This window comes from Gymnoscopelus braueri (genome assembly GCF_963280865.1).
Source record: "Gymnoscopelus braueri genome assembly, chromosome: 2".
NCBI classification, from domain to species: Eukaryota; Metazoa; Chordata; class Actinopteri; order Myctophiformes; family Myctophidae; genus Gymnoscopelus; species Gymnoscopelus braueri.
Genome location: NC_137604.1, coordinates 33,282,826 through 33,335,325, shown reverse-complemented (window position 1 = coordinate 33,335,325; position 52,500 = coordinate 33,282,826). Strand labels below are relative to the sequence as shown.

General features: G+C 41.8%; 1 protein-coding gene across 1 annotated transcript; it reads left to right on the top strand.

Moving 5' to 3' along the window:
* The first annotated feature begins 8,733 nt into the window (after nucleotides 1-8,733).
* On the top strand, nucleotides 8,734-36,952 carry LOC308101603 (neuronal acetylcholine receptor subunit alpha-3-like). Its single transcript, XM_080451023.1, has 8 exons — nucleotides 8,734-8,843; nucleotides 22,063-22,202; nucleotides 26,478-26,522; nucleotides 31,878-31,987; nucleotides 32,868-33,075; nucleotides 33,559-34,182; nucleotides 34,741-35,010; nucleotides 36,040-36,952. The coding sequence occupies exons 1-8, from the start codon at nucleotides 8,786-8,788 to the stop codon at nucleotides 36,163-36,165; spliced, it is 1,581 nt and encodes a 526-aa protein (XP_080307149.1). The 5' UTR covers nucleotides 8,734-8,785; the 3' UTR covers nucleotides 36,166-36,952.
* The last annotated feature ends 15,548 nt before the right edge of the window (nucleotides 36,953-52,500 follow it).

Sequence of the window (52,500 nt, the reverse complement as noted above, 5' to 3'; positions counted from 1 at the left end):
TCTGCTCATGCCAAAATCTAAATCAATCAGAGGCAGAATAGGGTGGGTCATGCCTCTGCCATTAGTGAGAGTAGATTTGCCCATGATAATAAACCTTATAATCCTCTGAAGTTGTCGGCTCTTTTCACATAAAGTAGCGAGTGAATAACGAACCCGTTTACATTTCAGTAATTGTAACTACATTATTGAATTGTTAAAGTAATTAGTTTCACTACTTCTTCTTTCTGCTTATTCCCATCAGTGGTCGCCACAGTGGATCATCTGTTTCCACCTGCTTCTGTTTTCTGTGTCTTCCTCTGTCACTCCAGCCACCTGCACATCCTCTCTCACCGCATCCATAAACCTCCTCTTTGGCTTTTCCTTGTCTCCTTTTGCTCAGCTCCAGGGCAAGAGCAGAAGAACTTATAGTTTCACTACTAGTTACCACAAAAGGTAATGCGTTACTTCCAACATTGCAAGTGAGACTTGGCAAAGACAAGGCCAACGCAGTATAAAAAAACCAACAAACTAAATAAAGCAACAATAACAACAGAAGTGTGCAGCAATTACACAAACCAAACATAAAATACAATAAAAAATCATGAGCAGAACAAAGACATATCCATTATCCACCTTTTAAAATCTGGTAAAGAAAGTTTGAGTTGTGCCTGCAAATAATTCCATGACCATGGACACTGATATGACCTTGATGATAATAAGCTCATCTTGCCTCGCCACAGGGACTTCAACGACCTTTAAGAAAGTAAATTATGACTACTCTGTGAAAATAAAAACTTAGAATTTATGTACATACTGCAGGCAGCTTGCCAAGGATAGCTTCATAAATAGTAACTAGAAAAGTGTGCTCCTCGGAGCACAGGTCTCCACCAGGCCGGGTTGCCTACTCAGGGCCAGCAAACTTTGGAAGGCAGTCAGCCACTTTGTATGTAACGGGAACATTTTTAACTCATACATATTGATCACATGACCCCAGAGATATTGTGTACCAGTTTGTGTGAGTTTTGGCCAAAATCTGCAGGAGTAGTAGCAAAAAGTGTGTTTTGAAGAAAACACAAAATGGCGTAAATAGTAACCTGGCACAAGTGGCCGGGGCCTATATGGAGAGTGAGAATCTATGGAATCCAGGGATTTTCTTTTTTTATTGTACGAGCTACAGTACAAGAGTTATTGGTCAAAACGTTAAGTGGGCTGTTGTAGCGTTTTCCGTCACTTAATGGCCTATACTTCGTCATACACGAGTGTCAAGCAAAAGTATGGTTCCGATCTACAGGCTTGCGACGCGTTGCAATAAAACACGTTGTGAGCCTGTAGCTCTGCTATTTTAACTATTTCTGAGGGGGTCGTGCTTAGCTAAAGTAGAGTGACAGGCAAACCTATAAACAGTATATCACCATAGTCAAGCTGATTGAATAAGTACAGCAAACTTTTCCTAGCAGACATGCAAAAACTCAATGCAAATTTGATCTTCTTCGTAAGGCGATTTGTTGTATAAAATGTAGTGTTTTGTCCAACCAAATTGCAATGTATTTATAAGTGGATACAGGGTTTCAGGGGAGCGCACACCCAGGACTCCATCTTTCTTTGGTGTTTTGCCAAGGTGGACGTGGTTATATGCCTATCCCTAACCCTAATCCTAACCTTATAACCTCACTAAAACTGTGCCTAACGCTAACATTAACCCTAACCTTAACCCCACAGAAACTATACCTAACCGTAACCATAACCCTAATCTTAACCTCACAAAAACTATGCCTAACCCTAACCATAACCCTATCCTTAACCTCACAGAAACTATGCCTAAACCTAACCTCAAAACCAAAACTATAACTACTTCAATGATGATAACTCATAGTGTTCTAATGACATATTTGAGCGTTTGAGAATAAATGCAGCCACCCCATGTGGTGCAGCACTATGTCAGCAGAGCACTGCACACACAGCAATCAATGAGGTTTAATCACACACCAGTGAAAACCAATCATTTTAGCACAGTCTCTAAACTTTTCTGATCACACTGAAGACCAGAGTCCTGACACGTAACCAATATAATGTTGATCTAGTGCAGTGCCACAGTGCTCCCAGCTGACTATGCAATATGGCACTGTATAGTGAGTGGTGTGTTTCTTTGTAGATATTGCCTGCTAAAATGTCCCTAGTCACTGCAATCTCTTTCATCACCACACAACTTCTCTCTCTCTGTCTCGCTCTCTCTCTCTCTCTATCTCTCTCTCTCTCTCTGTGTGTGTGTGTGTGTGTGTGTGTGTGTGTGTGTGTGTGTGTGTGTGTGTGTGTGTGTGTGTGTGTGTGTGTGTGTGTGTGTGTGTGTGTGTGTGTGTGTGTGTGTGTGTGTGTGTGCGTGCGTGCGTAGCGTGCGTGCGTGCGCGTGCGTGTGTTTGTTGAAGATGAAAGCAGAGATAGTATCATGCAAAGGGACAGTAGCGTAGGAAGATTGGTTTAGAAAATAAAAAAATAAGGAATATTTGCCTTTTTATTCATTCATTTAGAAGTCATTTACACTCTCATACATAATAACATGTTTGATTATCCTTTTATTTCTGAAGCCATGAATGCTCAGCTCTATGACATCACTTCTGATCCAAGTTCTGACTTATCTGACATATCGTTTCATAAAATCAATTAAAAAAGGAAGTTATGTCAGTGCTGTAATGGTCTTGATATTGCCCTTGCACTGAATAAATGATATCAAATGCTGCAAGCACTAATGAGTGTGATGTACTTACACAGCACTTAGGAGAAGTTTGGGAGTGTTGAACTATTATACTTGCCCGTGGCTTGAGTGTGAAGCAGTGTGATGCACTCCCACCTTTCCCACATGCTGTTGGCTAATAGTCAAAGTGTTGCCATGCTAGAGAGAGAGAGAGAGAGAGAGAGAGAGAGAGAGAGAGAGAGAGAGAGAGAGAGAGAGAGAGAGAGAGAGAGAGAGAGAGAGAGAGAGAGAGAGAGAGAGAGAGAGAGAGAGAGAGAGAGAGAGAGAGAGAGCTGCCACACTTGTTTTAGGTTCATACCAATCAAATTAGGAACTCACAGCTATGCCCTGCATCCATCCATCTTTGTGTGTGTGTGTGTGTGTGTGTGTGTGTGTGTGTGTGTGTGTGTGTGTGTGTGTGCGTTCGTGCGTGCGTGTGCGTGTGCGTGTGTGTGCACGCGTGTTCACGTGTGAGTATTCATTGCTTTCACCTGTATTGGAGTGTGAACAGTAAGCCGATAATCCATCAATGTTTGCGTTGCACACATAACTTCACACCAAGGAATTGTGACATGATCATTTGTGCTTATCAGGTGCCGTGATGAATTCCCTACAGAGGCTGCCTGTGCTTGTGTTGCCTGTGTTATTTCACATTTCTGAATAGCTTTGATTCCATCTCGTCTTCCTCCCTCTCTAAAACAAGATATGAAATGGTTAATAATAAATCAATTCCTCCAAAACCTTGTGAGATGACTGCACTGAACAAATGCTATGTCAGTGGTACAGTTCATTCAACCACAGACATTTACTGGAAGCAATAAATGGTGCCGCAACAAAATACTTTTAATTGATTTTTCAAGTCCCTTTAGATATGAAAAGACAAATATTTGCACTGCCATAAATTGACAATTTCAGGCCAGCCAAATTGACAATTTCAGACTCATTAGTTTAACTATATATATGTGTACAAATTAAATAATGTATTATTTCAAGATACCTTGTTATTACAAGAATTGGTCATTCGATAATATATCAGGTGTGATCGGGTGTGTTTTTTCCCCACCATGATATGGAGCGACTTATAGCTCAGGATCCTGGTTCCCCAGGTAAGGTTCAGGTTGATATTAAAGTTGTTCTGTTTTCTCCAGCCCTGCTGGTCTTATTTGTCCTTATTTGATAGTTGATTCTTACCTCTGATTTCCCCTGGGTTACCACAATACACACATTCACACTTGGGAGTTGGGAGATATCTGGTTCAACCTAACCCAACCGTAATCTTCTTTTGTTGGCCACACAGCAACTATACTGGAGCAGTAGAGGCTTAAGCATCTGTGCTCAAGCAATTTCTCCCATTTACAATTGGTGACACTTTATCCTAAATACAATTTCATTAAGCTTTGAGCGCACAGACCAGAGCGCTGTAACCCTTGGGGCTCTGAGAGCACACAGAAGCACGTCTCATGCTTTAATATGCAATTTAAAAAAAAATAACCTCAGAATGAGCATGTGAATATTAAACTGATAAGTCAAGACATCACAGATGTCTCTTGTGCATGTGGAGACATTATGCTACAGTGATTCTTGCCGCAGTGATTCTGACCTGCAGCAGCACGGTCACTATGTTTAGACACCTCTAGTCTCCATTGTGATGTTTCAGTGAGCAGAGAGCTTTGGTGGTTTCTGCCCGTGTCTCCTGACATTATTATATCACAGTATTAATGCCGCTCCCATAGAGGGTCAAACTCAATTTTACTAAGCACTAAGCAGAACGTTGTTTGCGTCTCTCCAACTTGCAAATCTGTCGTTTGAATATCAACGCACTATGATGAAGGTGCACTTGCGAGAGAGAGTGAGAGAGAGAGAGTGAGAGGGAGAGAGAGAGAGAGAGAGAGACAAACAGACAGACAGACAGACAGACAGACAGACAGACAGACAGACAGACAGACAGACAGACAGACAGACAGACAGACAGACAGACAGACAGACAGACAGACAGACTGAGTGAGTGAGTGAGTGAGTGAGTGAGTGAGTGAGTGAGTGAGTGAGTGAGTGAGTGAGTGAGTGAGTGAGTGAGTGAGTGAGTGAGTGAGTGAGTGAGACAGAGAGAAAGAGAGAGACAGAGAGACAGAGAGTGACAGTGAGGGGGGGAGGGGGAGGGGGGGAGGGAAAGAGTAAAAGGGAGGGAGTGGGGAAAGTTTTGTGTGACATCAAACCAGAGCTTGAAGGGAGAGGGAAGGAGAAAGGGAATGGAAAGAGAGAGGGGAGAGAGGGAGGGAGAGGAAGAAAGCGATAGAGAGGGGAGGGAGGGAGCTATAGAGGCTGACGGGGAGGGAGGGAGCCTATTTCACCCACGCAATAACCTGATACTGGAACCTTAACACACTGATCAGCGAAGCGAACTATTGTCGATGCAATAACCCTAGGCAAGCTGATACCTGCTTGTACTGTACAGTATGTATAGTGTTTTTTGCATTACGTGCAATATAAAGCACGTAATGCAAGCCCATAAATGATAAAGGCCTTTCAAGTAATTGTGAAATTGTCAAGGTATGATCTGCTCTTCTCTCTGACTCTTAGGCTACTACAGCCTACTACTGGACCACATTGCTATTTGATTGCATTGGAAAGAGAAATGGATATCAACCTCACTGTCCTCTGAAAGTGCAAGAAGCCTCTGATCACCTTCGCTCCATTAAACCCACCGAGACATGGCGGGCCGGGGCGAATAAAGAAGGCCATCCCCCATTTCATCACTCGGGCTGAAAATAAAAGCACTTATCTCAGGGTCATGCATGTGGTGCAGATTTTAAGTGAATAATTCAGCACTGTCTAAAAGTTCTAGCGAGATATAGGCCTATATATATATATATATATATATATATATATATATATATATATATATATATATATATATATATATATATATATATATATATATATATATATAATATGTCCTGAGGCAGAAAGATAGCGTCAAGTTCACTGTAGCCTATCGGATCCTATATGAAACTGCAAGCGAGAGTACGAAACTAGAGAGAATGGGTGGTGGTGGGGAGTGGGGGCAAAGCAACAGAACAGAAAGTAAATGCAGAACGGTAAGGTTTTACCATTGCGATAAAAGAAAGAAAGCTATAGGTCAGGTTAACACGAAGAACGGCAATTCACATTCCAGAGGAAGGGGAATGGCGAAGAGGAGGTTGGATGTGGGAAGAAGAAAGGGGAAAGTAAGTCGAGGGGAGAAAGGGGAGAAGATGGCACTAATGGCTTTTGGGAGTCCAGCTGTTAGGAAAAGCATGAATTAAACATGTCTTAAGGCAATCCAGCAATATATAGACTATGGTGTTTGGCGTATCACTCTAACTAGTCCTGACAGAAACACTGATTTTGCACCTAGTTCCTACCCAAAACCCCTTCACTAATAAGGTGGGTATGTCGTGATTCCATACTGTGAGCTCAGCACCTGCCAGGTGGTGACACCAGCGACAGTAAAAATACATTATGTTCTTGTGGCTTTTCCTGTTTCTTTTTTATTTATTGTTCTTGGCACAGTGCCTGTCAGCAAGGATTGTAGTCTGCAAACGTAAACTCTTTCCAGCAGCTAAGAAAGGGGGCGTGAAGGAGAAATGCACAGTTGCTTTGATTGTACCTTTATGTTGAAGAAGTGGTACGTTTGGTGCTGTGACACTACATGTAGAAAATGGTATAGCTGCTTTACCCTATGCTAAATGGCTGGAGGGTAATGGTGTGATATGTGTGTGTGTGTGTGTGTGTGTGTGTGTGTGTGTGTGTGTGTGTGTGTGTGTGTGTGTGTGTGTGTGTGTACTGACCAGTCATGGACAGTAACGGAGTAAATGTACTTGAGTACTGTACTTAAGTACAGATTCTGAGGATCTGTACTATACTTGAGTATTCAATTTTTTTGATACTTGTTACTCTTACTTGACTACATTTCCAAGACAAATATTTCACTTTTACTCAAGTACATTTCTAGGAAGGAGTTCTTTTAGGTTGGCTGTTTTTTTTCTTCTCTAAAATGCAATTGGCCACACTTCTGCTCTCACACTAGCCGTGTTTCTGGCTTCCCCCTCCGCTTGCCTCTTTGTTACATCTTGTATGGGTGTATAGGAGTAAAAGTATTTAGTTCTGGTTCCTCAGTCATTTCTATGTTTTTATAGGTGTTTCTGTAGGCTTTGTATAAGGTAGTGGTTCTACAAGCAAGCACATCAGTGCATGCAGTGTAGGTGGTTTCAGAGTTACTTCTCTGAAACAAGAGTTACAAGGTCCTATAAATTAAGAAATGTACTACTACTTTTTTACTTTTACTTTAACTAGTACTTTAAGTATTTTTAAATTATACTTTTACTTTTACTTGTACTTCAAGTATTTTTCAAAGTGTGTGCTTTTGAATACGTAAGTATATTTAAAAGCAATGACTTTTTTACTCTTACTTGAGTAACATTTTGACTGAGCTACTTTTACTTGTAGTCGAGTAAATTTGACCAGGAGTATCTGTACTCTTACTCAAGTACTGGGGTCGACTATTAATACTTCGTCCACCTCTGGTACTGACCCAGTACGATTTTATTTCTTTTTACATGCCACATGTCAGTGTAAATGCCTTAACCACCATAGTACTTACTTACTTGCTTGCTTGCTTAATTACTTACCGTACTTTCTTCACAAGATAACTGCATGTAACTTTATGCTACATGATTTTGGCCTACAATCATTATTTATTTTTGATTGGTTCTTCCATTTCTTCTTGCAATCTGTTTGATCCAATTAAAGGAAACGTGTGGGGATTTTCTTTGCAGGAATAATTTGAACTTGTCAAAATCAATAGAATAATTGATTTTCAATATGGTCAAGCATCCTGCATCAGCAATAATAGTCATGTCATTTCCACTTCATATTGACGTTGAAACAATTAGTCTATCAGGAAATAATTAAAGGAGGGGACAAGTAACAGCGATCTGATCCCCTGAGCTGTCTCTCTCTCTCTCTCTCTCTCTCTCTCTCTCTCTCTCTCTCTCTCTCTCTCTCTCTCTCTCTCTCTCTCTCTCTCTCTCTCTCCCTGTCTGCCAGAGTTCGCATACTGTATGTAGGCTGCGTCGTGCTGTTCTAGCATCAATATAAGCCAGCCACGCATGCCTGTGATAAATCGTAGTTCCAGAGCACATTGGCGACATGCTCTTCCCAGCAGCTTAATGAAAGGTTTTTGTGTGTAGATCCGTGAAGCACCCTGTATTTACATAATTACTTTGATCACATCAAGCCAAGCATATGCAATCATTTGGCGTCTGAAATTAATCCGTGCATCTCACATGGGGAGTGGCGGGGAGGTGTGAGCGGGTGGAAGCAGTTCAGCACAGAAAACGTGTTTTTTTTGTTCTTCCTTCTTCAACACAGTTCATGCCAGGCAATGTAGCCTATAGTGGTTTACGCCAACAACAGGCTAGGACTGGTCATTGTATGGTGTTCATCAAAGTGTTGTTGGTGACAGTTGGTGATTTTGTTGTTTTGTTAGCGAATCAACTAATTAAATATACCAGCAGCAATAACTCACTCCCCCAGAGACTGTGCAGCAATTATGCTTAACAACTCCTGTCTCGATCTGCACGAGCACTTCGGGAAGAATGTTTATGGCGCTATCCGAGGTGCTGAAAATCACTTCAGTCTCTTTTTCAAACATTCTTCTTTATATGTGAGTGAGTAACAATGTGGCGCTGTCCGAGGTGCTGAAAACTGGTTCGTCTTTTTCAAACATTCTTCTTTATGAGAGTCAGTCTACAATATCGACCTCGCTCATTAAGTGTAAAACGCATTAATTTGTGGTTTGCATTAGTGAGTTTATAGTCTAGGTCTCGGCTCCGTACGGAAGCGCTCAAAGGGGAGGGACGACATCAAGTTGTGTGGAGAACAGAGACGAGCAGCAGTCTCTAAACGGGTCTGGCGGCTACAGGGGACATAGCCTACTAGTAGGCCTATATACTTTGTACTATTACAGCGGGTTCTCCCCATTAAGTGACTTGTCATTTTTCTTTGATGGAGAGAGGGCTCTCCAATAACTAATGGGAGATGAATCCAGCCACGAGATGGACTTTGCTGCTGCTTTTCGTGGTTTTCCTCATGCACGGTGAGTAGCCCTACATGATCCTCCGCAAGTCCGCATGGTTGATAGACATTCACGGACAATCTTTGCCGACTCATAGAACCAATAGCGTATTCATATTATTCTTGTTAGAGCTAATGTGATTTTACAGAAGAGTTGATGGCTCCTTGGATGAGGAATAATGCGCCTTGGTGTTAATTATTATAAGTTCAATCAACTGCTGGAAGCCAGTGAATATAAGCTTCTAACTGTAATGGGGAAGTTGCAAATGAGATTTTTGTTTTAATGAGTTAAACTGAGTTTCATTTTTTTTCTTTCTTTCTTTCTTTCTTTTTTTAATTTTTTTATGAAATAGCTGCAATATGAATTAGCTAAAATGTAGTTGGCTATGTAACTTTATGTATGATATCTTGCCTGACACAATTTCTTCTATTCAAAACAATGGTTTGGTATAGCACACACAGCCGTTTTCTACAACGACTAAATGAAAAGCGAAAATGCATTCAAAGGACATGCCCTGCAACATTCGAATGTTTTGATGTATGCAAATTGTGTTTTGAGGCGGAATAATGGATTCTGGAAACGGAATAGATAAAGTTTCGTCATTTGTTGACGCGTGTAGTGTTTGTCCAGAGAGTTTGCACACAGTCCAGTAACGCCATTGCGTTAGGAATCATTCCAGTTGAAACCCCATAAAACCTTTCCCAAAAAAAATATACGAGGGTACATATACGAACTCTCTCTGCTCCGTTTGCAGCTTCAAGCTTCCAATTTAGCCTATATGTATTGTGAAGTTGACCATTTCTTAATGGTTTGTCTAATTATTAGACCAACCATTGAAGAAATATTAGGCTACAAGTAATAAAGATAAATGAAGGAAGGCTAATGGGAGAAAGGAAGGAAGGAAGGAAGGAAGGAAGGAGGGAAGGAAGGAAGGAAGGAAGGAAGGAGGGAAGGAAGGAAGGAAGGAAGGAAGGAAGGAAGGAAGGAAGGAAGGAAGGAAGGAAGGAAGGAAGGAAGGAAGGAAGGAAGGAAGGAAGGAAGGAAGGGTGAAATGAAGAGGCATAGACAGGTAGGCTATAGAACAGGGGTCTTCAACGTTTTTCAGGCCAAGGACCCCTTAGCTGAGAGCGAGATGAAGCAGGGACCCCCACTATATTGTATAAAATTGTGTTGCAGATTATTATTTTATTATTTTTACTTGGTCTACTCTTTTTTCCCTCTACATATACACCTTTTTTTTGCCAAAAATAGCCGATCTACAAGCTCACAATGCCTCACAGCGAGAGGCGTTGTGAGCTTGTAGATCTGCTATTTTTGGCTAAAGTTCTCCTCAGAAAAGGAGTGGTTAATAAAAAAATAAAATAAAAATCATTATCACACAAAGATTTGGCGGCCCCCCTGTAGTACCTCTGAGGACCCCCTAGGGGTCCTGGACCCCCTGTTGAAGTCCCCTGCTATAGAGGGACGAGGGGAGGAGTTGTGATTAATAAAATGCAAATGCCTGTCTCAGCCTGACCCCAAGCTGCACAGCAGAACAGCTGGGCATGTAGTAATTATGAGATGGCATTTTGAAGCATTGTTGACGTAAACATTCTGCAGCAATAATTATGTCTGAATCTTTTTATTATGCTCATTACCCCCCTCTCTGTCTCTGTCTCTCTGTCTCTTTCACTCATACGTAACTTCCAACTGAATATAAGAGCACAAAAACTCCCCCATATCCCCTTAAACACAAACACACACAGTAAGTATTGTATTTTCATTGCCCAGAACGAGTCTACACAGGTTAAAATCTATTTTCTCCACTGTCCAATATGTTAACCTCGGTTCGGCCAGTTGGCATGTTAGTGCTCCTGTCACTTTCACATAGAGGCTGCTCTTTTGAATGCATTGAATTTGAATGCATGATTGATGATCTGGTCAGTGAGCTGTGCAACCCGATGATAAGCTGGGCATGCGTGTGTGTATGTGTGTGTGTGTGTGTGTGTGTGTGTGTGTGTGTGTGTGTGTGTGTGTGTGTGTGTGTGTGTGTGTGTGTGTGTGTGTGTGTGTGCATGTGCGTGTGTGCGAGTGTGTGTGTGTGTGTGTGTGTGTGTGTAGCTGTTGTAACAAGCGTTTATTCTAGTAACATTTATAGCACAGATCAGGAAACAGACGAGGCTTTGGTAGAACAGAAACTGACTCATAGAGAGGTGTCATCATAGAAATGACCCCTCTGTGCTTTTTATTTTTTGTTTGTGAAAAGTTAGTTTTTCTATTTATTCAATATCTACAAAAATTAAGCTGTTATTCCAGTTCTGATCAGTCGAGGAATTTCATATAAGCAGTAAGCACATTATTGACATCTGATTGAATGCCTTTAAAGTGACTTTACACTTTTAAATCTTTTCAATATGTCATGTTCTTAGCATACAACATTTCCATTTGAAATTTTGCCTTTTCAACAGCTAATGCTCTCATGGGTTGACAAGTAACCAAAATAGATATAACTCAAAACATGCTCAGTAAAGTCCTCTGAGAGTGTAAAACTAAAAATGTAACAAACTGTATCCGCAAGGGACATTTTCAGAGTTTCAGAGTTGACACTCTCAGAGTTGAATTAACAGGATCAGGATTTTACTGAGTGGATGGCTTTGGTCTGACTGGAGATTATTTTTAGTCCAATCAGGAACAGAGACAAAATACTGCCACAGCCGGGTGCCTCTATTAGGATGCAATGAGGACAGTCTTGTCAAAATATTGGAAAGCAAAAGTTGACCGACTCTCATCGAACCCATTTTTGGTCAGCCACACTTCTGAGGGAAATGTGTATACTTCTATTTGAACCAGAGACTATTTGTTTCTTTGTGCATGGTATTGGTAGCGTATGTGTGTGAGTGTATGGTACACTATGTGTGTGAGTGCACGGTAGTGTGTTTGTGTGTGAGTGTATGGTATACAGTATGAGTGTGACCAGGCATGCAATGCTCATTTGGTATGTTCTTGCACTCTATTTCAATGACGTGACGCGCACGTCGCTTAACACCTACACTGCAAGTCACACAATGGACAATTGATATGCATCTATTCTTATTCCTATGTTAATTCGCTAGGTGTGAGTCGGGAGCCTTTGAAAACTTTGTTGAGGTGCGAATTTAAAGTAGGCCTAGTTTTAAATCTATGCGTGTGCCTGCGTGTGCTCCTGGTCAAATAGGTTCCGGCACGGCGTGCAAGGCCGTCCAGTGAGCATTGCACCCCTGAGTGTGACTCGTGAGCACATGGTACAGGACTGTGAATGTCATCCTGCTTTTAATGTTGATACTGTACCTACTACTACACACACACGCACGCACGCACGCACACACACACACACTCACACACCTCTGGTACTTTGCACCTGTGTCTCTCTCAATTCCCCGTCCTCCCACACTTCCCACTCTAGTGGTCTCTATAATCTCACACTTTCTATCACTGTCTGTTTTGTCTTATACACTCACCACTACACTTTCTCTCCTCTCTCACTCGATCTCTCCCTCCCTGTAAAAGCATTTGCTCGCCCAGGGGAGGATGATGAGCAGCAAATGCTTCTCACACTCTAAGTGTTTTTCTCTTAGGGTATCATCCTCTTCTTCTCATCCATCTTCATCATCGCTTCGTCCTCAGGATGACCATTCTCCTCATTCTGAATCTGTACCTATCCAGCTGTTGTGTATCTGTTCTTTTTCTTTGTCGTGAATATCCTTCAGAATGAGAAAGCTTTCAAATGTAATATATCATATACTTTATGCAGTATTCGTTCCCCAAAGCGTACATACATGTGTCACGTTTTGTATGTGTTTCCTGTTAACATCATGTATGCTATATTGTTTACAATGTCAGGAAGTGATGACTAAGTCCTCACTACTGAGCTGAATAATTCATACTGTTTGTTTAAGTGCGTCAAGAGCACGAGTTAATGATATGAATTATGTGCATTGTTTAGCCTACTGATCTCTTCTCTTCTCTTCTCTTCTCTTCTCTTCTCTTCTCTTCTCTTCTCTTCTCTTCTCTTCTCTTCTCCAGAACAGCTTTGTTACTAACAGAACATAATGATAATAATAATGTAATTTATTTGTATTGCACTTTTCATTCACAGGGAAAGTCAGAGTGCTACATAATTAAAAACAAATCACAGGGGAATCTCAGAGTGATACATAGTCGAAAACATCAAATACATCTCAGATGTCAGGCTTACAGTAACATAACCTTTTACCTAATCCGTACATGATAAAACTAGCAAGTAAAAACAAGCTGGGGAATATGGTTGACTGACAATTTGAAAAATATAGATGGACAGGGAGGGGGTGGGGGCAGTAAACAGAGAGACAGATAGAGAGACAGGAAGGGATGGGGGGAAGTACACAGAGAGACAGACAGGGAGGCGGTGGGGTGTAGGGTGTAGTGTAGAGAGAGAGTGAGAGAGAGAGGGATCATGTGGAAGTCTTGCTGTTCTGAGGGAGGGGAGTGATGGACCAAAAATCATAAAGGCAGCTGAAGGCAGAAATAACCTGCGCATAATTTTCTGACATAATTGGCTCTTTTTATGAAGCTTGACATGAAATCCATTTGACCATATCAAATGTGTGTGTGCGTGTGTGTGCGTGTGTGTGTGTGTGTGTGTGTGTGTGTGTGTGTGTGTGTGTGTGTGTGTGTGTGTGTGTGTGTGTGTGTGTGTGTGTGTGTGTGTGTGCGCGCGTGCGTGTGCGCGTGCGTGCGCGCACTGTAATCAAAGAGTTTAGTCAATGGACATAATATAGAGCATTTGCAATTATAACGAGGAGAGGAGACCGCAACACACCCATCATCCATTTAATTTACCCCACTCTATCATTCCTATCCTGCAATATTCTATTCTATTCTATTCTATTCTATTCTATTCTATTCTATTCTATTCTATTCTATTCTATTCTATTCTAGCTTTTTTTCATTGTTGTTTCCAACATAGCGATCAGCTAGGATAAAAACATGCAACAATAGGTGGCAGTGACTCGAGAGGTAGAATGGCCACCCATGGGAACCAGAAGGTTTGATCTATACGGCTCCTCCTGGTTCTGTATCGCAGTGTCCTTGAGCAAGACACTGAACCCCCAACTGCTCCCGATGACCACATGTTTAATGCCTTGCATGGTTGCCTCTGCTGTCGGTATATGACAGTGTGTGAATGGGTTCATGTAATACACATGGCAAAGTGCTTGGGATAAAGTTGCTATAGGCTATAGAACGAGCACACCATTGAAAGCAATAGGGCGACAGAATAGAACAGGGTGGCCGTGTCCATTGAGTTCCTCAAGCTATATAGAAATGCACAACATTAAATGGAGACTATGTACAGTCACTGCTCTGTGCAGCTGACTGTGAAATACAATCTGATGGAGCCTGATGAACATTGTAAATCAGTTTAAAACATGTCATCTGCAACGATGGTTATATAGCATTTAAACAATACTAAATGGGAACAATTATCACACAGAATTACATCATTTTCATTATACAAGTCAGTCTCTAAACACTACACTCAATAGACTGAGGACAATCCCCAGCATTTGTTTCCAAAACTGGGTGGATACTGGATACAATTAGAGAGTACGAAAAACCTGCATCTTTAGGGTGGTTGTTCATATGGGGCAGTGGTGATATTATCGTTTTGCAAAGCAGTGAGCGTACTTTTCTTAGCAGCTGTTACTTCATTTAGAAGTCCCCAGAAGTATCGGTAGTCAGTAATGTAATGTTAGTGTTATTCACATAGAAAGAAGTGACACAAAGCTTAAAACTGGTAGTAAACTTTGGTAGAATCTTGGGTTTTATAGCTACCTGGGCTGCAGCATGACATAATATAAGGAATAGCTCATGACAGGCATTGTACATTATATTACACCTTAAGCGGCATTGTTTGGCCCTCTGCTTTGCGTCGGGCCGGCAACCCCCATGTTGTCAATTATGGCAACATGAAATTAATAGACATATCACACTCAAACAGTTGTTTTTTATAATAAATAATATCTCAATTAAAACAGTTTTTTCCTAACAATTTTATTAGAAGAATAATTTATACAAGAAAGTAGTCCCCAACTGCCTGTAAAAAAACAAGGCTGTTTCTATCCCCTATACCAGTGGTTATCAACCTTTTTTAGGCCAGCATCCCCCGATCCAGTATCCAGGTCCCTTACCACCGCCCGCCCACACCCAATTAAAATTTAGGCTAAATTTCGACTTTGAAAATGAATGTTTATTTATTATTCTGTGTTGCTTATATAACATAGAAAACATCTCATTGAATGCCAAATAACAGATTTTTATATTAAACTAGATTGTTGGAATATATGATTATTAGCCTACTTTCCAGGGAGTGCAAAAAAGAAAGAAAAAAAGCTTGTTACTTTTAGAAGTAGAATTATATGACTTCATGGCTACATTATAATAAATTGGGTCAATTTGACCTCATTATTGACCATGAAATCAAGCAATCAAAAGACCTACAGTAAAAAGAAGCATTCTTATTAATGTCCACTGTAAAACAAAGAAGAGCATTTTGGGCTGTTCTCCAGTGATCTGTGGTTTGATAATCTGTTTCTAGCCAGCCACAATAGATTCCTTTTCAGGGCACCTTATAATGTTCTCAGATAAATCAACAATGTTTTACAGTACATTTTTTTTATAAATTGCACGTTAACAACATGAACCTATGGTGCCTGTTTTCTGAGTATGTCATTATAGGCACACATTTTGGTGAAAATATGTGATAAGTTTGGAAAAATATAGCAAAGAGATTTTGGTGTGTAGAGGAAAAAAGTAGGGGACAAAGTATAGACCTCTGGGGAACTCCGGTCAACAAAGTATAGGGCTTATGTGGTTGTTATGCAATTTCCCATTTACAAACACTTGCTGAATCCATTTGCTGGATAATGGATAGTATGAGACAGCAATCTTTCCATAACCGTGACTGCAGCCTGAAAAACTAAATTGGTGACCTACCGAATTATGTGGCTCTGATGATGCAGTTGATAAGATTTAACAAGGAGCAATACTTCTAACGGCAGGGCAACACATGTAGCTTAATTTGATAATGCTCATCCAAACTACAGTTATAGGGACAGAAGAACCTACGAATAATGTCAGATAACAATGCTACATGGAAACACACCTCAGGGCCTAGTAGCAAGGCAAGGCAAGGCAAGGCAAGCTTATTTATATAGCATATTTCAACAACAACGCAATTCAATGTGCTTGGAGCCAACCCAGACAGCCCAGTGGCCAACCCAACGCAAATGCTTACACCTGTACAAAACTTGAATGAGAGAACTAGTCAACTGGTCCTCTCTGACTGATGATACGTGTAAGCTCTAATGTCTATTGCACTGAACAGCAAATAATGCATAATGAGCTTTGACTGATTATAACTTTCAATTTCTTAAATATAGGACAGAAAAAAAAAAAAAAGATATGTAATTGGGTGCATTGCATCGAAATAGTGTTTTTATGAATGGTCAGAGACGGGGAATTAATTGAGATTGAAACCGGGCAGCCGGAGAGCAGACTCCCGGCTATTTCTCTACCATAATTACACCAATGGATGCCTCACTTGACAGCAGTTTAGGATAATGAAAGGAACTCTTAATGATGAAATTATGAAAATATGCACTTGCATATTAAACTGGCATAAAAAAGAAGAAGCACAGATGCCCCTCAAGAACACCTCAACGCCCAATCAAAGACTTGAGTACCCGCTGACATTCTTTGAATGCCCCCTGGGGTGGTACCGGCCCCCGTTGAGAAATACTACCAAAAATTATAACTGCATGGAAGCTCAAATAATATAAATAAATCTAAATATTGTAAACCAGCCTTTAAACCAACCACTGTAAATGTGAAATTAATCAATGTTGAGCAACTGCATGGCCCATCTTTCACCTAAAATGTTATCAGAAATAGTTTTTGTTTCACTGTATAGGTGAAATAGAAATTGTTTCCAGACAGCCTCCATTGTTTATTTCCTAAACATACTTATTCAAAACTATGTTAGCTATTCCCACAAGCTGGCAGCAAGTAAAATCTATAGGCACCTATTTTCCTACTGGTGCCATTGTCATCATCCCTGCATTACACAGGTATTGTTGACCTATTGATTTAACTTCTGTTAAAGGCGATCAACAATATTTGGACTTATGACAAGCCGACAAGGTTGCACCAAAGTTGAAAATCACTTTAAATTTGGTCGGGGTTGCATTTGCACAGCTATCAAACAGAGAGCCATGAAGTCTGGCTTAAAAGAGCAGCTAATCTGCTGAGTGACATCTTAAGAAGGCTTTGCCTTTGGCCTGTCCCAATGTTCTCTCGGTCTTGTTTTATCACCTCTGCTGCTTCCCAATTTTGCTCGCCAATCTCTTTTTCTTCTCCCTGGCTGTGTCAAAAAAACACTCACTACTTACTAAATTTATAAAGTGAGTTTGCCATTTTGTAGTGGTGTCCAAATGTATATCGATAATTATTATACCCAATATAGCAGACTCATCCCACAAAGTATTGTACAACCAATGGTCACTATCGCAAACCTTATAGGTGTCCTCATGTATTGCTCTGAACGAAAAATGGCAACATTGATTTGCAGTTTTGAAGTTTTAATTGCAATGAACGGTTTACCCAAGTAGTGTCTGAAATGTGTGAGTTTATTTTTCTTCATTTTTTCACCGATGAGTTCACTATATAGTCCTCTGCATAGAATTCCCTATATTGGGAGTAGGGAGTGAATGAGTGAATGAAGGATTTTGGACACAGCCTCTGCCTCTCAAGAGGCTCCTGTCATCAGGAGTTCAGCATCATGTGACTATGTGGTGTCATTGCCATGTCTGTGACAAGGGTTATTTACTTGCCTTTGGGCAACGGATCTTGACGTAATAGGGCCAGTACTATTTCATAGACATCGGGGCCTTCTTCAAAAGGTCCACTTTAATTATGGGATTTTCTTTCATCTGTCAAACTCAATTAGTCTCTCTTTGCAGTCAGACGAGGATAGGGGACAAATGTTTAAAAAGAGTTTGGGGTAAAACAATGGATTGTCCCTCATGGTCAAATGTAACCAGAGAGAGAAGTCATCAAAGACTTTGTCAATGCTGGGCTCCTTCTTTGTCTATTGGTCTGTCTGTCTGTCTATCTGTCTCCTAAGGCTCTTTAGGCTATTCTTTACTCTCCTAAGGCTATAGGTTTTTTCTTTCTTTCTTTCCAGCATACTCATAGGAGCTCTCTTCTGTCCCCCCTCAGGTCTTCTCCTTCATTCCTTTTCTCCAACCCTCTCATCTCTTGTCTCAGCTAGCCTTCAGTGATACCCTGGAGAGAAGAAGTTGGTATTGATCCACATATTAATAGAGGGTGATGGAGAGTGAAGGGTGCTTTCTGTGTGATGTCTCTGAGAGCTATGGGGGGGTTGGAAATTGTTGATCGTTAAGAGATGAATATCCATGGTGACTCAGCCTCAAGTCTGCCTTGAAAACAGCATGAGGAAATGTTATAACAGCCCAGACAGATGCTAGTTATCTAAATGTACTAGGATGTTCATTATGGCTGTTATGTCGTATCTGTAGATTTGAATAAAGTGTAATAAATAGATAATAATAACATTTGAATAAACGATCATATTAATATCCTTATAATATTGACTCGAGGCAGGTTCCTGCATCCTCCATCACCCCAAACATCCTCCATTTGACGCAGAAGACATCTTGGTCATGATCCTGGATTCATCTACATTTTGATTTCCCATTTTAATTTGAGCCTCATACCGAGATTCTGCTGTGGAATATTCTCTTAGTAATCTACTGTCATCATTCAGTACCTATAAGCAGATGGTAATTACTTGGTCCTAAGAAAAGAACAACTCCTGTTGACACTGGAGAGTCTGGGCAGTCCTTGGAGAGGCAGCAGAGAGGCCGTGTGCTGGATAACTATCATCCATTCAGGACATAATGGAGGCTGGAGAACAGGCTGCACCTCCATGTCTCCACATTCAGTCTCTTGTGAGGTTCTTCTATGATATGCCTCCCCCTCTCTCTCTCTCTCTCTCTCTCTCTCTCTCTCTCTCTCTCTCTCTCTCTCTCTCTCTCTCTCTCTCCTCTCTTTCCTCTCTCGCTCTCGCTCTCTCGCTCTCTTAATGTTGAAGCAAAACAAAATTTACGCAAAAGTAACTAGTGACATAACTAGTTACTTTTATAATGCAGAAATTAGTAAAGCAGTAACTCATAACTATAACTAATTTAAGGGGTGGTAGTGGTGGTAAGTGGAACATGCTATCTGTCTATAAATGTGTATGTCCCACTGGTTGTCCCTTTTGTTGTGAGAGGAAGGGACATAATTAGCAGCCAAAACGGCACATGCTGTTCTTTTCCCCCAGACGGAGTGGTCATTTCTCCCTTTCTGTCAGACTTTGGAATTCAGGGCAATTTATTTTAAAATGTGGAAATAGTTTCCCCCTAATATTTGTGCAGATTTTACTTTGTGTTAGGAAGTTTTATTCTGTCTCTACAGCTCCCTCATCACAATGAGGACATAGCCTGTCCTCTCTGGGCAGCCAAGTCTGTCTGTGTCTGCCCTCCTCTATTGCCAATATGATCTCTCAGTCTGTACATTCATTGTCAATGACATTCTCAGGGTTTTATCAGCTACTGTGGTTAGGTAATCTGCCTCGGTATTCTGTCTGTTTAAGGCCAACTATGTTTCTCGTTTGTGTTGTGAGTGATCGTGTAATGTAATTCCAATAAGTGGTCCTTTTTCTTTGGTTATGATTTGGTTAAGTAGGTCTAATCTTCTGAGTGACTGTACTGGGGCTGGCTGGAGTCTGTGATGTCAGAAGGTGAAAGGTCAGCCTTACAGTATGTTCAACTCTTGATAAACAATTGGGCTTTATAATGTTAACAAGCACTCTTAATATGGCTCCAGAATGTATACTGTAGATCGTTTTTGTATCTTTAGAAGTAAAGGATATTGGCCTAATACAGCCCTGCATGCAGAGTTGGGTTTTTTCCTTTGTACCTGGAGAATAGTTTTGTAGAACTCTGCATGCAGGGTCTCAACTGGATTTATTTTCCCCATTTGGAGTTTGTAGTAATGGGCCCCATACAGTACCTCACTGCCATGCAATGCAATTCTCTCTCTCTCTCTCTCTCTCTCTCTCTCTCTCTCTCTCTCTCTCTCTCTCTCTCTCTCTCTCTCTCTCTGTATGCAGTGTGTTGTTCATGCATGTATGCATGTCAGCCAGTTGTAGAAAGAACAATGCATGGGAGTGTATGAAAGCAATCTGCAGCATTCTTAAAGAAGGAGATTGTATGTGCGACGTGCCTGGACCCTAAATAAAGGAAAGGGTTTGTTTTTAAAGAGCACATCTCTCTTGACTTGAAATGTTCACTGACTCCAGCTACATCACGTAAAATCACTGACAACTTCGCACACGCCAGAGAAGTGTGTTGACAGAAGACTTGTGTTTCTCTCTGTCACTCAGTTACTCCCTCTACCTCTGTATCGATCTATACTAAAGTATATACTGATGTGTGTGTGTGTGTGTGTGTGTGTGTGTGTGTGTGTGTGTGTGTGTGTGTGTGTGTGTGTGTGTGTGTGTGTGTGTGTGTGTGTGTGTGTGTGTGTGTGTGTGTTTCTGCCTCTCTCTCACTGTCTCCATATTTCTCTTCAACTCTTCCTGACCACTCAGTATTCTACGGTTGTCTCTCGTGTCCCTCAGCTTGACGTAAATCACTTTGTCTGACTTTCTCTTTTGTCATTTCTTCAGAACCTCTGACTGCCTCTTTCCTCCTCTTTCTTCTTGTGTCTCATGAGGAGATTCTAAAAGTGTTGTCTATACCTACTCATCTCTCCTTTCCTTCACTTTCCTCCTTCCCTGAAGAATCTTCAGTTGAAGGTTCAAGATGAAAATATCTTCAAGCTTACTATTTTTTTCTCAATGTGACACCATTGTACAGTAGAGTATGAATTAAGCATTAGTCTCACAGGAAGAGCTTCTTTTTTCTTCTACGACCTCAAGTGACATGAAAGCACACCGATAGAAAGTCAAGAATACAAACAGAATTGCTTAGTCCCGTTAAAATATCCACCATTTATACACCGGCTCCTACTTTCTCATTTAACATTTTTCAAGTTTTGTTTGTAATTTGTTGCTTTTCTTGATCAACTGAGTGACAGCAGTACATTATTCTACATTAGTGCGTCTTGATTCCTGTTAGATTTGGTCATTATCCGAATGTGGCATTTTAATGAGAGAAATGCTCATCTTATGTTTCCAATTACAGTAACACAATGCTTCTTCTCAAGACATCCCACTTTTCAATATTCACTACAGTTTAGCCTGGGCTGTAAACAATTCCCAGACTAGGCTATATGGCTTCCCAACTGAATCATTCTTGCCTCAATCTCTTTTTTGTCATATTTACTTATTCTAAAGAGAATACATTAAAGAAACACTCTATTTTTGTATTATTCGGTCACCCGATGTTCATCAGGCATCTGTGAAGTGAAGACACTTTTTTCTTTTGATGTGATGCCTGTTCCTCTTGGACACAAGTGTGCAAAAGAAGGGCCCTATTTCGACGATCTATGGCGCTGGCCACAAACATAGGGCGCTAGTTAACAGTGCATTATCTGGCGCTAATAAAGGCAGGAGGGGCGAAATCCCAAACCGACGTGGCGGTCGTCATGGCAGAGGCGTTCTCTCAATAAAGGTCGGTACACTGCACTAAGGGCTTGTATTCAGACTCTGAATTAGTCATCGGTGTGTTTTGGGTATTACATTAATTAAATTAATCAGAGTGTCATCTCCAATGAATTACCTTTAAGAAGCAGCTGTGAATAACTGCGGTCAGCTTAATGTCTCCTCATGTCAGAGAGACATCAGTGATATCTTGACAAACATATCAACATAATATTAACGTGCTCGTTCTCAGGTTATTTTTTTACACACATTTTAATGCAGTGGGAGTGCACAGTCTGTGTGTCCTCTGAGCCCCATTTTGATATTGATGATGACCTTACTACTGTATAGATACAGAGACAGATAAAGAATACCTGGAGGCTATGGATTCCCGTCATTCTCACATGACAAGAGGTAACACAATTCTATCAACCATAAAATAGGCAGTCTGACTGAAATAAATGAATCTCTCTCTCTCTCTCTCTCTCTCTCTCTCTCTCTCTCTCTCTCTCTCTCTCTCTCTCTCTCTCCACACAGACTCTTTGTCCTCTAAGGCAGAGGACAGGCTGTTCAGGAAACTGTTCCGAAGGTATAACCAGTTCATCAGACCAGTGGAGAATGTTTCAGACCCCGTCACTGTGGAGTTTGAGGTCTCCATCTCACAGCTTGTTAAAGTGGTGAGACCTATGCGTCACACACACACACACACACACACACACACACACACACACACACACACACACACACACACACACACACACACACACACACACACACACACACACACACACACACACACACACACACACACACACACACACACACGCACGCACGCATGCACAGAGGAAGAGACACAGAATCTAAACTAGAAGGGAGTCTGCCTATAAATACCATCTGCTTCATCCAGCAGATGGCTGTTCAGGTGGCTTAGACGGGGGGAGCTGTTTAGGGGTTTTGTTTCTTGCTCAGAGAAACTATGACACGTAGACTGTTGGAGCCCAGGGTGAAACCGGTGACCCTCTGATTCTCAGATGGCCTCTCTACGCCCTCAGCTATGGCTGCCCCAAATATTAAGCAGCACTATTCCCAGCGGTGAAATTAACTACATACATTTACTCAAGTAGGCCTACTGTACGTAAGTACATTCTAAGGTAATTTTACTTTACTTGAGTATTTCCATTTTTCTGTATTCTATACTGCCCCTCCACTAAGTTCCAGAGGCAAATGTTACTTTGCAGATTTAGATAATTAATAATTAATCAAATTATTAATAAAAAATAAATAGCCTATCTATAAGCTCTGCTATTTTCAATTAGCTGAAGAACAGAATAGGGTTTAACTAGTATTTGATTCTGAAATGGGCATTATGAGTTTTCACTTTTGATACTTTAAGTATAGCCTATTCTGATGCTCATAATGTTTGTACTTTTACTAAAATAACATTTTGAATGCAGGACTTGTAACAGAAAAAAAAATCTTTAAAGTGTGAGAACTACTGATTTAGAAGGCATTTTGTAGAATCGGCCATAGAAAAATCAGAGTAGGCCTACTTCTTCCACCACTGACTATTCCCAGGTGTTTGAAACATCAGGGAGGCTGACCTGCCTTGGCACACCTGCATGAACACACGCACACACACACACGCACGCAGGCATGCGCACGCACACGCACGAGCACGCGCACGCGCACGCACACACACACACACACACACACACACACACATACATACTGAACCGTCACACTTCTTTCTTAATAGCTTCTGCTACAGAGGTACTACTACACTGCAAAAATATGGGAGTGTCAATTTAACTGAATCGTATAGAGTCCATTTTGACTTTTGTTTTTACAGTTACATTGACACTGAGGTTTTTGCAGTGTACAGCAAGTGTGTCCAGGATGCAATCTCACTAAAAGCACTCACTCAGTTTCCTGTGTGTGTGTGTGTGTGTGTGTGTGTGTGTGTGTGTGTGTGTGTGTGTGTGTGTGTGTGTGTGTGTGTGTGTGTGTGTGTGTGTGTGTGTGTGTGTGTGTGTGTGTGTGTGTGTGTGTGTGTGTGTACTTGCATTACTATACTTGTGAGGGCCAAATGTCCCGACAAGCATAGTAGTCTTTGAGAAATATACGTTGTGAGGACCATTTTATAATGCGATTGATTTAGGGGTTAGGGTTGTAGATATCCCTGATTTAGTTGCACACTAGTGTTGCACACCAAAAATAACCGATCTACAGCTGAGCTTGCAGATCTGCAATTGAACTTGTAGATCTGCTTGTACAGTAGATCTAATATTTTCCGCTTTAGGTTTAGGGTTAAAACTTTCCAAAAATGTCATTCATAAATTTGTTGTCCTAAAATGTTGATGTCCTCACAAGTATAGTATACTACAAAAGTGTGTGCATGAGAGAGCCCATTCATCCATCTTCTACCGCTTATTGAGAATCGGGTCACAGAGGTAACAGTTCCGGCAGAAAACCCCACAGTTATGCAGTGGTGCCGTGGTGGAAAAAGCACTCACATTTTTTACTTAAGTAAAAGTATCAATATTGCAATGTAGAAATACTCTGTTACAAGTAAAAGTCCGGAACTAAAGTTTTCAAATAAAAAGTGCAATATTTGCCTCTGAGATGTAGTGGAGTAGAGAGTACTGAAAATTGTACTTAAGTGCTGTACTTGAGTAATTGTACTTAGTTACTTTACACCACTGCAGTTATGTCTTCGATGATCACATTTCTTGCCTGTGAAAAAGAAAAAGGCAAAGGATTAGCAGAAGAGGAGTGAGAGAGGAACAAGAGAGAGACATGTGTGAAATGCTGTGAATAAGGAATGTAACTGACAGACTCACAGTATTTATTATGAATATTCTTACATTGTATCATTTGAATGGAAGGGATCCTTGAAAGCTGCTCCCATATCATTGTCCAACACTGTTACTTTTCTGGAAAACCAGTGTTACAATGGATCCAGTGTAGTTATTATTTAGTCACAAACTCTAATGATTTTGATTTGGTACAATATTTATAAAAGTCCCAGACACACTTAACCACTTTTACTATCACTTTCAAACTGTATAAAATATATAGCGCAAATAGCAGATCTATAAGCTCACAACGCGTCACTTGTGGCCTGTTGTGAGCTTAGAAATCTGGTATTTTTGCTACAATTGTGCGCCACTTTTTTTTCGAGAAAGTAGGACATTAGTTTACCAAAAAACAAAAAAGGCGGATATGGAGATATAACATTTCTGAGAGAGAGAGAGAGAGAGAGAGAGAGAGAGAGAGAGAGAGAGAGAGAGAGAGAGAGAGAGAGAGTTAGAGTAATGATAAAGCTATTGTCCTCAGTGGAAAGCTAATCTCTCTTTAGCTTATTATGGAGTTTGCTCTTAGATTAAGGGGAAAAAAAACTGCCTGCAGCAGCTTATTTGAGTGGCCAGAGAGATGTATCTGTCTCTGCAAGGTTAGAATGAGAAAGATCTGAAGGTGAATGTGTGTGTGTGTGTGTGTGTGTGTGTGTGTGTGTGTGTGTGTGTGTGTGTGTGTGTGTGTGTGTGTGTGCGTGTGCGTGTGTGCAGGCTTGTCTTCTATTCATATATTTCACATGTAGGCTTTGTTTCTATGATCTTCTTTTGTGTCTCGTCTATGGCCAGGCTCTGGTCCTACGTAGAAGAGGACAGCTTCTAAGGGTGCTCTGTACAGAGGGAATGCAATTAAGTAAATATATTATTCGGCAGTCTGCTCAGACTCGCTGCCCTCACATGCTGCGCTATGTGCCAATCCCCACCTCTTCATAGATGATTTGAAGCGTCCGACCCCAGTATGTAGGCATCTCAACACGGTCCGTTGCTCGCATGGTAGGTCTTCCCCTTTGATCTCATCTCCTGGGTCGCAGATGTAGCGATGGATTTGTGTAGGTCTTGATGATGGCAACATCAACCGCTTTGACGTTGTGGGAATCTTCGGCTGCAGAGAAGGCCAGGGCTTGCCTGGATATTCGTAGGGTTTTGGTATTTGTGTGTGTGTATGTGTGTGTGTGTGTGTGTGTGTGTGTGTGTGTGTGTGTGTGCGTGTGCGTGTGCGTGTGCGTGTGCGTGTGGGTGTGGGTGTGGGTGTGGGTGTGGGTGTGTGTGTGTGTGTGTGTGTGTGTGAGAGAGAGGGAGGGAGTTTCCACGATGACACCCAGCTAAAGCACTCTACAGAGTAATTAGGCTCCATATTAAAGGAAACCAATTCCATGCTTCCTCTGCACAGCAAGATCTCGATCGTTAATTTGGTGTAACAATGGACCATTAGAGTCAAAGGTCCATTTGTTTTTGCGGTGCGTTCTCCTGTGTGTAAGCAGCATATACCGCTATACTGCAATGATAGCATGTCTGGTTGCACACTCTGCATGAGGGAAAATATGATTATGAAACTGAGCTGAAATCACAACGGAAAAACCTTGTGCAACACGGCAATATTGTGCGTGTGTGAGTGCGCGCTCACGCGTGCGTGTGCACACGCATGCTGTGTGCTGTCTAGTGGAAACATTGTAATAGAAAAAGACAGGGGGCAATTGGGGTCATTGACCTCACTATCCATTATTAACAGACTGACAGCCACCCTGGTCTGTCAATCAACTCTGTGGCTGTGAAGGTAAGAGAGATGAGTGCTTTCTGCCGCGCACCCAAACACTTCACCTAGTTTCTTCTATTGTATGTTCATTTTGCATATGTTCATTTCCTGTTAGACAAGATCTAACAGGAAACAAACGTATCGTTGCTGTCAGGCAGAAACCTTCACATATTTCAACTTTTCACGTGTTTTCATGCACAGCACACACCTGCTTGTGCTGCTGTAAATTGAACGACCATCCATTGATTAACTCTAACCTCTCACCCTTTCACACGTGCACGCGCGCGCACACACACACACACACACAGGTGACAAGATTTCTTCTCTCTCTCTCTCTCTCTCGACAGGATGAGGTCAACCAGATCATGGAGACAAATCTCTGGCTAAGACACGTACGTTAATGCATGCATGCACACAACCTATTGACCATTTCCTAGAGGTGCACACACACACACACACACACACACACACACACACACACACACACACACACACACACAGTCACGCACGCACGCACGCACGCACGCACGCACGCACGCACGCACGCACGCACGCACGCACGCACGCACGCACACACACACACACACACACACACACACACACACACACACACACACACACACACACACACACACACACGCACACACACACACCACGCAGTCACATGGACACACGCTTAGGAGTGGGAGGAAGGGATGTCTGTTCTGCTGTGATCAAAATGCATGACAATCTATTGACCATTTCCTGTAGATGCGACACACTGTGAGCTTGTAGATCAGATATTTTCTCTATCTTTCTGGGTTCTGGGATCCACTACTTCCTGAGCAGGGCCCAGTGTGCAGTGTAAGTGAACTAGACTGTTTAAGATGGTTGTGGTAGACTCTAATCAATCAATACATTGAGTCTCTAATCAATATTGGCATCATAACCAGCGACACTCACTCACTGACCATCAGTCCCATATACACCACAGAAATCTATTGCCACAGATCCTGAACTCCTGACCTCATAGTCATCTGTCGTCTCAAATGGAACCCTTATTCAATGAGCGCTGTCTCCTGAAATTGGCACCCTTTTTTGTTAATGTTTTAAACTTTCAGCTCTCATATTCAGTGGTGAACAAACCCCAGTACTTGAGTCAAAGTATAGATACTCCTGGTCAAATATTACTCAACTGCAAGTGAAAGTTGCTCAGTCAAATTTGTTCTTGAGTTAAAGTAATGGAGTACTTGCTTTTAAAAATACCGAAGTAATCAAAAGTACATGCTTTAAACAGTACTACAGTAAATGTACTTCATCCACCACAGCTGATATTGTTTATTTAATTATTGTAGCTAACCTACAATTGTAGCTAAACAGTTGTAGCTAACCTGACATGATCCCTAGTGTTGTATATTAGCTAGCACATCACCTGGTGGAACCTTCTGTTGCACATTAAAGAGTAATCTCCAACACATCACCTTGGGACTAGTAGAGGAATTACACAACGCCTTCTGAAAGCTCAAGTTAAATAAGCAGTCTCAGTAGACATTATATTTTTTAACAGTAACGTGATTTATGACCAATAAACCTGATTACTGTGGCAGTTGAGAGGCAGATGAGGCAGTACCCCATTAAAAGCCATTGAAAGGCTTGTGTCGCTGGTTTTATTCTTGTCTTTATGGTTCACTGAGCCACTGTTTAACAAGGGATCAGCAATGGGAAGCTGTGTCAACAGAGTGGCCTCTGATAAAGTGTTTTTCACAGTCACTCTGTTGAGACCGGTTTTAGTAGGGGTGGATTAATTCTGTGGCCACCTTGCATGAACCTTTTCTTAGTGAAACGGACCTTAGTTGCAACTGTACTGGGTCTGCTGTTGTTTCCTTCTGCACCCAATCTCTTCACCAGAAATAACTAACGCGTCACACTCGCAACACAACGCGCGGTCAGCTTGTAAATGTGCTATTTCTGGCAGATGTTCCCAGAATAGGGCATAAATAGATAATTTGAATAAGTAGTAGTACGTACAGTAACTACAGTACATTGCGAAATCATCCAGCTGAGAGGTTTTGTGATGTCAGTACAAGAAGTCCACCCTGGTAAACACACCCAAGCTCCTTATTAACAAATACAAGGATACTTATACTGTATAATCAATATCAATTTAATTGAATATTTAACAGTATAACAGGTTCTACAGTATTGAATACTAGACATTTACAATGTGCATTTATAGACCAATATTATACCAAGTACAGTCAATACAGTATTGCACACTGTTGTGCCGTGAGACACGTTCATGTGTGCCTTGGGATTTTGTGAAAACCACACACTCAGTATGATAATTTTTTAAGCAACTGGCATATTTGTCTCATGGCACACCAGTGTGCTTCAGCACACCATTTGGGAACCACTTTTGGAAAAAAGTCTTTGGTTTTCCCTTTGGAGAACAAAATGCGTTCTGCTTCTGCAGAGGTTATTGCTCGCCCTCCAACTGCCGGTATGCAAATGCAGTGAACTCTGGGATGGGCGCCGTCTGGCCAGCGATTATTGAGCACAAAAGAACCTTTGTTACATTTAATTACAATTCTTGTTCTAAAACTTCAGGGAAAGCAGTTGAAAATGTTTTAAAGTTTCACACTTATGAAGGTGCATTATTGGGTTGAAATAAAGTATAATGTAAAAATGTACCCTCAAATCAGTTCTGACATGTGAAGTATTATGTTTTCATATTTCTTAATAATTGTATTAACTAAATCAAATGAATTCAAAGCGTGATTTAGCTGAGAAAACGTAATTGTCAAATGAAGGCCTTTTTTCAGATTCACATTTCTATAAAGTGTACTTCCAAAACTGGCCAATCTATGCAAGTGAGACCTCATTTTGTAACTCTGATTATGCCTAATATTGTATATTTGTTTATGTGGAAACTCTTTAGTGGCCCCGGTAGTTGCCATGTTGGGGTCACAAATGTGCAGTAGCAATTTAGCAAACGTCAGTAAGTGGGCCGTCTGCAATGGCTAGCTCTGTATACACAGTTAAACTCTATGGCAACAAGCAGTTAATTGGCACTGTGATGCAATCCTCCTTTGTCAGCTCTAAATACACAAGCTGAGGTATGATTTCCAATTTGGTCTGGCCTCCTTTTCTTCTTTTATTATTTTATTTCTCCTTCTGTTCATCTCCCTGAGGCAAAGTTGGGTGCCAACAATTTCGTTTCTCCTACCTTTTTACTCTCTCTCTCCCTCCCTCTCTCTGTCTATCTGTCTCTGTCGCTCTCTCTCTCTCTCTCTCTCTCTCTCTCTCTCTCTCTCTCTCTCTCTCTCTCTCTCTCTCTGTATAAGTCAGTCCTACATCTTGTTATCTGTCCCTGGGACTCGTGCCTTTCTGTCTCTCCACCTCTCTTGGTCTCTTTAATTTCTTCCCTCTATTATTATATTAGCCAGGCAATAATGGTTATCTTTGTGCTCTAAGCCCATAAGCTCTCAGTAGACAATTTTCAACATGCATTTGAGTCTTTCACAAAATGCAATACAGTACAAGACTTAATCAAACATGCATTAAGCTCTGGATCTCTCCCCCATCCTCCACTCTATATCTTCTGGGAATCCCACAAGACAACATCAATACCCACCCTCTGGAAATATATCCACCATCTTAGTAGTACCCAAGAAACCCCACCTTTCAGAACCCAAACACTACCACTTCAATAATCATGAAACGCCTGGAGAAACCGATCCTAAATACCATCCTGCCAGACGTCTGGTCTGACCACAGCTGGACCCCCAATAGTTTCACTACAGGGCCGAACAAGAGAGGGAGGATGCTGTGGCATACGTCCGCCACGTCCTCCTCCAACATCTGGAACCACACAACTTCACTTAAATCCTCTTTATAGACTTTGTTGAGCTCCAATACCATTCAGCAGCACCTCAACAGCCCCTCCAGGCTCCACTCCTCATCCACTGGAGTCTCAACATACTGTCAACATACCACAGCCTGTTAGAATAGGCAAAGTATCATCATCAACTGTGTCCTCACACCCTGCCTTTGCTGTACGAGCCCCTCACCCATCACCGCTTACTTTAAATACTCGGACACCACTGCCGTTCTGCCACTCGATGACATGAACTCTGTCACAGCCTATCAAAATCTATTTCTCACTTTCTCACAAAGTGGTCATAAATACCTAGGGTATGTGAGTTGAAGATGGCAGCTCCACAAAAGAGATAAAAGCAAGAATTGGCATATAGCAACATCAGCCATGGCGAGACTGGCCAGTATTTGGAAAAGTAACACCATCAGCTTCCCAGTGAAGGTCAGACTCTATACAAGTCACTTGTACTCTCCACCTTTACTCTATGGCTGTGAGAGCTGGACACTCACAGTGGACACTGAGCGCAGGGTACGGTCCTTTACAGTCCTTTGAAAGCAAGTGCTACAGTAGAATGCTACCATCCTACAGGGGACAGTGGAGGGAAAGCAGAGAAGAGGCAGGCAGAGAAAGTCCTGGATGGTCAACATCAAGAAGTGGACTGGCTGCAGCTTCCAAACCCTGCTACGTATAGCAGAAGCTCGAGAGCGCTGGAGATCCCTGACGGGGCCCGCTAGGACATGGGATGAGTGAGTGATGATAGTGGTCACCACCAGCCCTGCAGCAGAATGTGGACAAAACTAAAGAACTGGTCATTAGACCACCATACCGTACTGACCCCCCATCCGTGGAAAGACAGTAGAACAACTTTAAATATCTTGCACTTGCTATACACAATAAACTCGATAAACTCAGAGCACTGTCTTTTAACCTCCACCTCTTTGTTGTTGCTTTACAAAAGTATAATTCAGCCCATCCTGTTGTGCTGTTTCCCATGCTTCTTCAACATGTTGACCATCTCCAACCAACACAAACTTACCCACATGCCGCATCACACATAATGCTATTACTGCCTCTAAAATCATTGGTCTTCCCTCACACAAACCCTCAGACATCGATAACATAGCCATCACACACGTAGCACTCACAATATAGCAAAGGACACTCCCTTCACAATACTGCCATCAGGACAGAGATACAGGACCTTAAAATGGAGGAGATCAGCTCACTTCAGCAGGAGTGTTTGTTGTCCTCTCTGCCATTGCAGCATTGAAGAAACTGCTTCGCCTTTTGTGTGCTGCGGATGGGATGTATTTTTGTATTTTGTATTTTTGGAGAGTTTATATCTGTATATTTCTGTGTTGAACTGGCTTTTTAAAAAACAAAATCTAATTAAATGTATGTGAATCACTCAACCGCATGCCAACACAACATGATATATTGTACATATAAATGACATACTCTTTTCACGCACAGCCTTTAATAGCCCTGAGATGCAAATGGGGGCACTGAGGCTTGATTGGTGTTTTCTGTAAACAATAAAGCATGCACGCATGCAGTCTTATCAGGTCATTGCATCTCCAGCCAATCATACTGTAAACTCCCATGGCAGATAAATGGGAAAAGGCAGCATACCATGAACTGGTTAATTAAAGAGCTCCTAAGGTAATTACCGTGGATTAATTCGCCTCGCTAATGAATGAATTCATCTTGACTGGCATGAAAATAGCCAAAGCCATGGATTTACTCTTTGCGATTATACCCTCAGGTGTGTTGATTGAAAAGCAAGCATATCCCCCCCTCTATTTCTCTGTTACACTCACTACAGGGGGTAATAGGACAGGTATTTGACCACTTATGATCCCAGTGGTTCTTTTTCTGTCCTGCGTTTCAGGTCTGGAATGACTACAAGCTGAAGTGGATGCCAGTAGAGTTTGACGGCATTGAGTTCATCAGGGTTCCTTCTAACAAGATATGGAGACCTGACATAGTGCTCTATAACAAGTAAGGCTGGGTTTGTTTCATTGCTGCCACTCTAATTATTACACAGTAAAGTGTTCATTTCAGTGTAAAGAAAGTATAATAATAATAATAATAATAATAATAATAAGTGTAATAATAATAATAATAATAATATCATCATCATCATGATCCCTGTTTCAATGATCATTACTATGATCACCATTATTACCATTTTGGACATCATCATTATCAAATCATTATGACACTAATGACTATGGTCCAGCCCTCTTATTTTACAGCCCACTATTGTACTGTGTAACAAAATGCATTAGTGTTAAAATATGTAAAAGTGTGGCTCTATTGGTGCAGGAAGAGTCATTTGCATGGAGAGCTTTTATCAATTCTTCTTTTTCATTCATCTAATTTTGAACTCATTTCCTTTTAGAATGGTGACTCGTAACGTAAGTCAAAGGCTTTGTGTCAATTCTATTTTTCACAGTGAGATGGTAATTCACTTTCATCATCGGCCATTTCTATACCCTAATACTCTTTTTCTGTCCTCCTCAAATCCCAGCTCTTTATCATCTCCCCTCTCCTGTAATCCTTCTCTTAATTTTCTCATTTCCCCTTTCTTCATCCTCTCTTTGTTAGGATGTCTCTGTCCTTACCCTAACTATTGCTTCCTGCTTAACCCCTCCTCTGTCTATTCACACATACTGACATGCTGTCTCACCAAAACACTATTCAACGCACACGAAAACACCTTAATGTGTGCTCACTCACACAAACACACACACACACACACACACACACACACACACACACACACACACACACACACACACACACACACACACACACACATACACACACACACGCACACGCACACGCGCACACGCACACGCACACACTGATACACTAGTGCTGTAGGAGACTTTCTTGTGGCGGATAAGACCAAAGCTCTCCTGAAGTTTGATGGCACCATCACCTGGGTTCCTCCAGCCATCTTTAAATCCTCCTGCCCCATGGACATCACCTACTTCCCCTTTGACTACCAGAACTGCTCCATGAAGTTTGGCTCCTGGACCTATGACAAGGCCAAGATAGACCTCGTCCTTATAGGTTCCAAGGTCGGCGCTCGATCCTGTGCTTGGTGTAGTATGCATCGAGAAGTTCTATGCAATAAAGCAGCAAACAGATGACACAAAGCCTTTAGATCATTGATTTTATTCCTTGCCTAACTGTCAACACATGACTTGTTTTCAAATTAACCCATTAAGACCTGAAGCCGATTCAAAAAATGTCTTCTAAATCCTAACAGTTTTCTGAAAAACTTGTTTCTATGTCAGTGTTTCTCAATCTTTTTCATGTCAAGGACCCCCAAAATTATATGTATTTGGCCGCGGACCCCCAGAAGGCCGCGGACCCCCCAGAAGCAAAGATTTGAGTTAAAATGTTCGCTTTAAAAAAATACATATTCAAAGATTTGCACACATTTTCACGATTTTTCTAAGATAGCCAAAGTATAAAATAACGGTTTAAGTGGTTGCACACACAGATGCGTTCCCTGTCTTAATGGCTTAAATGAAGTTGCGCTCCCCCTATCCATCCAGGTCAACCTCAAAGACTTCTGGGAGAGCGGCGAGTGGGAGATCATCGACGCGCCGGGCTACAAGCACGACATCAAGTACAACTGCTGCGAGGAGATCTACCCGGACATCACCTACTCCTTCTACATCCGCCGCCTGCCCCTCTTCTACACCATCAACCTCATCATCCCCTGCCTCCTCATCTCCTTCCTCACGGTGCTGGTCTTCTATCTCCCGTCGGACTGCGGAGAGAAGGTCACGCTCTGTATCTCCGTCCTGCTCTCCCTCACGGTTTTCCTGCTGGTCATCACCGAGACCATCCCCTCCACGTCGCTCGTCATCCCGCTGATCGGCGAGTACCTCCTCTTCACCATGATCTTCGTCACGCTCAGCATCGTCATCACCGTCTTCGTGCTGAACGTCCACTACCGCACGCCCATGACGCACACCATGCCCGACTGGGTGCGCTCCGTGTTCCTCAAGGTGCTGCCGCGCATCATGCTGATGAGGAGGCCCATGGACTGTGAGGGCAAGGCCGCCGGCGGATCGGACAGCAGTGGGGAGGCAGGCGGAGGCGGAGGGGGCGGGGGAGGCGGGGGAGGGAAGGGTGGGAAGGGGGGGAGGAAGCGGAAGAGCAGCCTGACGCAGGTGAGTGGCAGCTGGCTTATTGAGCCCTGTGGGTTGGGGTGAATGGATGAATGCATGCATGTCACTTGAGTGAGAAACGTTCTCCACTCAGGACTCTGCATCTATTCTTGAGTTACGGTCAATGTGCACTTTGTCGTTGGGAATGCTTTCAACAATTGTTGCTTATTCCCTAGATTTTTATCCCACGATTTTGTAACCCATTTTTTCACCCAGTGCCAATTGCCTAAGCATGTTAATCCTGGGCACTACTCTCCCTCTGCCAGCCTGAGGAGAGCCCCGAACTGAACTCATCCTTCAATGCAATTGTTGCTTGACAAAAATGACAGTTGAATTGAAGTGTACTCAGGAACGAAACAACACTACTAATGTGAATGCTGGCCGGTGGGGGGATGGCAATCGTATTCGGCGTAAAATGTGATATCTCTTGTTTGTATATAGTATGTATATGGACTGATGAGCACAAACATGATGTGGTTTCACAACCAAACAGTCAGATAGTTCTGAAACTAGCTAGAAGTTGAATCCACTACCGACTCCTCTGGTTGTGTTTGCCAGCAGGTAGGGGGCGGCTCACTGAACTGTCTGGAGTTTGGAGATAACAAGCTCTCTTCCATGGAGGGCTGTGCTGGGAAGAAGTGCCCCTGCCCATGCCAGCATGGGAAGGACACGCCAGAGACGGCAGACCCGGGGAAGCTGTCTCGCCAGCTGAGTCCTCAGAGCATCAACACGGTGGTTGCCTTCTCTGTAATGTCGCCTGAGATCAAACAGGCCATCGAGAGTGTCAAATACATCGCAGAGAACATGAAGAGCCGTAATAAAGCCAAAGAGGTGAGTGATTGCTGCTTTCGATGTAATTGAAATGACCCCGGATAATTACAGAAAAGTTAAGTTCTGTCTTAATTGTCTACCAGAGAGAGGGCAGGGGTTATTTTTTGGTAGTATTACTTATTTAGACACACAAAAACTCTCAATAAATTGTAAGGAGATAAAATCAGCTAATAGTCTCTCTATGTATATAATATTTCAAATTAAAGTGGAACCGCTTTAATTTATGAGGTGTTAAGTGGTCTATTTAATCTCTTATAGCCACTGCTAGTTTTACATAATCTTTACTGTTGAAGTAAGTTGACAGAACTCCAAAATCAAGACAGTGGAAAAAGAATAACCCACAGTCACGACATCACATTATCTAAAACCCTGGAACACAGAACACCCATGCAGTGTGTGGCAACCCCATGCATAATTCATCTATCCATTCTAACGAAGGACAGACAGAACATTGTTGTGATGCTGGGCATCGCTGGTGCATAGCACACACCCCACTGTAAGAGTCAACACTACCATAAATCAGACCCACACAGCTTTTAGATTTAGGGAAGGAATTGATGCTCCCCTCCCTGTCAGTTATACTATAAATACAGCAGGAGGAGTCTCTCGCTGGGGGAGAGCAGCCGTTGGTATGCAAAACCCTTGACTCAATCAGCTTTGTCAAAGTGTCTGTGTCTGCTCTTGATACTTTGGTTTGAATTTGATTATCACAGTAATTTGTTTTCTTTTGAAATGATGTGTCAATTTTGAATAAATAAATGTTTAAAGATGTTCTTTTCATTTTGTCTGTCTTTATGTTTTCTGTATTTGCCACCGTGTACTGTGAAATCCATGTGTCACCCATCGACTCACGAATACCTTTCATCTCCGCTCCGGCCCTGAATCATCCCGGCTTGTCTGCTCTCTCCTGTCTGGCCTCTATAAATCTCTCGTCTCCTCCTCTCCTTCACCGTGCCACTCTTCACCTTCCACTTCTTCTGTTTCATTGTTCCTCCCCCGTGTCGTCTTGTCCGTCGCCATCGTCCACAGGTGGAGGATGACTGGAAGTACGTTGCCATGGTTATCGACAGAATCTTCCTATGGGTGTTTGTGACCGTGTGCATCCTTGGAACCCTGGGCCTCTTCCTCCAGCCTCTGATTGGCTTCTTCTCATAACCGCGAACCAATCAGGGCTCACCGCCGCCCTATGTCATCCGATCCTGTGATAGTCACGAACTCTCAGTCCTCAGTTGACCAACAGGGTTTCTAACGTTCTCGTCCCTAAAACACTATTTCCATGTAAGGGTTTTGTTTGTATCTTTCGCTAACACAGTCAAAACATTTTTGTAATCGATCATAAATTCAGTTGCGGTGTCTTATAGTATTGAATAATATGTGTTAGAGATGGCCATGAACAAAGCACTCGCACCTCAAATAGTTTTTCAGGGACATGAATCACAGAATTAAACTCTAAACAGATGCTTGTTAATTTGATAATATTCCTCTTACAGTAAAAGTGATCTAGAGCTTTCTATTACACAGAACATGACCTCATGACGGCTGATTAACTTTTCCCTACATTGACAGATGTCTGCCACTCCACCATCTGATTCATCATCAAGCAGCTCACTGTCAAAGGCAAATATAGCTGCCGTCTATTTTTTTTTTCTTCTTTTTTTTTTGCCACAGCCAATTAGAATTTCTGCGTAATAGAGCTCTTGTCTGTGCTTGTAGGCAGGACTCGCTGTTCTTGTTTTGTAATTAGAATCCATGTGATTTGAATGTTCTTTTGATTAAGGCTCCATGAGGTAATTGGTTGCCATGGTAAATATTGGGATTAATTGAGGCTTTAAATCGTTGCTCCCTGAAATAGCATGACACTTAATGTATGACATTTTGCGGAGGGTTCTATCATCCAATTCCATGGCTATTAATTTGAGCGTTTCCACCCCTTCTTGTCACCTTTTAACCCATTAAAACCGGGAAAGCATCTGTGTCATTTTAGATATTAGCGTTGGCAACAAAAATAGCAGATATACAAGCTCACGAGCTTGTACATCCGCTATTTTTGAACATTTTTGAAAAATCTTGAAAGTGTGAGAACTACTGATTTAGAAGACGTTTGTAGACTTGGACTCATGCCCCAATGGGTTAATTTGGTTGATTTGCAACACAGACAAGCAGTATGCAACCTTCCCATGCATGGATTTTTGATAACCTGACCAGGAAACTATCTGGGCTTTCTTGCCATAAAGCTCCAGTTTTATTTGTTCCTACTTCTACCATTTGGTTTTGATCGATTTGATTCCAGTAATACTGCACTCCTTACACTGACAGAAAACATGTTATATAAATGAGTAAACTTTTCTTTTTGTCTGTATGTCTTGAATTTGAAATAAATGCAATATTTCTTAACTTGAAGAAGCAAATATCTGTTGTTGGTAATTCTTATAAATGCACTACCATACACACACATGCACACGCACACACGCACGCACGCACGCACGCACGCACGCACGCACGCACGCACGCACGCACGCACGCACGCAGGAGTGTTGGGGTCTTCTAGGCTGTCTTTGATCTTGTTATAAATCTGCTAGAGATTAGCCATGGACACAGTTAGCAGATATATATAGTATTATATTATATCCCTACGCCTTCAGCTCATAATTCTAATAGAAATCACCACATATCAGTTCTATTTAAACACGCAGTGATGAGATGATATCTTCAGAACATTATACACCATAACTGGAGTTGATTATGTTAGAAAAGTTAGGTTTAGTTTTGCATTTAGATGGGATAGTGTACTAAGGAAGTACAAGAACAGAGGCAGAGAGGGAAAGACATGCAAAACACAGCTCTCCAGACAAACTTGAATCGAGGCCGATGCACTCAAATTTAGTCGTAAGGATTCCTCTAGTGTCTACACACCAATGGTTCTCAAACTTCTTCTTGTCAAGGACTCCCAAATTAATGTAGTTGACCACGGACCCCCATCTGAACATATTTTGGACCAAGGACCCTCATACAAGATTTGTGTTTTTTAAATATTCCAGATTTAACACCTTTTAACTTTTTTTTTTTAAATAGCTGATGTAATTATAGGTTTAGTGGTTAAACCGATTTTGACGCTATATTCACCAACTTAGCTGGGGACCCCCTGGAACCCCCTCAAGGACCTCCGGGGGACCCCAAACCCCACTTTGATAACCACTGCAGTTCAAAAACATTTCACACTTGGGCATTTTGCAATTATGTTAACAATGATAGAGTTAACTGTAAATAAATAGCCATGACTCACTGATTGTCAAATCTTGCACCCCCTTAGGATGTCTCATTACAGGGAGATTCATTAATTTACAATAATTATTTATCTTCCGGTGGAGAGCCCTTTGTCATCATGTATCACGCATGGGGGACAGAATACGTTGTCTATCATTGTGACCTTTCTCTCACTTACTTTATACCATTGGTTCTCAAAGTGGGGTGCGGGGACCCCCAGGGCTCCTTGGAGGGCTTTCCAGGGGGTCCCCAGCAAAATGTGTGAATGTAGCATCACGATAGTTTTAACCACTTTAACCTTTTATACTTTGGTATATTCAAAAATAGCAGATATACAAGCTCATAGCATGGCACAGAGTGCTAGGAGCTTGTATATCTGCTATTTTTGAAAAATCGTGAAAATTTGTGCAGGCCTTTGAATATATATATATTTTAAAGCCAACATTCGTAACTCAAATCTTTGCTTCTGGGGTCGACCCTGGAATAAAATATTTTGAGATAAGGGTTCACGGCCAAATACATATCATTTTGGGGGTCCTTGACATGAAAAAGTTTGAGAACCACTGCTTTGTACATCCTTCCCTTCCCCACACGCACGCACTCGCTCTCTTTCTTTCTCTCTCTCTCTCTCTCTCTCTCTCTCTCTCTCTCTCTCTCTCTCTCTCGCTGAACAGATCACTTTGACTCAGTGGCTGCAACATAACATGTTATATGGTAAGTTATGGTGTCATCAGAGCATGAAACTCATGCTTGTGCCCAGAGGCCAGAGAAGCCCCAGCTATGCAGCCTCCTTCCTGCCACAGACATGATGATAGCTGGCCAACAGGACACAGTGTGCATGCTGAGAGCTGACCGTAAGCACTACTGCTGCGAACTGTTAATCCAGTTCATGTGGAGATCTAATGTAGGCCTGGACAGAAGCTATGTATGCTACCTTGCCTATACCGCTATCTGATCACTGTCACAATTAGTTTAGAAGATGGATGAAATATGGTAGAAATAGGTCAGTAGGCCTAATACAGTGGTTGTTAACCTTTTCTGGATCAGGCCCACTTGGAAATCTCAAAGGTGTTTGCTCGCCCCACCCATCTGAGCACTTAAGTGGTCAGATGGGTGGGCCACATGCGGCTGTTTTAATGATCAATCTGTTGGTTTTGTAGTACAGTATATTTCTATTTATCAGCATATCAATGAAAACTAATTTATTTCTATATTTTAAAGAAAGAATTCTACTGCCCCCCAGAAGAAAAGATTTGAGTTAAAGATGTCCGCTTTCAAAATATATGTATAAAAGATTCTCATGATTTTTCAAAAATAGCAGATCTACAAGCTCATGTGCCGCGCTATGAGCTTGTATATCTGCTATTTCTCAATAGACCACCGAAGTCTGACGTCATTTACACATCCTTTGTTTGTCTACCTGGTTCGCAGTTTTCCACCCCCGTTCTGAATCCCATAGACGTATTTAATATCGCGTCAAATAAGAACTGTGTTCCAAAAATAAACAAATGACCCCGGCGTGTTGACTCTTATGGATATGAAGCATCAACTGACGGTGAGAAAACGCTAATGTTACTTCCGCCGAATTAGTTACATTTTCGCCAGAAAAAGACTGTATCAAATATAAGTGACTGACTATCATAAACGATACAGAATCTCCTCCCTGACAATGGCGCCGGGACAGTGTGTTTATTTTTGGACCACAATTCTTATATGAGACGATTCTAAGATGACCCAATGTTATTCTCCATAGAGAAATTACTTCCGCAAACCTGGGGATGAACGATTGACGTCAAGACTTCGGTGTTCTATAGCCAAAGTATAAAATATGGATAAAGTGGATGCGTTCCCTGTCTTAATGAGTTAATTGTTTTGCAGGGTGCTAGGTGGAGTTAGAGGTAATCAGGGGAAGTGGAGACACCTGGCAACTGTCTCCCTCGCACATTACAAAAGACCTGCCCTTCCCCATATTATGTCTTTTCTTTCCACCTGGGCCATGTCGCTGCTGGGGCTATGGGCACACAAGAGAACATTTCTTCTTTCATTTGTGTCTCATAAATCACTCTTTTAGTTAAAACTCTCTCCCGTTTCCCCTTTTATTTGTTGTGGCCTGTAGAGCCAGGCTATAAAAGATGAAATGTGGTAGAAATAGGTCAGTAATACAGGCTATGTACAGTAATACAGGCTATGTCTTAATGAGAGGCTGCCCAGCAGCTGTTTACAATACAGCTTCTCAACCTTTCTCATTTCAAGGACCCCTGGTTTGATACCATTTTTTTATCTCTTTTAATTTAAGATCTTTTAATTAAAATGTCAACCTGGGAGTGTACAAATGGAACCAAATGGACCCTTTGGTTCTATTTGTAAACATATAGGACACTGTTTCTCAACAGTGGTCCCAATGGACCCATACAGGTTTGTAAAAATGGAACCATTTCTTTCCATCCTTGGGACCCCAATGTACACTGTAAGATTCTCAGTGTTCATTTAACACTACGGGTCCATTTGGTTCCAGTTGTACACTCAAAGAGTTACAGACTGGTAATGGTCCATTTGGACCCCCTGGTGATTCCTGGACCCAACATTGAGAACCAGTGCTTTAGGAGTTAAAGACCCAAAAGGGTAACCTGACTCCGGAGGGAGGGGGGTTTACCAGGCTACCAAAAGGGTCCATTTGGTTCCTAACAATCAATCATTTAGCTGTGGCCCCCTGGAACGCCCTCAAGGACCCATGGGCACCACATTGAGAACCAGTGGTTTACAAGATCCCAATAATAGGGCATAGCAGTGGCGGCCATTTTGTGGTGCCACAGATAGAAACCCCATTCATTTCATTAGAGATTTCCGAAAATATTTATATACATTATTTTAAGCCTGGAACCATGCCACCCAGGCTCCTGGTGAATCATGACCATAAAACATTTGATTCTGTGTAAAAACAAACAACAAAGAAAGGGTATTTATTAAATATAGTACAGTATATCATATAATTAAATATTCAAATATTTTTGGACACTCAAATGTTTTATGGTCATGATTCACCAGGAGCCTGGATGGCTTGGTTCCAGGCTTAAAATAATTTATCTAAACTTTTCGGAAATCTCTATGGGAAAAATGTATGGGCTTTCTATCTGTGGAACCACAAAATGGTCACCACTGCTATGCCATACAGAGCAGTGGAGGACAGGGAGGTTGGGGGATGGCAAACAGTGCGAATGGGATCATATGCGTGTGATTCCACTTATATGAGTTGGGGGGACATGAGGGGACATAATTAAATTACATATGCATGGTCCTAGTGGCTTCTGTGGAGCAGATAAGCGTGATGTGATCAGGTTTGTTTTGGTTTAGAGCTTTCAGCCAGCTTTGTCTCCAGGCCAGTTCACATTTATGGGTCCATCCCTTTTATTGGAACGTGCTGGCTTTGTGACGCACACATTAGACCATGGATCAAAATAGCATATTGTGATGGAGAGATACAGTACATAAACATATTGAACTGCTCATTTGGCATTTAATATTGTGTGTGTGTGAGAGAGAGAGAGAGAGAGAGAGAGAGAGAGAGAGAGAGAGAGAGAGAGAGAGAGAGAGAGAGAGAGAGAGAGAGAGAGAGAGAGAGAGAGAGAGAGAGAGAGAGAGAGAGAGAGAGAGAGAGAGAGAGAGAGAGAGAGAGAGAGAGAGATGGAACAGACATGGCTGGGACAATTGAACACCGGAGAATAAGAAAAGGAGATTGAAATGAAAGCGAGGGAGAAATAGAGGACAGGGCATTGTATTGAAAGGCCAGAGAGGACAGAGTGAATGAGCTGTGCTAAAGGAGTGCTGGGATTTCTTGCACGTGCACACGCACACACGCACGCACGCACGCCACGCCACGCCACGCACGCACGCACGCAGGCACGCACGCACGCACGCACACAATTCATTTTTACTTAAAGGACTTTCATTGATTGATTTCCTTGTCAGGATAAATAAATACGTCGGTTAAGAGCCCAGCTGTCATTGTCTGTCTGTCTGTCTGTCTGTCTGTCTGTCTGTCTGTCTGTCTGTCTGTCTGTCTGTCTGTCTGTTTCTCTGTCTGTCTGTCTGTCTGTCTGTCTGTGTGAAGACATCTATACCAAATAGTTTGACCACCAAACATCGATACTAGTGGTTTCATTTGCCACATCACAGGAGTGTGTACTGTACAGTATGTATTTTGATGTAGGCACTGAATGCTCGAGGCCAGATGAAATGGAATACCTCCGTTACCTCACCCAGCTAATAGACCCTGTCCACTGTCACACAATGCTATACTGCAGTCTGCAATGGGACAATCTCTATAATGGAGGTCAAATAAAATTGGAATGTCAAACTGAATTCAAATTGCATTCTGTTAGCACGATTCATGTTCTATTATTCTGTGGGATTTGCCAGAAAAAAAGGGAACAGAGTCGTCTTACAGTATCCTAGTAGTAAATGTTGTGTCATCTGGATAATTTATTTGATTTACATGAGTCCCAGTTGAAAAACCATTTGTGACCGTGTCAGTATACAGTATTAGTTCATCTCGTATGACTTAATGAAAAGCCTTGCTGTGGAAATGCAAAGTCACAAAAGAAATGCAATAAAGGAACAGCGTGCTCAGTTTGACTGTTGTAATATTTATATGCATTTATTCTTTTTTGCCTGAGAAATGCTGCCATGGATGTATGCGTTATCTGTAGAATTGTCTTTGTGACTGTGTTTGCAGTAGATGAATAAGGGGGTAAACTGGATAAAGTGGGATAATAATAATAATAATGAATTGCATTTTTATAGCGCTTTTCCAAGTGCTCAAAGCGCTTTACAATGGTTCATGAGGGATGAGATGGATGCTGTTATTGTGGGAAATGGTTTCAATCTTCCGAGGCCTAATTCAAACTTCTTAATAAAAACAAGCAAAAGGCAACATGCCCAGCACAGAAAATCCAAATATGAAATTGAATGTGGCCCTCATGGAGTGGCAGTTTGATAAGAAGAAATATACAGTATGTCATAGATTGACTGCTTGATGCAATGTGAGTTTTTAAATGGATTTAGAAGCAAATGTTATCTCCCTTCCTTGTGTTGCTTGTGAGCATTGTTGAACAATCGAGATACTGCATGATGGAGGAAGCTTATGTTTAACGGCCCTTTCCTATTGAGAATCCTCTCACAATGGAGTTTAGAAATAATATTGGATTTGGGTTTTAACAATTATGGGTCTTACGCACGCCGACACACTGGCATTAATAGCTTGAGTCCCCTACTGAGTGTCTGTATCTGTGTCTATATATATAAGCATATGAAGAACAATGAAACAGAAACACTATTTTTTTTTTCTACCGACGCCAAGTCTGTCCTCCTTCTGTCATTAGCTAATAATTTGTGTAGCTGAATGACGTGGGTTGAACTGTAAAAAGGAGACTAATGCAAAAAAATAAAGATTATTAAGTCATAAATGTATCTCTGAGCTTCCTTGTCTTTCCCTATTATGCTTTGCTAACATCCATAATTCATTTTCTAGAATAATGCACAGAAGCTGAGCTCGAACAGTCCCTTTATCTACGGAGGCCTTCCAAACTGTGGGAGAATGACATCCGTCCAAAAAACGAAAGTTGGCACGAAGGACGAAAGATATCCTGGGTGATTCAGCAAAGAGTTACAGGACTTTGGTGGTAGAGACGAGGCAGAAACCGTGTTCCCGGCTAAACTGAGTACTGTCCCGTTAACCTCAGACAGTACAGTATTGTAGGACAGAGATACAGTATACGATTTGATTGTACAAAGAACTTTCACATTGACTGTGGCTTGAATCCTAAATGCCAAACATACATTGCAGAATGTTTTAGCTTTTCAGTTATATTTGTGGCTATTCCCTATACCTTGAGGATAAACGTTCCAGACTCTAAAACAACCTTGAGAAGCAGAGGCTGAAAGGCCACTGAAAATGGAACAATGTATAATTCATACATTTAAGCCCTCCACCGAGCTCCTCATCCCCATTTTTACTAGCTGTTGATCTAGCCTTGGTTGTGTGCGTGTGTGCATGCATGCATGCATTTGTATACACTTGGGTTTGTCGTATTCTTTCTGTCTATCTGTCTGTATGGTTTTATTACAGTCAGAGGGATTATCTGTCCTTCACTTACTTTTATTAAACTGGCATGCGTAGCAAATAAAGAAACATAATCGTTTCAGCACAAAGCCTTACTTAATGTTATTGAAGGCTGAAGCTTAGGAAGGCTTTGCCTTTGTGTTGAAATGCATATGTTTCTTTTTTTGCTACCCACGCCTTTAATAAAGGTACCTGAAGGACAATTCGGTGAGTGCTGGTAATCCCTCTGTAAAATAACCTTTCTAGACTGCATGCACCCGGAAAGAGATCACTAGAAGAAATGTGATTAGTCGTCGCATCCTCGTAATTTATTTAGTATAGTCTGTGCAATTTGGAAAGGGTTCATAGGTCATCAGTCAAAAACATCTAGAGTAAGAGGTCTTCATTCAGAGCCCAGTGAAGTGGGGGTGTAATAGTATGTTGTGTTCCAGTGCTTACCTTGAGACATTGTCCATACATTATTTGTCCTAGTCTCAGGTTACCATGCAGACAGCAGTCTCCAACAAAGCATCCCTAGATTGCTGAGTTCTTGACTTATGTCTCCATGTAATTTACATTCTTCTCTTTATGTCTCCATCTCCAACACGATCAGGAGGAAGACAATGTCAGTTTGGTAACCCTTGTGTTTAAGGTTCTGCCTTAGTTGGTACTGTGCTTGGTACGCTCTTTTTTCCTGTACACCAAATTTCTTCACCAACAATATGACCTTGTAGATCTGCTATTTTTCTGTGAATGTTTCCCCCAGAATAGGGATGCTGTGGTTTAAGTGGTTAAACTGGACCAAAACAGCAATGTGTCAATATGTGTGCACGGCTGTGTGAGTGCGTGCACATAACGCACACACAGCAATATTGTCATCATGTCTGACAAGCCAACTGGAACTAAATGGGAAGAGGTTGTCTCTCAATAATTCATGGCGGTTCTGAGACCCTTGGTGCCAAGCAGAAGTGCTTCTATTCCATCCCAACATATCTGAATGTACTGCATGTTATTGCTAGCAATGAGACTCACAAGTTAGACATACCATGCAAACACGCCCCCATATAATAACCCTTATGAAGACCTCTAATATCTAATGAATTATATATTTAAAGAGAGGTAGCCTTTCATAATCCTATACACAGTAAGTTAACTTTGTTAAAAACACATTTGCTGCAGTCTGTTCTGTTATAACCAAATAAAAATGTTGTTGCTCTGTCTTGTCATTTCTGAGGCAAAACATGCACCGAAACTAACGATTGCACATCTGCATCAACACAAACACGCCGAGAATATTTGAAGAAAATCAGTGCATAACTCAATTACTGAACTCTATTTCCTGTTAGTGTCAGGGACCACATTCGTTTAACATCACAACATTCATCCAACTTTGACCATGACTTATTGATTTTCTCTCTCAGATGGTTTTAAACAGTCAAATCAAAAGGCCACGGCACTGAAGCAACCCCATCTGTGACACTCAATCAAACAATGGATTTGACACATTCATGCTGGCTGTTTTCCGGTGCATTCCGGTGACTCACTGCATTGCCATCACTTGCTCTTAGAGCGTTGTGACCTCATAATGGCTTGTTAATGACCCTGTCATTTGAGCTCTCGTTAATGTCTCTTTGTCAAGTGCGCTTGTGAGAATAGGAGTGGGCGGCAATTGTAAAATGTTGTAATAACTCTCTCTCTCTCTCTCTCTCTCTCTCTCTCTCTCTCTCTCTCTCTCTCTCTCTCTCTCTCTCTCTCTCTCTCTGTCAGCCCAAGACAAGTGCAAGTGAGGGTGGCTAATTCAGCAGCCAACTCAATGTATTCAGACCAACACAGTAACATTGCAAGATCCCTTAACAGAGACACCTGACAAAATGTCATATCAAAGCCATTAGAATTGTTTTAAAATGCTGTATAATTATTGGAACCATATACATCTTCTGTTATTTGTTCTTACAGTAAAACAGACACTGTATACACAGTATAAAATGTTAATTTATTAAAATGTATTCAAATGTAACCAAATAGACACAAAAACTCTTGGAGTTACATAAATGAACACTGAGGATTTTATTGTGTATATGTGTGCGTATAAAATGAGGCATAGCCGGCCAGTGGCTCAGTATTCTTTGATGGCTCCCACAGCTATAAACACAGCTATAAACACAAGCTACTGCAGAGGCTTCAAACATCCGTCTCTGCTGCTACTTTTGGCTGGTATTATGGATCACAGTTTGTGTGTGAATGTGCGTGTGTATTTGTGCACCTCTCTGCGTGTGCTTGTGTGCACATACATCAATGCAATGTGTGCATTTGTCTCTGACTGAGAGACAGAGAGGCAAAGATGCTCTAATTGTAGTGTCAGTGTAACAGAGCTGTGCAATTAAAATCAAAACATTGGCCAAGGCCATACCATACAGGCCTGGAATTTCGTCATTTTAGGGGTCTTTGGTGTTGTCCCTTTTTTGAGGGCACAAAGGCCTGATGCCAGGGCAGGAAGACCATCAAATAAAACAAGAATTTAGTCCATTGAAATAATTAATTGAATTTAAGGGTTACGGATGATTTTTAAATGTAATATGTAATATCTGCAGTGAAATAAATAAATTATGGTATTTACAATCTGATCCATGCTCAGCCCGGCACAATCAAAGTCACTGGATTGGTTTAAAGATGGGGACTCAGGGGAGTTAAGAATTCATAATCTCAACAAAAGAGAATGGTGTCTACATGACAAGAAAGAGACACTGGTGTCTACATATTGACAAGAAAGAGAGAGAGAAGAAAGTGGTACAGTCACCTAGGGCATTAAGGCCACTGTGGCCTCAGGGCATGCCATTTCTTTGAGGGGCACAAGGCCAAACTGAGGGGCAACGACGACCATGGCCTTCTTGGCCTGCCTGGAATTCCTGCCCTGGTACCATAACTACGCTAAACAAAAATGCACGTGGAAGTGCAAACCCTGCCTGAACTAGCATCTCTTGTTCTATATGTGTGAGTAATTTGTATGTAATTGATTAGTAATATCAGGCTATTTGTCTATAATGCACACTAGGTACCACTTTCGGTGTGGTCATTAGTATAAGGGTAGCCTACTGTAGGAATGATCATTCAGTTGTCAGGTGTTGCCTGCCTGATGGAGAAAGCAGTGCCAAGCGATCATACAGTACCTGGTGTGGACTTTTGTACCAATTTGTGTCTTCCAAAATCAATAGGCATTATTTCTGTGGCTGCATATCTTTGAGTAATGGACACTATGAGGTGAGCAATACATATGCTGAACCCAGCTTGTCTCAATCTCTAGGCATCGATTTACTGGATACAGAGCGATTGGCTATGTGTCAATTAGACAACCTTCCAACAATGTAGCCTGTAATGAAGGCACACTTGTGCATTTATTGTACACGCATTGACTTATTGAATAGTTGGCACGGTGTAATTTGCACTGTAACATTTGCACAACATTAATAATTGTACACAGAGTAATGGGTTTTTTATTTTATTGAATATATAATTTACTAAACATTTTACATGGCTTGGTTGAATGCATTCAGCGATAGCATGCAGACTGCTATGAAGAACAGCCCATTGCTATGGATGCCATGGTGCTTGATTTTTGCCGCATCCAACTTGGTGACCAAGTAAACAAACACACAATGTAATTTTATAGCTAAACAGTACATTGAACAATATTTTGAAAAATAAATAAATACATCTAGGTGAGAATTAAGCAATGCAGTAACAGAAACTTGATTTGTAGGCTATTTGATCAGAAACTCCTCCCAGAGTTTGGCCAGTAATTGGCATAATTTAGGACAATTTTCTTTACTGTAAGCAATGTAGTCCTTTTTAAATCAATACAATCATTTTGTTGTTATATGTGTCAAATTATTTATGTCTTTATCATGTAGCCGTGCAATGAGCGGGTTAACGAACAGCGAGGCAGATATTATTGAGAAACTAGAAAATATGCTCCTCGGAGCACAGGTCTCTGCCAGAATTAGGATCAGTACTGATCCTAATTCTGTCTTACCTATTTATGTTACATATTGTGATGTCACGTGAAGCTTGACCAATCCAAAAACGATGTCACGTGAAGCTTGACCAATCCAAAAGATTAGGTGTTCACAGACGGTCGGACATACACACACACACGGACGGACGGACGGAGTGAAAACATACTCTCCACCATGCCTTCGGCCTGGCGGAGACAATAATTGCCCTCGGCAGATCTGGTCTGGCCCCGCTCGGTTGTGATTGGATTTTGCTGCCCCCTAGGTTGTGGGTTACCAATCAGGGCCCAATATGCAAATGTGGGTCTGGTTTATCTTCAGAGGATTTTTTTTTGTAAAATCAGCCCCTTGGAAATGCAGGTTCCAAACAGAGATTCCAGACTAATATCTAGTGTGCAAATGATGGAGCTAGTGTGCTCCATTATTTGTAGTTTTTTGTCATGTTTGCTCCACCATTTGTAGTTTTTTTTGTCATGTTTGCTCCATCATTTGTAGTTTTTTGTCATGTTTGCTCCACCATTTGTAGTTTTTTGTCATATTTGCTCCACCATTTGTTAGTTTTTTGTCATGTTTGCTACACCATTTGTAGTTTTTTGTCATGTTTGCTCCACCATTTGTAGTTTTTTGTCATGTTTGCTCCACCATTTGTAGTTTTTGTCATGTTTGCTTCACCATTTGTAGTTTTTTGTCATGTTTGCTCCACCATTTGTAGTTTTTTTTGTCATATTTGCTCCACCATTTGTAGTTTTTTGTCATGTTTGCTCCACCATTTGTAGTTTTTTGTCATGTTTGCTCCACCATCTGTAGTTTTTTGTCATGTTTGCTCCACCATTTGTAGTTTTTTGTCATGTTTTCTCCACCATTTGTAGTTTTTTGTCATGTTTGCTCCACCATGTGTAGATCTTTTGTCATTTGTGCGTCCTCCCATAGAACAAAATACATATAAAACAGTTGTATTTTATGCTGAGTCCTCCAATGCTCCATCAGTCATGGCTGTCAGTTCCCACCTGATGTTGTGTGGGAGTTCTGACTGATCCATATCGTACTGAATAACTGCTAGCTTGCATAGCGTCTTAAGACTAGGACTAAAGTCTAAGATGTACAGGTCATCGTTGGGTGTGTCGTCTCCTTTATCTCCTCCAAAGATGAAGACACGATTTCCCACCATGCAACAACCGTCATTCATCCAAAACGAGTCATTCACCTTGGGCTTAACCTCCTTCCAGGAAAGGGTCTCTGGACTGAATCTCCACATATCATAGCAGGTCATTGTATGAAATCCATCCATGAGGTTCTCACCACCAAATATATACAACTCTCCATTGTAGGCAAACGCTGAATGCGACTCACGTTCTTCTGGAGGAAGCTGTGCAGAAGGTGTGCTCAACCAATAGTTGGTCTCTATTTCAAACACACTGACATTGTTGTTGCATGTCGTCTCGTTCCTTGAGCCCCCAAATACAAACATCTTTGTCCCGATGATGGTGGCAGAGTGACCTGATGAAACAGGTGGCGGACTGCCTCTGGTGTTAATTAAAGACCAGACCATTGTGGTGGTGTCCAGTTTGTAGATGTCATTTGTGCGTCCAGTCAGCTGGGTGCATCCTCCATAGACATACATGACCTTCCCCAAGGCACAGGCTGAGTGTTCCTCCCTCCCCCCTGGAACGGTCCCAGAAACATCAGAATTGAGCCATCTGTGGGTGTCAACATCAAACGCATAAAGCACGTTGTCGCAAGGTACATGCATATTCACTCCTCCCCAGATGTAGACGATATCTTCAATGAGCACAGCTGTTTGGAAATAGCGATTAGAGGGAACCTTAGGGGGAAGTTCTCCTCTTGTTTTCACTGGGGGCAACGTAATCCATCTCAGAGACACTGTGTTGAATACGTACACATTGATCTGATCCTCAGTGTTCCTAGCGTTCCTATAGTAATCTCCAAAGACGTACATTTTGGGTCCAACTGCCACAGCAACAACATAAGGGTATAACTGTGGGAATCCTCGCAGCTTCACTGTACAGTGCAACATTTTAACACACCAGCACCACACTGCATAAAATCAGATTTGCACCGTTATGTTCTGTAAAACAGTCTTACTGCACACGCCTAACACTTATATTGGAGGCCAGTCTATGACGTCAGTAGGGTGGCGTCATAGAATCTCCATATTTGGGAAAGGTTTCAGCCCAGAAATTGACCATTACGGGTCCGTTTTTGTACACTCTGAGTTAAATAAGCATTTTAAAGTTTAGATTGGGCTTCCAGTACAGTTTAGTTAAGTGATTCTCAAACTGAAGGCTCCTCAGTTCGATACGAATCAATCCATGGACTTCCATTTGATCAGGGGTGCAATGCTCATGGGACGGCCTTGCACGCCGTGCTGGAACCTATTTGACCAGGAGCACACGCAGGCACACGCATAGATTTAAAACTACTTTAAATTCGCACCTCAACAAAGTTTTCAAATGCTCCCGACTCACATCTAGCGAATTAACATAGGAATAACAGGCCAATGTTAAAAGGGTGGCATTTGCTCCTCAACATAGTGTGAATGTGCGTGCAAAGTTTGACCGCAATCGGATGCTGCATTCATGATTTGCGGCATTTTGTTCAAAACAAGCCACTACTGCAAACTTTAGATGTCAATCTTAGCCAATCAGGATGGAATGTGAAAAATCAAACACATCCGTGTTGATCACATGACTATAGAGATCATGTGTACCGATTTGCGTGAAATTTGGATCAAATCGGAAGGAGTAATAATACAAAAATGTGTTTTACATAAGTCTACCTCCTGGTGGCGCTCTAAAAGGCAGATGTGAAAAATGCAGGGCAAGGGTTTTTCCTTGACCTCTAGGGAGTGCGCTTACAAAGTTTTACACAGATCGGTGCAGTTATAGGTAAAAACACGAATGGGCCTGTTATAGCGCCACCATGAGGCTGATTTGAGCATTTTCAAGTGGCATTTCTTCCTCGGCATAGTGGGAATATGCATGCAAAATTTCAAGGAAATTGCATGCTGTGTTCATGATTTGAGGCATTTTGTTCAAAACGGAGCACTCCTGCCAACTTTGGAAGCCATTTTTAGCCAATCAGGATGGAATATGAAATATCTGAAAGACATTTTTTGTTTAATGACTATAGAGATACTGTGTACCGATTTACGGCATTTTTGGACAAAATCTGTAGGAGTACTGTCAAAAAATATGTTTTGCATAAATCGGCCTCCTGGTGGCGCTATAAAAGGCCCATGTGAAAAATTTGGGGCAGAGGTTCTGCTGTGGCATCCAGGGAGTGTGTGTGCACAGTTTCACTGCGAGCAAGCCAACGGTGCCGGAGATTAGCTGTCCACAGACAGAATGACGGACACACGGACGGACACACACACGGACGGACGGACAGGGGGCAAAACATACTCTCTCGCCATGCCTTTCGGCCTGGCGGCGGAGACAATAAAACCAGAAAGACTAATGCAGGACACTGTCACAACACAGAGCATTACCCCTGATGAATGAGCTACTCAGCATGGGCAACCTTAAGCTCTACCTATAGAAGCAAACAAATTTTGTCAGTACTTAACCGGACAGGGAATGGGTTTTCATTGGTTGACTGCCATGCTTTGGTATGGGCAAGTGCAATATTTCTAAGTGTAATACTTCTAAGTGCAATATAACTTCAGTGCAATATCTATAAGTGCAATACTACATTGGTGAAATGTAAGGGTTTTAATTGTTGGTATCTGCAATAACCCACCTGTGCTGTCTTGTCTGCGTTCCAGGGTGTTCGGGCAAACGATTCCCTGAGGTATCCACACACACACACACACACACTGTGTGCGCACGCACGCACACGCACACACACACACACACACACACACACACACACACACACACACACACACACACACACACACACACACACACACACACACACACACACACACACACACACACACACGTGTAGGAGGTAGAGACAGAGAACAAAATAGATAGGGAGCTCGTTACCTCAGGCTTCTCACAAGCTGTGCACAACTACCCTCAGTTGATGTGTGGCAACAACCAAGGAAAGAGAGTTTTGGGAGACACCTCACCAGCTCGGCACAGAAAGACGGAA

Bases quoted from the DNA above. Each gene is read 5' to 3' on its own strand.
- LOC308101603 (XM_080451023.1), top strand. From the start codon at position 8,786: ATGAATCCAGCCACGAGATGGACTTTGCTGCTGCTTTTCGTGGTTTTC. The intron at 33,076-33,558 runs GTCGGCGCTCGA...CTATCCATCCAG, and splicing joins TCGTCCTTATAGGTTCCAAG to GTCAACCTCAAAGACTTCTG. The intron at 34,183-34,740 runs GTGAGTGGCAGC...GTTTGCCAGCAG, and splicing joins GGAAGAGCAGCCTGACGCAG to GTAGGGGGCGGCTCACTGAA.